General features: G+C 45.1%; 2 protein-coding genes across 3 annotated transcripts; both read right to left on the bottom strand.

Moving 5' to 3' along the window:
• Positions 1-24,969: 24,969 nt before the first annotated feature.
• Positions 24,970-35,645, bottom strand: APOBEC1 (apolipoprotein B mRNA editing enzyme catalytic subunit 1). Of its 2 annotated transcripts, XM_033222940.1 has the most exons (5): positions 35,220-35,645; positions 30,936-30,963; positions 28,470-28,867; positions 27,153-27,271; positions 24,970-25,262 (listed from the first exon to the last, which is right to left on the bottom strand). In XM_033222940.1, the coding sequence occupies exons 1-5, from the start codon at positions 35,233-35,235 to the stop codon at positions 25,113-25,115; spliced, it is 711 nt and encodes a 236-aa protein (XP_033078831.1). In that variant the 5' UTR covers positions 35,236-35,645; the 3' UTR covers positions 24,970-25,112. The 2 variants fall into 2 exon arrangements, with proteins under 2 accessions (XP_033078831.1, XP_033078832.1); XM_033222941.1 differs by lacking the exon at positions 30,936-30,963 and having other exon boundaries at positions 35,220-35,641.
• Positions 35,646-57,346: 21,701 nt separating this feature from the next.
• On the bottom strand, positions 57,347-63,533 carry GDF3 (growth differentiation factor 3). Its single transcript, XM_033223570.1, has 2 exons — positions 62,974-63,533; positions 57,347-58,270 (listed from the first exon to the last, which is right to left on the bottom strand). Exons 1-2 carry the CDS (start codon positions 63,239-63,241, stop codon positions 57,444-57,446), a joined length of 1,095 nt encoding a protein of 364 aa, XP_033079461.1. The 5' UTR covers positions 63,242-63,533; the 3' UTR covers positions 57,347-57,443.
• Positions 63,534-71,226: the final 7,693 nt, after the last annotated feature.

The raw sequence follows: 71,226 nt of genomic DNA, 5'->3' as shown, positions 1-71,226 counted from the left end.
TTCCATGACTTTGCTTTTGTAAATACTGCTGTGATAAACATACGTGTGCTGGTGTCTTTTTTATATAATGATCTCCTTTCCTTTGGGTAGATACCCAGTAGTTGGGTTGCTGGGTTGAAGGGGTGTTTGATAATTCCCCAATTCTCAGGCTCATGGATGGCCTGCGAGACAATATACATGAGTTCCATAGGGGCTGGACTAGGATCAGGCCTGTGGACTTGTTCTCAGGGCCCCAGGGTTCAGGTGCCAGTTGTGATTGGGAGAGATATATTAGTCCCTGGGTCATCAGAAGAACTTTCAGGTGAGGCCAGGCAGAACACTCAGGCAGTGGGAGCCTGAGTCCAAATCACAGTCCTATGGTGACTGAGCTCTCAGAAGGGCTCTGGACTGCAGCTGAAACAGGCGGGAGCAGGGCAGCTATGCTGTGGGCCTTTCACTTTAGAGGGCAGACCTCTCAGCTGGGACCATGGAGACGCGAAATTGTGGGACACGTGGCCCACTCTCACTTCCCTCCCACAGAAGTGGCACTAGACATTGCTGTTGGGAGTGAGCAAAGGTGCCCAGTCACCCCCCAGTGCACAACTCCCTGGTCCTGGGGCAGCTGGGGAGCAGGGAGCAGTGGCTGTGACTGTTGTGGGAGCTGAAGGGCTTATTGGTGGCCTTCAGTGACTAGGCTGTCAGAAGAATACCAAGTCATACTGTACTGCTCAGGTGGGAGTGGGGCGGCTGCACTGAGGGCCTGTCGTCTGGATGAAGGAGCCCATTTGGCAGGGATTGGCAGAGGCAGGGAGTCGTGCAGTGTGTAGTCTGCCCTTTCCTCTGTACCAGGGCCAAGGTATCTGTCTTTGGGATATGCAAAAATGCCTGGCCTTCCTCCTTGGCAGGGCAGCAGCAGCTGGCCCCGGGCTGCTCAGGAATCAAAAACCGGTGGGATTCAATGTGGGCTCAAGTGGAGACTCTGCACAGTCTCCAGGTGGCTCCGTGTGTTACTCTGGAGGCCCAGGTGGTTGAGAGGACTCTCTTGAGACTAGAATTGTAAAGGTCCATGGCAGAGGTGTAGAAACCCGGGATTCTCTCACTCACTTACCCCTTCCCCACATTAGGAAGCTTTCCTGACTCTGTGCTGGTCCCAACTCTGCCCGCTGTCCAGCTTTGCTCTCTTCTGCTTTCCATGGTTCCCATCACTTCTCTGGTGAATTTCAGTGCTCTCTTTAATGATCTTAGTCTTAGTCTTTACTCACTATTTTGATTCTATGCTGTGAGAGAGGTACCCACTAGCTTCTTCTAGTCAGGTATCTTGGAGCATAACCTCCCGTTGGCAGTTTCTTACAAAGTTAAACATAAATTGACCACACAACCTAGAGATCTGACTCATACGTATTGACCCAAATGAAATGTTTACACAAAAACCTACACATGATTTTTTATTAACAGTTTCATATGTAACTACCCAATCTGCAAACAACTCAAATGTCTCTTCACTGGATAATAGAAACAAATTGTAGTACATAATACAGTGAAATTTTACTCAGTAATAAAAAAGAACAACTACCTATACATGCTACAGCATGGATGAGTCTCAAATGCACTATGCTGAGTGAACAAAGCAAGACACAAAAGTTTATGTATTGTGTGAATCCACTTACATGGCATTCTGGAAAAGACAAAATTATAGAAACAGAAAGTAAAGGACTTGGCAGAGCAGGGGTTGATTACAGAGTGGGGAAAGGGGAATGTTTCGTCATGAATTAACTTCCATATATTGATTATGGTGCTGGTTACATGATGTATGCTTTTGTCAACAGTTGCAGAACTATACACTAAAAAGGGTGCCATTTATTGTATTTTACTTTAATACAAAGTACAAAAAAAAAGTAAAGCAATAAAAGTTTCAGAAGAAAACATAGGACAACATCTTCATGATATTGGAGTAAGTCGTTTTCTTGAACAGTAACAGAAAAACCATAGGAAACAAACATAAATTCCAACAATATTAACATTAAAAATTTCTGTTCATTAAAAAGCACTGTTTTAAAAAGTCTCATACTGGGAGAAGATTTTGCAATTCAGATGTCTATGAAGGACTTATATTCAGAATATACAGAGTATTTCTGTAGGTAAACAGGAAAAAGATAAATAACTTTTAAAAAATGGGAAAGAGACATGAACAGATATGTTACAAAAGGTGATTTTTCTTTTTCTCTTTTTTTTTTTTTGAGGTGGAGTCTCGCTCTGTCGCCCGGACTGGAGTGCAGTGGCCGGATCTCAGCTCACTGCAAGCTCCGCCTCCCGGGTTTACGCCATTCTCCTGCCTCAGCCTCCTGAGTAGCTGGGACTACAGGCGCCCACCACCTCGCCCAGCTAGCTTTTTGTATTTTTTTAGTACAGACGGGGTTTCACCGTGTTAGCCAGGATGGTCTCGATCTCCTGACCTCCTGATCCACCCGTCTCGGCCTTCCAAGGTGCTGGGATTACAGGCTTGAGCCACCGCGCCCGGCCAAAAGGTGATTTTTCAGAGGATCAACAAGCATTTGAAAATTGCTCAATTTAGGCCAGGTACAGTGGTTCACGCCTGTAATCCTAGCACTTTGGGAGGCCAAGGCAGGTGGATCACAAGGTCAGGAGATCAAGACCATCCTGGCCAACATGGTGAAACCCTGTCTTTACTAAAAATACAAAAATTAGCCAGGCATGGTGACACACACCTGTAATCCCAGCTACTTGGGAGGCTGAGGCAGGAGAATTGCTTGAACCTGGGAGGCGGAGGTTACAGTGAGCCAAGATTGCACCACTGCACTCCAGCCTGGTAACAGAGCAAGACTCTGTCTCAAAAAAAAGAAGAAAAAAAAGGAAAATTGCTCAATTTTGTTAATAATCAAATAAATGCAACTTAAACCCATAATATGATACAACTACATCCCCACTATATGGCTAAAATAAAAAATACCTGAAAATTCCAAGTGTTGATGAGGATATGGAGCAAATAGTTCACTCAGGCTTGTGGGAGTAGATTACTAATACATCAAAAGACATTTACAGGCCGGGTGTGGTGGCTCATGCCTGTAATCCCAGCACTTTGGAAGGTCAAAGTCAGAGAATCAAGGCCTTGATCACAAGGTCAAGAGATCGAGACCATCCTGGACAACATGGTGAAACCTCATCTCTACTACAAATACAAAAAATTAGCTGGGCTTGGTGGTGTGCATCTGCAGTCCCAGCTACTCAGGAGGCTGAGACAGAATTGTTTGAATCCAGGAGGCAGAGGTTGCAGTGAGCTGAGATCGCACCACTACACTCCAGCCTGGCAACAGAGCAAGACTCCGTCTCAAAAAAAAGACACATACAAAATAGTCATAACAGCTCTATTCATAATAGCTCCAAACTGGAAAACACCAGCAGTAAAGTGAATAAGTAAAATGTGGTCTGTTCACACACTGGAGTGCTATACAGTAACAAGAATGAAAAAACTACAACCACAGCCAAAGAGATTATAGATGCATCTCACAAACAATATATAAAACAAAAAATCCAACAGAGGAGATTATATTCTTTGTAATTCTATTTATATGCATTTCCAAAGCATATTAGAAACTAAATTGTGAGATGTTTACCTATTGGTTATGTGATGGAGGATGGTAACTGAAGGAATGTACAAATGGGATTGGGGGTGTCAGTAATGTTTTTTTCTTGACCTGGATGACAATTACATGAGTGAGCTCAATCTATGAAAGGTATAGGTCCGAACAATGTGACTTGGGTACTTTTTTTTTTTTTTTTGAGACAGAGACTTGCTCTGTCGCCCAGGCTGGAGTGCAGTGGTGCGATCTTGGCTCACTGCAAGCTCCACCTCCCGGGTTCATGCCATTCTCCTGCCTCAGCCTCCCAAGTGGCTGGTACTACAGACACCCACCACCATGCCCGGCTAACTTTTTTGTATTTTTATTAGAAACGGGGTTTCACCATGTTACCCAGGATGGTCTCGATCTCCTGACCTCATGATCCGCCCGCCTTGGCCTCCCAAAGTGCTGGGATTACAGGTGTGAGCCACCGTGCCCACCAACTTGGGTACTTTTTTCTATGCATTTAGACTTCAAAGATAAGTTCAGAGTGTACTAAAAATTCTACTGAAGAAACTAGAAAAACATTTTGAAAGAACCTAAAAAGTCAGGTAGATATGTCAGAAATATTTCAGTATCTGAAGGAAACCTTCCTCCCCTCCAATTTTAATGGCAATGCATTTTCCTCTGTGCAGTAGAGCAGCAGCTAAAATCACCAGTCCAGCAGGTCCTTGGCGGAACATGTAAGGCTTCAGGCTCTGTGGAAATCCTCACAGAGATAGTTGGTGCAAGCCTGTCAATTCTCTGTGCTCAATGAGCTATTTTCAGAGAGCTCTAAGGCAAGGATGAAGCTTAGTGAATTGTAGAGTAACTGTGACCTCAAGGCTGGAGAGAGAACCCTTCTCTCTGTGGGTGTGCCTTGTTCCCCAGGCATCCACAGATCTGAAGAGGAGTTTTGCAGTTTGTGTTTTTCAGAAGCAAATTCTGAAATAGAGTGAGGGATTCAAAACATGTGCTAGAATGAATACCTGTGAAAGGAAGCAGAGTGACGATGGCCAGAGGGCAGAATGGGATGGAGGAAGAATCTGAACTGCAGCTCAGGTGCTGGGATTACAGGCTTGAGCCACCGCGCCCGGCCAAAAGGTGATTTTTCAGAGGATCAACAAGCATTTGAAAATTGCTCAATTTAGGCCAGGTACAGTGGTTCACGCCTGTAATCCTAGCACTTTGGGAGGCCAAGGCAGGTGGATCACAAGGTCAGGAGATCAAGACCATCCTGGCCAACATGGTGAAACCCTGTCTTTACTAAAAATACAAAAATTAGGGCCGGGCGCGGTGGCTCAAGCCTGTAATCCCAGCACTTTGGGAGGCCAAGACGGGCGGATCACGAGGTCAGGAGATCGAGACCATCCTGGCTAACACGGTGAAACCTCGTCTCTACTAAAAGAACACAAAAAACTAGCCGGGCGAGGTAGCGGGCGCCTGTAGTCCCAGCTACTCGGGAGGCTGAGGCAGGAGAATGGCGTAAAACCCGGGAGGCGGAGCTTGCAGTGAGCTGAGATCCGGCCACTGCACTCCAGCCTGGGCGGCAGAGCAAGACTCCGTCTCACAAAAAAAAAAAAAAAAAATACAAAAATTAGCCAGGCATGGTGACACACACCTGTAATCCCAACAAGAGAGCCCCAGCCATGTTGGCAGGGAGGGCTAGAGCAGGTGCTGGCTGTTACAGTAGGTTATTAATAAATCGGTCTGATGACGTGTTTTTGGTTCATAGAAAGGAAAACAAATCACAGGAGCCACGGAGGTCACGATAGACTGACTAGGAAACAAACTATTCTTCACACCATCAGATGTATAATTCAAGGCAATAGCTGTCTTGTTCATTGTCTGCACTCAAAACTGTGTTTGATGCTCAAAATATCTGTGAACCAATGAAAATTTCAAAGGAACAGCAGGATGAAAAGCAAATGAGAAAATCTGTTCTTCCAGTAGAAGGCAATATTTATTATATGTTGATTCATTCTTCCTGATTGGTTAATCAGAAACAGGTTTTTTTTTTTTTTTTTTTTTGAGACGGAGTCTCGCTCTGTCGCCCAGGCTGGAGTGCAGTGGCCGGATCTCAGCTCACTGCGCCTCCCGGGTTTACGCCATTCTCCTGCCTCAGCCTCCCGAGTAGCTGGGACTACAGGCGCCCGCCACGTCGCCCGGCTAGTTTTTTGTATTTTTTAGTACAGACGGGGTTTCACCGTGTTAGCCAGGATGGTCTCGATCTCCTGACCTCGTGATCCGCCCGTCTCGGCCTCCCAAAGTGCTGGGATTACAGGCTTGAGCCACCGCGCCCGGCCAGAAACAGGTTTTGAAATTGGTGAACAGTTTTGGAAATGTTGGCTTTAGGAATAGCCTGAAATGATACCCATGAGTCCATTAACCCGTCTCAAACAAGTACTTCTCACAGAGAAGTGAAGACTCCCCTTTAAGCACCTGCATCCTGGTACCCATGGGGGTTCTATGGCAGTTGGAGCTGTCATAGAACTGTTGGCTGAAGTGCGCTGCTTGGCACAGGTTGGTACGTAACTTAGAAAAAGAAAGAAATGACACTGAGAATTTGTGATGAGAGAAAACAGGATGGATAACTACTATCTAGAGAGCTGAATCAACTATGGGAAGAAGTTGCAGAATAAAAGCAGGTAAGAAAGACAGACTGATAAGAGAAAATTAGAAAAAGGAGTTAGTATATGAGAGAATAACAAGAAATATTATGAAATAAGCCTATTTCTCTTTGACAGTCTCCTAAAATGTCTTCAGCATGCTCCTCTCACCTAAGACAATTGAGTATCCTTGCTGAGAGCACTTACGACAACAGCAGAGACTGTATGGCTAGATGGGCTGAAATGCAGTCATTCTTTCCACCTGATGCTACTTTGTTTTTGTCTTCTGTTAGGATTTCATGAAGTCCCTTTGTCTCTGACAGAATGCCACCCGTGAGTGAGCTCAGGGTGCACACGAAGCATATAAGACAGAGAGTCATGATAAGCACTGAAAGTGTAGGCTGGGCGCGGTGGCTCAAGCCTGTATCCCAGCACTTTGGGAGGCCGAGACGGGTGGATCACAAGGTCAGGAGATCGAGACCATCCTGGCTAACACGGTGAAACCCCGTCTCTACTAAAAAAATACAAAAAACTAGCCGGGCGAGGTGGCGGGCGCCTGTAGTCCCAGCTACTCGGGAGACTGAGGCAGGAGAATGGCGTAAACCCGAGAGGCGGAGCTTGCAGTGAGCTGAGATCCAGCCACTGCACTCCAGCCTGGGCGACAGAGCGAGACTCCATATCCAAAAAAAAAGAGCGTAATCAGCAGTATGATGGACATTATCTTTTCCTGTGTCCCCATTAACACACATGAATAAGGCCCAGGACACAAATGATTACTGTACCAAATGGGTTTTGTGGTCAGTGGTCGGTGACAGTGAGGAAGGATGGCCAAGAAGATCACCTGTAGAGACATGTGTCCCAGAAAGTAGACCAGACACTGTTTCAACAGGGACTTCTGCTGGAATAGGTCAAAAGTCATGTCTTCCTCCATCTTTGCATGGTCTGCATCACTGACAATGTCGTGGGATCTTTCTTCATCTACAGACTGCTTCTTATGCATCTTGGTTTGTTTATGCATATTCGGAGAGAAAACAAACTCCATCACAAAAAGGATGGAGGAGAAGATAAAGCCAGCCATGCCCCACACTCCTAGAACAGGCCATGTGAAGCGGTTCTCACAGCACTCTGCTAGACAGGCTTCCGCTATTCCCATGGCACTGGAATTCTTCCTTGATATCAAGCCAGGGGATGTGCCCTACAAGCACAACTGAAGCATAAAGAAGAGCAATGCTGAACCACAGTGCTCGCCCTATGTAGAAGTTGGTGGGATCTCTGCTCATCGGCAGTACGACAGGTGCCACACCCAAAACTTCTGATCTCTCCGCCATCTTGGAACCTAGGAAGACAAAGTAGCATGTAGTACTAGAATGACAGCCTGAGAATCAACATATCTTGTTCTGAACTCCATTTAGGATCAATAAGGTAAATTGGCAAGACTAACCTCCGGCAATCGGTGTGTCCCTCCACTCAAGCTCCTCCTGTCACACTAACTGGATTGTGCTTTAGATGATCCCAGATCTCTATAACTTGTGACATTGCAACATAAGATATAGCAAAATTATCTCTGTGGCCTATTTCAGAAAAATCTAGAACCTATCTTCTCAGTAGAAATTAAATACCCAGGCGGGCACGGTGGCTCATCCCTGTAGTCCCAGCACTTTGGGAAGCTGAGGCGGGCAGATCACCTGAGGTCAGGAGTTCAAAACCAGCCTGACCAACATGGAGAAACCCCGTCTCTACTAAAAATACAAAAAATTAGCCAGGCATGGTGGCGCATGCCTGTAATCCCAGCTACTTGGGAGGCTGAGGCAGGACAATCACTTGAACCTAGGAGGCAGAGGTTGCAGTGAGTCAAGATTGTGCCATTGCACTCCGGCTGGGACGACAAGAGCGAAATTCCACGTCAAAAAAAACAAAAGAAATTAAGTACTTATTGTGCTATGACTTTGTCGCTTGTAGGTAAATTCTTCTCAGGTCTAATACCTGTCTGTCTAGTTTTCTCCATCATCACTCTCACTCCTTACTATTCCATGATCATATCTCTCTTGGCTTTCAACAATAGCTGCCTAATGTCAGTTTCCTCCCATTCTCCACTAATGCCACAGGCTTTCTGTAGCAAACCTTATTTTCCCTTTTCCATGCTTTTCTAAAAAAAGGTTTATACTCTTTCAACATCATTTACAAGGTCCTACTATGTTAAGTTCCCACTTAGCAATTCAATTTAATTTTTGACCATGACCTCCAAACCCATTCACGTCATGCTTCACCCAATTTCTAGCCTTATACCTGCAATGTTTGCTTTTAGTCCTGGGTCTTCACATTGCTATACTTTCCAAGAGTGATTAATTTTCAGAACAGCCCTAATTCAATTCTTCAGCTACATAACTTCTACTAGTGACCTAATTTATTGAGATGTCATTCCCTGCAGGAGGACATCCTTGCTCTTCCAAGTCTAAGTTAAGAGGCATTATTTGGTTTTCTTACCTTGTCGTAGGACTTACAACACTGCCTGTTGATTTGCTTTTAATATCTAGTCATATGTAAGTGTAACCTCTTCATAATAGGAACTATGTCTAATTTGCTTCCTAATTTATACCCAAGGCTGGCACATTGTAAATGCTGAATAACTATTTGGGGAATAAATTCTTACATGGAAAAATAACTGTTGCCCCGTGTGATATATGTATTTTCAGTATACTGGCATATTATCTACAGAAGTATTAGAAGCTAAAGAAAATTAAAAGCTAAGAGAAAATTCTTTTTTTTTTTTTCTTTGAGACGGAGTCTCGCTCTGTCGCCCGGGCTGGAGTGCAGTGGCCGGATCTCAGCTCATGGCAAGCTCCTCCTCTCGGGTTTATGCCATTCTCCTGCCTCAGCCTCCCGAGTAGCTGGGACTACAGGCGCCCGCCACCTCGCCCAGCTAGCTTTTTGTATTTTTTTAGTAGAGACGGGGTTTCACCATGTTAGCCAGGATGGTCTCGATCTCCTGACCTCGTGATCCGCCCGCCTCAGCCTCCCAAAGTGCTGGGATTATATGAGCCACCGCGCCCGGTCAAGAGAAAATTCTTAAAGTCCCAAATTCCCATTTAGGATATTGATTGTGATCTTACAAGCCAAGTTAGACTTACGTGACATGGAAAAGCACATACGTAGGACCTAATTGCCTTTTTTATTTTGTAGCTTGAAAATGACTGCCTTGGTTTATTTTTATTTTTTAATGATACATAATAGTTGTACATATTTATAGAGCACATGTAATATTCTGATGCGGGCATACAGTATGTAATAATCAAATCAAAGTAATTGTGATATCCATGAGCTCAAACATCATGTCATTTTCAGGGACATGGCTGGAGCTAGAGACCATTATTCTTAGCAGACTAATGCAGGAACAGAAAACCAAATACCACTTGTTCTCACTTATAAGTGGGAGCTAATGATGAAAGCACATGGATACATAGAGGGGAACAACACACACACTGAGGCCTATTGGAGGGTGAAGGGTGAGAGGAGGGAGAAGATCAGGAAAAATAACAATAACAACAAAAATACTAGGCTTAATATCTGGATGATTAAATAATCTGTACAGCAAACCCCCATGACACAAGTTTACCTATGTAACAAACATGCACATGTACCCTGAACTTAAAAGTTAAAAAAATTTTTTAAAAGGTAGTCTATAGGGCCCAGACTTACCGAACATTCTTAGACTTTATTGCACTGTGGCCCTGTTAGATTTTCCTGTGAGTTGGATCTTGTCCAACTGCCCAAACAGATGCTGCTACTTTGTGGGTTGTGTAGTTATTGATAACTCGTCACCATCTTCTCATAAGTGAAAGCTCATGGGGAAACCTTGCCATCTAGTTTTGCTGTAAATGGGTTTTGTTCATTGCTCCTTGGTTTTGCTGCCCTAGATGTAGATTTTTAAAGTGCACTGTACTAAAACCACCTACCTAGAATCTTCCCCATCTTCATTCTTAAAACACTTTTCTCTCCACATGGCTTCTGGGATAAAAGTTTTCTGATTTATCTTTTATCTTATTGACTGCTGCTACTCAGCCAGCTTTGCTGTTTCTTCATCTTTGTCTTGATCTCCAGATGCTGGTAAATCCTGTGGATTGACCTCCAATTCTCTTATCTCCACAATTCATATTCACATATCTAAGTAAGGTCAACCATTCCTGTGACTTTAAGACAATACGACCGGGCGCGGTGGCTCACGCCTATGATCCCAGCACTTTGGAGGCCGAGGTGGGCAGATCACAAGGTCAGGAGATGGAGACCATCCTGGCTAACACGGTGAAATCCTGTCTCTACTAAAAATACAAAAAAATTAGCTGGGTGTGGTGGCGGGTGCCTGTAGTCCCAGCTACTTGGGAGGCTGAGGCAGGAGAATGGCGTGAACCCGGGAGGCGGAGCTTGCAGTGAGCTGAGATCACGCCACTGCACTCCAGCCTGGGTGACAGCACCAGACTGTCTCAAAAAAAAAAAAAAAAAAAAAAAAAAGGCCGGGCGCGGTGGCTCAAGCCTGTAATCCTAGCACTTTGGGAGGCCGAGACGGGCGGATCACGAGGTCAGGAGATCGAGACCATCCTGACTAACACGGTGAAACCCCGTCTCTACTAAAAACTACAAAAAACTAGCCGGGCGAAGTGGCGGCGCCTGTAGTCCCAGCTACTCGGGAGGCTGAGGCAGGAGAATGGCGTGAACCCGGGAGGCGGAGCTTGCAGTGAGCTGAGATCCGGCCACAGCACTCCAGCCTGGGTGACAGCGCGAGACTCCGTCTCAAAAAAAAAAAAAAAAAAAGTGCATATGTTGATAAAGCCTAATTTTTTAATCTCCAGATTTTACCTTTTCTATCAAATTCAGACATGAGTAACTGTCCACTTGTATGTCTAATAAACATTTTAAAACTTAACATAATTAAATGGAACTCTTGTCTTCACTTTCAAACCACTCCTAGCCCTGTGTTCCTCATTTCAGTAAATGACAGTATCATTCATCTGGTTATTCTTGCTAAAAACCTAAAAGTCATGAGTTTTCCCTTTATAGCATACATTTATTCCATCAACAAATCCTGTCAACTAAGCCTTTAATACGTATCCCAAATCTTACTACTTCTCACCGCTTGTATCTTTATTTCAGTAGAGATAATAGTCACATTTCCTAGTATGGATGAAAACAGTCAAACTCTGTAAAATATTTGAAGAGATTTATTCTGAGCCAAATATGAGTGACCATGGCCCGTGACACAGCCCTCAGGCGGTCCTGAGAACATGCACCCAAGGTGGATGGGGCACAGCTTGCTTTTATATGTTTTAGGAAGACATGAGACTTCAATCAAATACATTTAAGAAATACATAGCCGGGGGCGGTGGCTCAAGCCTGTAATCCCAGCACTTTGGGAGGCCGAGACGGGTGGATCACGAGGTCAGGAGATCAAGACCATCCTGGCTAACATGGTGAAACCCCGTATCTACTAAAAAATACAAAAAACTAGCCGGGCGACGAGGCGGGCGCCTGTAGTCCCAGCTACTCGGGAGGCTGAGACAGGAGAATGGCGTGAACCCGGGAGGCGGAGCTTGCAGTGAGCTGAGAGCCGGCCACTGCACTCCAGCCTGGGCGGCAGAGCAAGACTCCGTCTCAAAAAAAAAAAAAAAAAAAAAAAAAAATACAAAAAACTAGCCGGGCGTGGTAGCGGGCGCCTGTAGTCCCAGCTACTCGGAGGCTGAGGCGGGAGAATGGCGTGAACCCGGGAGGCGGAGCTTGCAGTGAGCCCAGATCGCTGCCACTGCACTCCAGCCTGGGCGACAAAGCGAGACTCCATCTCAAAAAAAAAAAAAAAAAATTGGTTTGGTTCAGAAAGGCGGAACAACTCAAAGCAGGGGCTCCCAGGTTACAGGTAAATTTAAACATTTTCTGGTTGACAATTGGTTGAGTTTATCTGAAGACCTGGGATCAATTGGAAGGAAATGTTCAGACTGGGCGTCGTAGCTCCTGCCTGTAATCCTAGCACTTTGGGAGGCCAATGCAGGTAGATTACTTGAGGTCAGGAGTTCGAGACCAGCCTGGTGAAACCCTGTCTCTACTAAAACTACAAAAATTAGCTGGGCATGGTGGTGGGCGCCTGTAACCCCAGCTATTCAGGAGGCTGAGGCACAAGAATCTTTTGAACACAGGAGGCGAAGGCTGCAGTGAGCTGAGATCGCACCATTGCACTCCTGCCTGGGTGACAGAGCAAGACTCTGTCTCAAAAAAAAGACAGCAATGTTCAGGTTAAGATAAAGGATTGTGGAGATCAAGTTTTATCGTGCAGAGGAAGCTCTCAGATAGCAGACTTTAGAGAGAGCAGGTTGTAAAATGTTTCCTACCAGACTTAAAAGGGTGCCTGGCTCTTAGTTGATTATCTCCTGGATCCAGAAAGGAAGGAAGGAAAACAAAGGGGGAGGGGATTCTCTATAGAATGTGGATTTTTCCCTCAAGAGACTTTGCAGGGCAATTTCAAGGTATGGCAAGAAAATATATTTTGGGGTAAAACATTTTTATTTTCTTTCTATTATGGCAGAGTCAGATTGGAAAGTAAGTCACAATATACAGGATTAAATAACACCCATCTGATGAGAATTTATGGTTTGTAGGTCATGACTCCCCATATCCCTTAATTTGGGTAAGATAAAAAATCAGAGGTTAGTCCTCACTAGATATCTGCTGCATTTCTAACTGCACTTCCTTCCTTCACTTTTGCCCCACTATACCTGTTTTCCACACAGCAGGCAACGAGTTCTTGTTAATACATTACAAATCCTGCACTACCACAAATTTTTTAAATCCAGTTTACTCAAAAGAAAATCCAAATTTCTTTCCATGACCTATTCTCCCATACATAATGTTACCCCTGCTTGTCTCCCTGGCCCGATCTCCTGCATTTTCTCACTTTATTTATTCCACTCTAACCACATTTTTTATTCCTTAAATAATGCCAAGTTTGTTTGTTTTTTCTGATTTAGCATGCCTGCACCTTCTTCCATCTGCTTGAAATAATATTTCTCCAGATTTTCACATGGCCTGCTCATTTATTTCATGACCAATATCCGCCCAGGCGCAGTGGCTCATGCCTGTAATCCCAGCACTTTGGGAGGCTGAGGCGGGCAGATCACGAGGTCAAGCATTCAGGACCAGTCTGGCCAACATGGTGAAACCCCGTCTCTACTAAAAATACAAAAATTAGCAGGGCGTGATGGCACATGTCTATAATCCCAGCTATTCTGTAGGCTGAGGCAGGAGAATCACTTGAACCTGGGAGGCAGAGGTTGCAGTGAGTCAAGATCGCACCATTGCACTCCAGCCTGGGTGACAAATCGAGACTCCATCTCAAAAAAAAAAAAAAAAAAATTACCAGTATCCTTGGCAAGTCCATCTAAAATAGGATTCACTGCTTCTAACACTCTGTAGCCTTTTACTTTGCTTTTACTTTACTTTAACTTTGCTTTACTTCACTACAACAATATCTATCGTGAAGGCTGATATCAAATAATATGATAATTTAGCTGATACAATTTTTGTTGAGCCTCCAATTGTAAATGAGAAAATAAAGCCTAAAGTTCATCATACAGCTAATGACCATTTCATATTTTCTCTGTGAAAGTTTGCTAATCAGCTGAATAATTTTACCCCTTAAGAATAGCAATAATTATAGTGGCTCATATAAAATATGCTCATGTATCAACATCCATTTCTACTGTAAATATATAATGAGTTCTGTGTTAGTCTGCTTGCATTGCTCTAAAAGAATACCTGAGGCTGGGTAATTTATGAAGAAAAGGGGTTAAGTTGACTCATAGTTCTACAGGCTGTGCATGAAGCATAGTGCCAGCATCTGCTTCTGATGGGGGCTTCAGGAAGCTTACGATCATGGTGGAAGGCAAAGGGGAGACAGTGTGCCACAAGGTGAGAGTGGGAGCAAGAGAGATGCCAGACTCTTAAACAACTAGCTCTTGTGTGAACTAACAGAGTGAGACCTCATTACTTTGTGCGGGATCTACCCACATGACCCAAACACCTCCAAATAAAGCAGGAATTAAGAAATAATTTGTAGGCAGCTAGAAAGGGTAAAGGTTCTCAGTGGAAATTTTCCTGTAATGAGAAGCAACCCCCAAACCATTTATTTTTTTAACAGAAAGGCAGCTTGAAAAACCAGGCCTACAAGCTTTGATATGCAAATGCCGGCGATTAGAAACTAGGTCCACCTAACAGGGCCAGCATGACAAGTCCCGCCCTCTCCTCCTTGTCACCACATGTGCCAAGTGTCATGGCAGCCTCCAGATAACTCACGTGTTCAGGATATCGTGGTTGCCTGTATTTGCATATTAAAGGGCTGAGGTGGGAGTGCCAGGTTTTTCGGGCTCCGTGAATGACACGTCTGGTCAAACCAATCTCCTGGGCCGCATGAAAATTAGACACCTCCTCCTTCAGCCTCCTAATATAAACAACTACTCGGCCACACACGAGGTTTCTCTCCCGGAGCCCCCCTCCCTCTGTCTCTGTAATGGGGAGCTTCTTCCTTCTTTCTTGCCTATTAAACTCTCCACTCCTTGAAACCACTCTATATGTGTCCATGTCGCTTTATCTAAATGATGCTAGACCAAGGACCCTGCGTTTCCTCCATTCATCAGAGCAGTATCATTTTGGTTGCATTGGCCGGGAATTAATTCATTGGAGTGGTGGCTATGGAGCGAGCTCCAACCTCAAATCTCTCCTTTAATCTCAAAGCTCTCTTCCTACTATCCTGTTACAAAACTTTCCTTCTTTCTCTATTCGCGGTCTCTTACTCTCTCTCTCTGTGAAAAGTGCAGGGATTTTTACAGTTCAGTGAAACAGGTCTGTTAGGAAAAATGGCAAACACTGCAGGCAGTAACTCAGTAAGTGCACGCTCTATGGGGTCTCTGGGGAATACATGGTATTTCTAAGCCAACATCGCCACCTAGTGGAAGTAGAAATCCTCTTCAGGAGGCACATTTTTTTGGAGTAACAATTAACTTCATTTTGCACCGCTAGAAATCAGGTTCGAAGCTACTTCTGTGAACGGGAAAGTTCTACCTTCCGCAGTTAGAAGTAATATGCCCTCAACAGGGCGCAGTGGCTCACGCCTGTAATCCCAGCACTTTGGGAGGCTGAAGCGGGTGGATCACGAGGTCAGGAGATCGAGACCAGCTGGCCAATATGGTGAAACTCCGTCTCTACCAAAAATACAAAAATTAGTGGGGCGTGGTGGTGCGCACCTGTGGTCCCAGCTGCTCCGGAGGCTGAGGCAGGAGAATTGCTTGAAACGGGGAGGCAGAGGTTGCAGTGAGCTGCACTCCAGCCTGGGCAATAGAGTGAGATTCTGTCTCAAAAAGAAGTAATATATCTGCTGCCAAATTTTAGTCTCGATATTGTCCCATAAGCAGGAAAATGGCCATTCTGTTCCTATGTTTTTTTAAGACACCTAGTCTGTTTTCTGTTAAAATGGTATAATTAGTAAGGAGATTTTAAGTTCAGAGGTTAACCAGAACCATTTTTCTGAGGGTAAATGCTTTAGCATGGGCCATAATAGCAGGCAGTCTAGCACATTGCCTCTGTTAAAGGAGCCTTGCCCAAAAACAACACAGTCTCTCCAAAGATCAATTTTTCGGGGAGCCAGGTAGATCACAAAGGTTTAGGAAGTCAAAGGGAATCACACAAGGCAGATAAGCTAAGGTTGCGTGGGTAAAGCACAGTTAGTCCCATCACTTACTTCATCCGGTCCCATGGCTTGGAGGACCATGCCTACAACCATGGGTGGCACATTTAACAGGGTGCCAGGACCCAGGAACCAGGGAAGGAAAACAAGAGGACGCTCCACTGTCTTATTCTCCATCGGGGGTCATAGGGAAACGAAGCAGACTAAAAGGACACTTTTATTCTGCTTCTCTTTCTAGATGGGTAACAGATTATCTGAGTTGAGCGTTGTGGCTTGCGTCTGTAATCCCAGCTACTCGGGAGGCTGAGGCAGGAGAATCACTTGAACCCAGGATGCAGAGGTTGCAGTGAGCCAAGATCGCGCCACTGAACTCCCGCCTGGCAACAGAGTGAGACTCCATCTCAAAAAAAAAGCTTTCCAAAATTTAACTCAGGTATTTCACCTCACATGGAAAGATGTTACGCTGCTCATAAGCCAGATCCTCACTGCAGCTGAAAAGCAGGCAGGTCTGATTTCCGAGATGAGCAACAGATCTCCTATAATACAACAAAAGGGAAGAAAGCAGATAAGGAAAGAGAAGAAATAGCAGAAATGCCATTCCCAATTGTGAGGAAAGCAGTTCCCCCTTGACAACCCTATTTGGGACCCCAATAACTCAGGAGATGAATGGAAAAGGAAGCCCGTTTTAAAGTGTGCATTAGAGAGCCTACGGAAAACCAGGGCCAAACCTCTCAATTACTCCAAACTGTCCAGGATAAACAAAAAGCCAGAGGAGAATCCTGTAGCCTTTATGGAAAAACTGAGAAAGGCACTAACAGAACACCCCTCCTTATCCCCTGATTCAGTGGAGGGACAGCTAAAGGACAAGTTTCTTAAACAGGCAGCTCCCAATATTAAAAGAAAACTACAAAAGCAAGCTATAGGACCAGATAGCACCTTAGAGAACTTCCTGAAAGTGGCCACTTTGGTCTTTTGTAACAGGAACCAGGAGGAGGCCCGAGAGAAAGAGAGAGTGGTGAGAAGGACAGAGGCTCTAGCAGCAGCTTTGTAGGCTTGCAAAGTCCAGGATCCCGGAGGTGCATCTGCTGGTTGCTATCAGTGTGGCAGGCCAGGGCATGTTAAGAAAGAATGCCCATATAGCAAGACAAAACCACCCCAACCCTCTCCAGCCTGTGGCAGAGAGCACAGGAGATGGAACTGCCCCCAGAGGTGAAGGTCACTGGGTTCAGAACCAGTGTCACAGATGATCCAGCAGAACTGACGGGTCCCGGGGCTCAAACTCCGGCTCCAGTGGCTCAAACTGCCATTATAGCACAGGAGCGCTGGGTGATTCTGGAAATTAAAATAAGGAAAGTAGACCTCCTTCTAAACACTGAGCCAGTCTCTCTTTTTTCTCCTCTCTAATCCAGGCCTCCCCTCTGCCCATAGCACAACCAGAAGGGGCATCTCAGGAAAAACTCTAATCCAGTATTTTTCTCAAGCTTAGTTGACACATGCTGCCAAGTCATTGTCACAATAGCTCTACTCATCAGAAAAGCCTCCAAGTTAACCTTAGGAAATAATTTAACTGTTTACACGCCACATAGTGTGGCAGGATTACTGTCCTCTAGGGGAAGATCTTAACCAATAAACAGCCAGTAAAGCAAGAAGTACATAAGGTAGGATAAGCAGCAGTCACTCTAAATAACGTCTCTCCCCAGGCACAAGCGCTCAATTAGCTCTTACAAGCACACTTGGATTAAGCAAGGGAAAGGTAGCTAACATGTATACTAATTCTAAGTATGCTTTCTTGGTTCTCCATGCTCGTGCTGCCATTTGAAAGAAAAGACATTTTCTTACCACTAATGGATCCCCTTATAAAAATATCACCAGGAAATTAGCAGGTTAGCTTCAGTTTTTCTTCCACAAGAAATAGCAGGAATGTATTGTAAGGAACGTCAAAAGGGAACACATGAGGTAGCCAAAGGAAATAGGTTAGCTGATCAGGCAGTGAAGTCAGAGGCAAGGAAGCCTCAAGCTATGAACGCACTCCAAGCCCCTTCTAATCTAGGAAGGCTCCATAAGAAAACGTAAACCTCAGTATTCCTCTGCAGAAATAAAATAGGCCAGTTTTCCAGGACGTTCTTCCCAGCCCTCAGGAAGGCTACAGTCAGAGGATAGCAAACTCCATTTGCCAGCCTCCAGCCAATGTCCTTAAAATCCTTCACTAAGCTTTTCACCTGGGAAAGGATAAAACTTACCAGTGTGCTCAGAGATTGTTTTCAGGCAGGAAACCTCTAAACTGGTTAAGCACGTAACCTCTCTAGCTCACTTCCAACAAGAATTAACACAAGTAGCAGAAGTCCGACCTCAGGAAACAGAACCACCTGTATTTAACCCAGGAAAGTTGGTGTTAGCAAAACTCTCATCTCTGTCTCCTTCCCTAAGCCAAGCTGGGAAAGGCCCTACGCTGTTCGTCTTTCAACCCCCTTGGCAGTAAAAGTTAGAGGAATCAACTCCTGGATACATCACATTGAAGTCAAAGTCTGAAGAGCTGAGGGAGCAACCCCTCACAGCCCAGAGGAACGTCCTGAATATGTGTGGAGAAATAAAAGATCTTAAGCTGAAAATCATAAAAGATAGGTAACTGAGTGAGGACTGCTCCTACCTCACCGGCTACTTTTTGTTATTTCTGCCTTTCCTCTCAAAATCTGCCACCAAATATTAAAACCCCTTTTAAGGCATATTTGCAGCGAGATGTAATTATGCATGGGATTGCATTTGTAACTTTGCAGACCCCCAAAGGGAAATGTTATATCTTGGCAAGTAAAACTGTAAACGAAAATTATTTTCTATGCCACTCTTGTGGGAATTGTTATAGTTCCACCACTATTCGCAATGGAACTATACACCGTGGCACCCACGGAATTTTGGTTGTAAAATTCTAATTGCTGTAATATTTTGCCTGATTATCTTCCTTATCATAGGATTAATAATTGCAGGAAAGATTTAGTTAAGGTTATTTTGCTTATAGCAGGAGTGATAGTTATGGATAAGAAGTGAGCATAAGGCCGGATGCCATGGCTCATGCCTGTAATGTCAGCACTTTGGGAGGCCGAGGCGGGTGGATCACCTGAGGTAGGGAGTTCAAGACCAGCCTGACCAACATGGAGAAACGTCATCTCTACTAAAAAATACAAAATTAGCCAGGAGTGGTGGCGCATGCCCATAATCCCAGCTACTCGGGAGGCTGAGACAAGAGAATCACTTGAACCCGGGAGGCAGAGGTTGCGGTGAGCCGAGATCGTGCCATTACACTCCAGCCTGGGCAACAAGAGCGAAACTCCGTCTCAAAAAAAAAAAAAAAAAAAGCAGCAGGCATGAAAGTATAAAAGTTTTACTATCATTAAGTTTAATAAAACTTTTTACTGAAATGGTAATAGGATGCACTCTATTAAAAGAAGTTTATAAAGAAAGAGATTTTATATAAGGAAGGATGGTAAATTCTTGTCCTAAAAGGAAATGACTGGTCGTTTACAGAAAGGATGTTTAGGACAAGCCAGAAAGTTTGAGTATGTCCTAAGAGGGTCTGTGAAAGTCACAAAAGAATTTACTAAAGGAAAGGAATTGTCTAGATTAATGCTAAAGTTATTTTAGCCACCCAATATCTTATTTCTCCCAATCATATTGCAACTCATAAAAATGGCCTATGCCTGAAATTATTCTCTAATGGGAAGTCAAGAGGAAAATGTATGCTTTTCTCAAGGAAAACGTTACTTTTATATTAAAGTCTCTAGTAATGTACAACGACATCTAGTGGAGAGAAACCGGTACTGCAATCTTTTGGTGTCACAGATCTTAAAACTCAGTTATGGTCTACAGATTCCCACTAACCGTGGTCATCTTAATACTCATACTCTAACCCTATATTTTAAACCTTCTTGTAAAATTTATCTCTTTTCACCTAGAAGCAATCGAACTCCAAACAATGCTGCGAGCAGAGCCACACATGGACACACTATTCTTCCAAGAACGCTTACATCAACCTCAGGAGGAGGACCAACTGCTGTTCCTTCACATGACGTGCCTTTTCAACAGGAAGCAGCCAGAAAGAATCGTCGTCCAACACCCCCTGACAGCAGTTACGTTTACTTCTCTTGAGGCAGGGAATAATACAGGAGTTGTTAAGAAATAATTTTTAGGCCACTAGAAAGGGTAAAGGTTCTCAGTGGAAATTTTCCTGTAATGAGAAGCAACTCCCGAATCATTTCTTCTCTAACAGGCAGCTTGGAAAAGCCAGGCCGGCAAGCTTTGACACGCAAATGCCAGTGATTAGAAGAAAAATTCTTTTCGTATAGCAATAAACCATGTGATTCATGAAATCATACTTTATCCCTTTTTTTTTTTTTTTTTTTGAGACGGAGTCTTGCTCTGTAGCCCAGGCTGGAGTGCAGTGGCACAATCTCAGTTCACTGCAAGCTCCTCCGGTTCAAGCAGTTCTCCTGCCTTAGCCTCCCAAGTAGCTGGGATTACAAGTACGCACCCCCATGCCCAGCTAAACTTTGTATTTTTAGTAGAGACAGGGATTCACCATGTTGGCCAGGCAGATCTTGAACTCCTGACCTCGTGATCAGCCTGCCTCGGCCTCCCAAAGTGCTGAGATTACAGGTATGAGCCACTGTGCCCAGCGTTTTATCTCCTTTTTTAAAGAAAACAAATGGATAGAACGTTCACCCGGTTTAAGAGCAGCTTAGACTATTGGAAAAGGAGGAATGATAGGGGCTGAAGTCAGAAACCTATTATGTATTCCTGGGAACGCTTTATCTGGTGCCCCAGTTATTAATGGAATTAATCAATTTCTGAATCCATTGATTATAATAGGTAAAACCATGAAAAATTATTACAAATGTATAGGCAGCAATAATAACATTACAGATTTGATCATCTCCTCACACATAGCTCCTGGTTGACCCAGTTCAGTATGGACACGTCCTGAACCCCCAGAACTTAAATAAAAATTAAAATTGGGAAAAAAAGAAAAGAAAATGGAGGACAGTCCCCACTATTCTGGCTTAGACACCAAATTGTAAACATGATGTGCCAATGTCTTTGTGGTTTGTTGAGAATAATCAACAATTAATGAACATAGGAAAAAGCAAGGCAAAAATAGCTGAGTAAGCATTAGTCTGTAAATCTAAAGAAAGAGATTAGGGCCGGGCATGATGGCTCATGCCTATAATCCCAATATTTTGGGAGGCCAAGGCGGGCGGACCAACGAGGTCAGGAGTTCCAGGCCAGCCTGGCCAATATGGTGAAACCCCATCTCTACTAAAAATACAAAAATTAGCCAGGCGTGGTGGCACCTGCCTTTAGTCCCAGCTACTCAGGAGGCTGAGGCAGAAGAATTGCTTGAACCCAGGAGGCAGAAGTTAATCGCTTGAACCCGGGAGGCAGAGGTTGCAGTGAGCCGAGATCTTGCCACTGCACTCCAGCCTGGGTGAGACTCCGTCTCACAAAAAAAAAAAAAAAAAAGATTAAACCCTCTTTTTACCAAGTCATGAGGTGAAATTTCACACTGAATTTGCAAGGTTAAATGAGCAGCTTCAATTCTGGAGTTTGGGGGGCAGGAGAGGGGAGATTCTCCTGCCTTTTTCCCTCTAAGGAGGGAAAGGTAAATTAAAGTCAGTTGGTTAGAATATTTAGCTGCTAACTAAATTTTCATGAGGTTGGAGCCTACCAGTCTAATGAGGCTTTTGCTTTAAAAAATGTTTTATTTGCATTCAATTAATGTAAGATAAAGTTTTACAATCCCTATTTTTTCAGGAATTAAGTCTAACATACTTGCTTAAGGTTTTGAGGGTTCTTGTACTGGCTAACCTAAATTCTTAATCCAATGCTAAAAATATTTGTGCAAGGGGGAAAGAAAGGATTGATAATATCGTAAGTGGTGATTAAAAGGCTATTTTGTTTGTTTTCTTCACCTGGTGTTTTGGTTTTATGTTGTTGGTAGTTGGCAATATTTTAAGTGATGTAGGGTAAATTAGTCATACATAAAAATATAAACTAAGTAATGCTATGATAGCTATAAATGTTGGTATGATAATACCATTGTTCTTTGACATTTATAATAATTCATTTAGGTAAAATTCAGTAAGTGATGGTAGACTTCTTAAGAAAATAAGGTAACAGATTGTGGTTGCTTAGAGTGATAATTTGTTTCATGTGTATGATGATGATAACGCTGTGGTACCTATATTTAGATAACATGAACATAGTTGATGTTGATGTAGTATAAATTATAAACTCATGTTGCAGTCTTGCCAATGCACCACAATGTTTTGATTTTGTGGTTTGAAGTAGGATTCAGCGTTATTTGTCTCAGGACAAACAGAGAAAATTAAGGAGCATGGACATAACGGTGAGGTTGGAGCAAGAGTTTAATAAGGGAAAGGACAAAGCTCCCCACAGCAAAGAGAGGGCCCGAAAGGGGGTTGCCATTCTACAGTTGAATACAAAGCCTTTTATAAACAGGTAGGAGGGATGTGTCATTTACATAAGGCACAAAAAAACCAGGTAGGGCTGGGTGCTTCATTTGCATAAGGTGTGAATTCCTGACAGCCCCTTTGAATTCCTGACCCTGTCCAAGATGGCGTCCAGTGATTTTCCTGTCCTGAGTTTCAGATCCTTGTGGATAAGTCCCCTCTTACTCTGTCCTGTCCTTGTAGTGCACATGTGCATTCTTAGCCTAAGTGACTCCATGTGGTTTAATTTCCCTTACTGTGCTTGTGTTAGGGGATGGAATTCTCCATTGCGGACATGTCTGGTTCTATATAACTCCCCTTATGTGTGCAGCTGCAGGTATCTTTCAAATAAGCCCTCCCGCTTTTATGCAAGTTCCCTTATCTGAGTATGGCCAAAAAAGGAAAGGGATGTGTTCACGGAACCCTAGCATGTATATGTGACCCTTGTTAGTTACGCAGAAGGCATTTTTATGGTGGACCTTGCTCCCTTATCTGTGCTTGCAGTTTCATCTTTCAAGCTGTTTCTTTGTTAGAAAGGAATTCTACCAAGGACTTGTCCTAGCTATCCGCCTAACTGATTCTTTTCACTCTCTTCTCTCATTAGTACATTTATGTATTTATTATATATATATATATATAGTTGTTGTTGTTGTTGTTGTTGTTGTTGTTGAGATGGAGTTTTACTCTTGTCCCACAGGCTGGAGTGCAATGGTGCGATCTCGGCTCACTGCAACCTCCGCCTCTCAAGTTCAAGCGATTCTCCTGCCTCAGTTTCCCAAGTAGCTGGGATTACAGGCATCCACCACCACGCCCAGCTAATTTTTGTATTTTTAGTAGAGACGGGGTTTCACCATGTTGGCCAGGCTGGTCTCGAACTCCTGACCTCAAATGATCCACCTGCCTCAACCTCCCAAAGTGCTAGGATTACAGGCATGAGCTACCATGCCCAGCCTCATTAGTAGATTTAATATTATTATAAAGTAGCTATAAATTAGAATTGCTGTTATTCAGCTTATATGAGTAATTGATGAGTAGGCTAAGAGTTTTTTGTAATTGTGCCTGATTTAGCCCTTCTCATCCTCCTACTAAAAATGATAATATAGCAGTGGTTAATATTATGTTTAGGTTTGAGAAAGAAAATGAACGTTTTATTTGAGGAATGTGAGCTCCTTTAAATTATCAAGCCCAGAAGAACATTTAAAATGTGACAGCATGGCCGGGCACGGTGGCTCAAGCCTGTAATCCCAGCACTTTGGGAGGCCGAGACGGGCGGATCACGAGGTCAGGAGATCGAGACCATCCTGGTGAACATGGTGAAACCCCGTCTCTACTAAAAAAACATACAAAAAACTAGCCGGGCGAGGTGGTGGGCGCCTGTAGTCCCAGCTACTCGGGAGGCTGAGGCAGGAGAATGGCGTGAACCCAGGAGGTGGAGTTTGCAGTGAGCTGAGATCCAGCCACTGCACTCCAGCCTGGGCGACAGAGCGATACTCCGTCTCAAAAAAAAAAAAAAAAATGTGACAGCAATCACATCTCACTCTCTGCTTGAGCTAATTACCTCTTAAAGCCCCTTGCAACATAGGCTGTAGACCGACGCCAAGCAGCCACAAAATGCCTTGTGCTGGACACCATGTCCAGCCAATCACTAACCAATATTATTTCTGTAACCCGATGAGAATTCCTGTCAGACAACTTCTGCAGGCAAGTCGTACAATGTCTCTGCAGGTTTCTGAAGCTCTCACAGAGAGGGTAGCTCCTCTCTGCATCTGGTCATCCAGTCCCTCTATAAATCTTATGATAGAATATCTTATGATATTCTAATTAAGAAACAAATAAAAATAGGTGCTACTACTTTGTCTTTTGTTTCCCTCTAGCTGTGTCTCCAGAAATTGGTTCCATGTAATTATTTGTCCTGAAAACAGAGAAAGCCCCTACAGGGAAAATGCAAGATGGCGTCCAGTGATTTTCATGTCCTGAGTTTCAGATCCTTGTGGATAAGTCCCCTCTTACTCTGAATCATGGCTGTCCTGTGTGACAAATAGAATACTGCAGAAGAAATAGGGTATGATTCCAAAATGAAGTCATCACAGTCATGGAAATTTCCACCTTGGTCTCTCTTAGATCACTTGCTCTGGGCCAGGTATGGTGGCTCACACCAGTAATCCCAGCACTTTGGGAGGCCGAGGCTGGTGGATCACTTGAGTCCAGGACTTTGAGACCAGCCTGGGCAACACGGCAAAACTCCATCTCTGCAGGAAATTTTTCAAAAGGTAACTTAACCTGTAGGAAGCCAACTGCCCTGTCTTGAGGTTATTTTAGCAACCCTGTGGAGAGGTCTACGTGGCAAGAAACCTTCTACCAGCCACTAGCACAAACTTGCCAGCCATCTGAGCCTGCCACCTGGGAAGCATATTCTCCCACCTCAGTCAGGCCTTCAAATGACTGCAGCGCTGGCTGCCATCTTGACTGCAACCTCGTGGGGGACCTGAGACAGGAACACACAGACAGATAAGCTGCTTCTAAATTCCTTACCCACAGAAACTGTGAGAGATAATACGTATTTATTGTTGGTTTAAGCTACAAAGTTTTGGGGTACTTTGTGAACATTTCTAGATTCTAAATGGCATTCACTCTTTAGTGGGTCATCATTGCTTGTTCCTGAATCAGTACGCACATAGAATCATTCTATTCATCTCCAAGTCACAGAAGGCTGTATCAGCCCTGTAGCTAAAAGGATGTGTGGTGGAATCGTTTGGTAATGGCAATTTTGAAGATGAAGTCTGAAAAATGTAAGATGATTTTGCCATCTTCTTGAAATCTTTAAACAGGGTGGAAGACTCTGGAATAAAAAAGGATTATATTTAATCCTTAGGATAAATATTTTAATTAATAGTATTTTCACCACAAACATTTTAAAATGTCAACTGGAAGACAATTGAACTTTTTTTTTAATTTCCCTAGGCAGGCTCTTGCTCTGGACTTACTGCATATTCACCCAGACTGGAGTGCAGTGGTGCAATCACAGCTCACTGCAGCCTCAACCTCCTAGGCTCAAACAATTCTCCCACCTCAGCCTCCCAAGTAGCTGGGACTACAGGCACGCACCACCACACCCAGCTAATTTTTTTGTGTTTTTGTTGAGATGTGGTTTCTTTTTTTTTTTTTTTTTTTGTTTGAGACGGAGTCTTGCTCTGCCACCCAGGCTGGAGTGCAGTGGCCGGATCTCAGCTCACTGCAAGCTCCGCTTCCCGGGTTTTTTACACCATTCTCCTGCCTCACCTCGTCGCCCGGCTAGTTTTTTTTTTTTTTGTATTTTTAAGTAGAGACAGGGTTTCACCGTATTAGCCAGGATGGTCTCGATCTCCTGACCTCATGATCCGCCCGTCTCGGCCTCCCAAAGTGCTGGGATTACAGGCTTGAGCCACCGCGCCCGGCCGAGATGTGGTTTCACCATGTTGCCCAGGCTGGTCTCCAACTGCTGGGCTCAAGCCATCCACCCTCCTCTGCCTCCCAAAGTGCTGGGATTACAAGCATGACCCACTGCACCCGGCCTGAACCACTTTCAAGAGAATCCAATGGAACACGTACATTCTCTTCAATAAGACTACGCGCACTAATAAGGGAAAGGAGAATATCTGAAATACAGTAGAGCCAGTATGTGTTGTAGTAACAAGAACAATAATAGGCCGGGCGCGGTGGCTCAAGCCTGTAATCCCAGCACTTTGGGAGGCCGAGACGGGCGGATCACGAGGTCAGGAGATCGAGACCATCCTGGCTAACACGGTGAAACCTCGTCTCTACTAAAAATACAAAAAACTAGCCGGGCGAGGTGGCGGGCGCCTGTAGTCCCAGCTACTCCAGAGGCTGAGGCAGGAGAATGGCACAAACCCGGGAGGCGGAGCTTGCAGTGAGCTGAGATCTGGCCACTTCACTCCAGCCCGGGCGACAGAGCAACACTCCGTCTCAAAAAAAAAAAACAAAAAAACAATAATAATGATAAAGCCAGACATGATGACACATCCCTGTAGTTCTAGCTACCCAGGAGGCTGAGGTCAGAGGATTGCTTGAGGCTAGGAATTTGGAGTTTGAGACTGTGGTGTGCTGTGATGGTACCTGTTAATAGCCACTACACCCCAGCTTAGGCAACACAGCAAGACCCTGTGGTTTAAAAGACAATACTAATAAAATAAGAATAAAGATGATAAAATGTAATTAATATGGGGACCACCCATATCTTAGATCTGTTGACCCAAATTCCCTTCTCCCACTTACTTCCCACAAACGTACTCTTGTTCTTAGGCTTAGATGTTGTTTGTTTGTTTGCTTGTTTAGTTTGTTTGATAACTAATTCTCTTTTTTTCAGAGATGGGGTCTCACTATCTTGGCCAGGCCAGGCCTCCCAAAGTGCTTGGATTACAGACATGAGCCACTGTACCCAGCTGTTTTTTAGAAACAGGGTCTTGTTTTACCACGCAGGCTGGAGCGTATTGGCGTGATCATAGCTCACTGCAGCTTGCAACTCCTAGACTCAAGCGTCCTGAGTAGCTGGGACTACAGGTGTGCACCACCATTCCTGGCTGTGAGATTTTCTTAAGAGGAGCTAGCTAGTTAAATAACTAAATCTCAATATAAACGTCAAAGAGAAGATATGACTCAAAATTCTCAGGAAAGAACTTTGAAGAAGGATGCTTCCTTTGGTATCAGCGTTGGTGTCTCTAAAGTAACTTACTAGAATTATGCAGTGCAGCTCCAGTGCATACAACATCATCCACAGAGGTGGGTATCGTGGCCAGTGAGCTTCTTCCCCAGGTGGGTAGTTGACAAAATTCCTCCAGCAGTGATAATACTCTAAGGAAACACGCATCTTGGCTCATTCAACAAGCACAATGGTAAATTACTTAAGAAGATCCCCAACCTAGTTTACCATATAGAAAGCCTCTAGTCTCTGGTCTAGTTGCTGCTGGACATTAGACCCCCTAAAAAGAATAAAGCAGTTCATTTAAAGATGGCTGAGAGGCAAGACTAGAGAAAAGAGTTGTTGGCCGGGCACGGTGGCTCATGCCTGTAATCCCAGCACTTTGGGGGCCAAGGCGGAGATCAGGAGATCGAGACCATCCTGGCTAACACGGTGAAACCCCGTCTCTACTAAAAATATAAAAAATTAGCCGGGGGTGGTGGAGGCCGCCTGTAGTCCCAGCTACTCGGGAGGCTGAGGCAGGAGAATGGCGGGAACCCGGGAGGCGGAGCTTGCAGTGAGCCGAGATCCCACCACTGTACTCCAGCCTGGGCGACGGAGCAAGAGTCCATCTTAACAAAAAAAAAAAAAAAAAAAGGGTTGTTGTTGTTGTTTGCTTTGGTCTTTGTTTTTTGATACAGGGTCTCCCTCTGTCACCTAGGCCAGTGTGCGGTGATCCAATCATAGCTCACTGCAGCCTTGAACATCTGGGTTCAGGAGATGTTCCCACCTCAGCCTCCCAGGCAGGTAGGACTACAGGTGCATGCCGCCATGCCTGTCTGATTTTTTTACTTCATTTTATTTATTTATTTATTATTTTTATTTATTTATTTATTTATTTGAGACAGAGTCTCGGAGTCTCGCTCTGTCGCCCAGGCTGGAGAGCAGTGGCACAATCTCGCCTCACTGCAAGCTCCGTCTCCCGGGTTCAGGCCATTCTCCTGCCTCAGCCTCCCGAGTAGCTGGGACTACAGGCGCCCGCCACCATGCCCGGCTAATTTTTTGTATTTTTTAGTAGAGACGGGGCTTCACCGTGTTAGCCAGGATGGTCTCCATCTCCTGACTTCCTGATCTGCCTGCCTCCGCCTCCCAAAGTGCTGGGATTACAGGTATGAGCCACCATACCCAGCCAGGAGTTGTATTTTTGTTACTTTCCTTGTCATGAATTTCAGACCTAGTCCTTTATCATATTATTTTGGACTTCTACTTCTAAGACTTCCAGCCTGGACCAACCAATCTTCTGGCCTAAAGACAGCTACTATCACCACAGTCTCTTGGAAACAATGAAGTTTCTTTGTTTACTGATTTTACCTGATGCTGTCATCATCTGAATAGTTACTCCACTGTTAACGAGGTCCCTGAGGCCTTGCCGATTTTGTTGATCCGTATGCCAAAAAAGCCGTGCTACATAGATCACCAGAGTCACACCAGGGTGCTGACTCAAAAACTCTCTAATAGCCTGGGAGCACTCCCAGCAGGGACTCCAGGACAAGAACCAGGTGATGGAGCAGCTGATAGATGAGTGAAAACGTCTTTCTGACGTAAATTTTTCTATAAAATTAACTTCCACGTGATTGGTGGTGTTTTTGCCTGAGCTTCGCCAGATCTTCCGGCTCATGCCCCACTTGATTTCGTAGAGCAGACAGGCCTCTTTACGAAGTTCTCTGGGATCATAGAAGATGTCAAACTCCCAGGGTTCAATTCTTCTCCTGAAAAACAAAAAGCAGCCCACGCTGTCATGCCATATTTAGAGAGATCTTAGAAATCTTTTCATGCACCCCTCTTCTTTCTTTCTTTCTTTATTTTTTTTTTTTAAGATGGAGTCTCGCACTGTTGCCTGGACTAGAGTGCAGTGGTGTGATCTCAGCTCCCCACAACCTCTGCCTCCCAGGTTCAAGCAATTTTTCTGCCTCGGCCTCCCAAGTAGCTGGGATTACAGGCCTCTGCCACCATGTCCAGCTAATTTTTTGTATTTTTAGTAGAGACGGGGTTTCACCATGCTGGCCAGGCTGGTCTCCAACTCCTGACCTCGTGATTCGCCCACCTCAGCCTCCCAAAGTGCTGGGATTACAGGCCTGAGCCACCGCGCCCAGCCCCTACTCCCCTCTTCCATCAGGCTGATCTGAGGCATAACATCTTAGGAAACTTCTTTTTCTAGTGTATGTCTCGAAGTTATCTGAAGAGGTCTGTTTGAATTATCAGATTTTTTTTCTCACAAACATAGTACACAGGATTTTTCCCCTGGTCACAGTATTAGGTGACCACTCTCTAATACCATTATGTTTCAATCTTGACTTTGTGTGCTTTGTTTCTTTTCTTTTTTTTTTTTTTTGAGACGGAGTCTCACTCTGTCACCCAGGCTGGAGTGCAGTGGCGGGATCTCAGCTCACTGCAAGCTCCGCCTCCCGGGTTCATGCCATTCTCCTGCCTCAGCCTCCCGAATAGCTGGGACTACAGGCGCCCGCCACCTCGCCCGGCTAGGTTTTTTTGTACTTTTTAGTAGAGACGGGGTTTCACCGTGTTAGCCAGGATGGTCTTGATCTCCTGACCTCGTGATCCGCATGTCTCGGCCTCCCAAAGTGCTGGGATTACAGGCTTGAGCCACCGCGCCCGGCCTGTGTGCTTTGTTTCTCTTTTAAAGTTTCCTTCACTATATTCTAACCTTTTTTTTTTTTTTTTTTTTGAGACAGGGTCTCTCTAAGCTGACCAGGCTGGTCTTGCCTCCTGGGCTCAAGCTACTCTCCTGCCTCGGCCTCCTGAGTAGCTGAGACTTCAGGTGTGCCCCACCATGCCTAGCTATATTCCAGTTTTTCTCTTTCACACCTAGAGGTGCCATGTTCCAATCCTTATCTTTTCTATTCCTCAAGGGACTCTAACCAGATTTTCTCAAGTGTTGAAGCCCCAAATTGCCAACAAGATTGTATTGTCACAAACAGACAAAAGAGCCATTTAGCCTCAAGATTCTTCCACATTAGGATTCTATATACTAACTCCTATAAGAAAGAAATTCTAATTGCTCTCAGTGGTATCTTTAGATTTAACACTCTCTACGTCTGAAAGCCGTGACCCAAGGGAAACTCAGAATTGAGCTGCAGACTCCTCTTTGCAATATGGTTAAGTCACAAGCTTATTACATCCTAAGAGTTCCCACTCATCCCTAAAGTATCACATTCATTTATTACATAGATCAATCCTTCCACCTATCACCAGATAATATATTCCTTGACATGACTTCCCTGTCATATGTCTGAAAAACGGGCAGACAGTATAAAACGAAGATAAAGTTAAAGTGGCAAATGAGTTTCCCAGGTATTTCACTGCTGGCTATAAAAGCATGCGATTTAAAAAGAGAAGAGAAATCGTAAGACAATAACAGATAAGCAAGCTAGAAAATAATTTATTTAAAGCGATCAAAAGACATAAGAGCAAAGATATAAAAAACAATAGCCATAGAAAATGAAGTTGGAAAAGGCAAAAAGGAAAGAAAGAATGGGAAAATGACAAAAGAGAAAAGGAACAATAAAGAAAGCTATATCCACAGCTCCGCTTTTTTTTTTTTTTTGAGACAGGGTCTCAGTCTTTCACCCCGGCTGCAGTGCCATGGTGCAATCATAGGTCACTGCAGTCTTGACCTCCTAGGTTCAAGCGATTCTCCCACTCCTGCCTCAGCCTCCTGAGTAGCTAGGACTATAGGTGCATGTGCCACCATGCACAGCTCTTAAACACCCATTGATTCTTGATCGAATTAAATGGGCACTGTGATAGTATTATTCTTACCTCAGAGTGGGGTCACCTGTTGAAGGACCTGTTGACCAAGATATGATTGTGTCAAATAACACTCAAATATCAAATGAGTTGCTAAGAAAAAGTGCTCTATTATTCCAAACCTGCAAATCATCTCAGAAAATGGAATTTGAAGATTCTTTCATGGATTAATTGTATTGGACCAGCTCATTGCACCCAAGAAAAGCAAGATTTTAAGGGCTTTGCCAAAATCTGTTTTCCCAGATGCACAATCCCAAACAAGGTAGTCTGCCTTAAGGCTTCAACAAAAATGATTAAGCACGAGTAGAGGCTGGGCGCGGTGGCTCATGCCTGTAATCCCAGCACTTTGGGAGGCCAAGGCGGGTGGATCACGTGAGGTCAGGAGTTACCGACCAGCCTAGCCAATATGACAAAACCCTGTCTCTACTAAAAATACAAAAATTAGCCGGGCTTGGTGGCACGTGCCTGTAATCCCAGCTACTCCGGAGGTTGAGGCAGGAGAATCACTTGAACCCAGGAGGTGGCAGTTACAGTTAGCCGAGATCCCACCATTGCACTCCAGCCTGGGCGACAGAGCGAGAGAGACTCTGTCTCAAACAAAAAAAAGAAAAAGAAGAAAAGTACTGGAAGGAGACAAAAGGTGGTGGGGGCATCATATCAACCATATCAGAGATGGCGGTCAGAGAAGACATCTGTAAAGAGGGACATTAAAGCTGAGACCTGAATGTAAAGTTAGAGAGCAAGACATGTGGACGCTGGGGAAGGGGAGAGGATTCCAAGCACGGGGAACAGCAGGTGCAAACGACCTGAAGTGTGGACCTTGACTTGTTCAACGAAGAGCAAGCAAGTCAGCCTGGCTGGGTCAGAGTAATCAAGACATGCAGTGGAGGGAGATGGGCAATGGAAGGAGTAAGCCATACGGCCTTACCAGCCCTGGATAGTATGCTAAGTGCAAGGAGCCGTTAGAGAACATGGGGATGATTCAAGGGAAAGTACTGGATTTTAAAGACCTGCGCCCCTCAGGACTCAGAGCCTTGGGGATGTTCCTAGCAAAAAAAATAGGCACTGACAAGGCCTGAACCTCTAAGGGTGATTTGGGGAGATTCAGGCAAGAAATTCATCCCACTCTCCTGGCCAAACCTTAACTCGCAGGTGCTACTTTTGAACAAAGGAGTCACAGGCTCTGGGAGACACTTCCTTTGAAACAGAGCACACTTTACCCTAGGCTGTGTGTGTGCCTGTTTGTGTGTGTTACTTTTTATGCATCTGCACTGGATGGTAGAGGAGTCATGGAAAGGACTCTTGGCCACGGCATGGTTTTTTTGTAGATGGAAAGTGGTTCTAGCTGGGGAGAGGAACTAAAATGAGAAATTAGCCAGATATCGAGGAAATAGGATGAAGTCAGAAAACACTATTCCAAGTGTGACCTGAAGAACAAATCTCTTACTTTTAAAGAAGGAATGGGGAATTTGAGCATTGGGAGGAAGGAGGAAGGGGGTGGTTGGCACGTTGGAATGAGCTCTTCTCAGACCTAGTACAAATTGGGGCCCTTGAACCGGTAATCCACTCCAAGGGAGCCTTACAAAAACAGAGGCCGTATCATAGGAAAAAGGCATATTGATGATGGGAAGACACTTTCTCTGAAGGAGCTGAAGCAGCAGTGAGAAGTTCAGAAAGAGACAGTGAGATATATGCTGTGTCTACAATATTATTCCTGGAGTGCAAAGACGAGGATACCAGCCACATGACTGGGGACGGTTTGAGGTATAGAACACACCACCTTCATAAGAAAAGTCCAGGGAAGGTAGTAGATACTACAGTTAAATAATGTGTTAGGTCTTTCCCCCAGTATGCCACTTAAAAAAGAATTCTTTTTCTTTTTTTTCCTGAGATGGAATTTCCCTCTTGTTGCCCAAGCTGGAGTGCAATGGTGCAATCTCGGTTCACTGCAACCTCCACCTCCCAGGTTCAAGTGATTCTCCTGCCTCGGCCTCCCAAGTAGCGGGATTACAGGCATGCACCACCACGCCCGGCTAATTTTGTATTTTTAGTAGAGACATTGTTTCTCCATGTTGGTCAGGCTGGTCTCGAGCTCCCTACCTCAGATGATCCACCTGCCTTGGCCTCCCAAAGTGCTGGGATTACAGGCTACCATGCCCGAACTTAAAAAAGAATTCTAATAGATGGAGAACATAATGGAGAAAATAAATTGTTACTTGAACTCCAAACTGATATCTATATTACCTCCTGCCCCATCACACTCACACTATTGCAATAGTCTTCTAACTGGTCTCCTTGCTTCCAGTCCAAAACCCATCACATGTCAAGTAAATGTGTCTAAAGCACTATTTTAGTCATATCTCGTGCTGTTCATAAATTCTCCAGATACTCCCTCTACCATAAAGAAAAACTTTCAGGCCGGGCGCGGTGGCTCAAGCCTGTAATCCCAGCACTTTGGGAGGCCGAGACGGGCGGATCACAAGGTCAGGAGATCGAGACCATCCTGGCTAACATGGTGAAACCCCGTCTCTACTAAAAAATACAAAAAACGGCCGGGCGCGGTGGCTCAAGCCTGTAATCCCAGCACTTTGGGAGGCCGAGACGGGCGGGTCACGAGGTCAGGAGATCGAGACCATCCTGGCTAATACGGTGAAACCCTGTCTCTACGTAAAAATACAAAAAACTAGCCGGGCGACGAGGCGGGCGCCTGTAGTCCCAGCTACTCGGGAGGCTGAGGCAGGAGAGTGGCATAAACCCGGGAAGCAGAGCTTGCAGTGAGCTGAGATCCGGCCACTGCACTCCAGCCTGGGCGACAGAGCGAGACTCCGTCTCAAAAAAAAAAAAAAAGAAAAACTTTCGTTCTTTGAACCTAGCATTGAAAGTCCTCTACAGTATAACAACACTTCAAATTTGCTTTCTAGTCTTACTGCAAATTGTTTACATAAATTGTTTTGTAGCCTAACCAGTTTATTCATTGTGTTTCAGACACAAGTCTCTGTTAAAGCTTTTCAATTCTGTTTATCAATAGGATTCAATCAACCTGCAATCTCCTCTTCTTTGTCGATCCAACGTCTGCCCTTCTGGCCCGGCATGGTGGCTTATGCCTGTAACCCCAGTACTTCGGGAGGCCAAGGCTAGTGGATCACTTGAGCCCAGGAGTTCAAGACCAGCCTGAGCAATAAAGCAAAACCTCACCTCTGCAAAAAAAATTGGCAGGGCCTAGTGACCCATGCCTGTTGTCCCAGCTACCCAGGAAGCTGAGGCGGGAGGATCTCTTGAGCCCAGGAGGTCAAGACAGCAGTGAGCAGTGATCACACCACTGTACTCCAGCCTGGGCAACAAGGCGAGTCTAAAAAAAAAAAAAATTGGTCAGGTATGGTGGCTCATGCCTGTATTCCTAGTACTTTGAGAGACCAAGGATGGAGAATTGCTTGAGCCCAGGAGTTCAAGACCAGCCTGGGAAAAGTAGTGAACCCACCCCCTAGTCTCTAAAAATAAAATAAAATAAAAAAAGTGTAGGTCTACACTTCTGTTAGAATCCAGTTCAAATCCTACCTCGGTTGAAATTATTTCCCTCAGCCTGAAGTGTTCTTCCTCTCCCATGCATTTTTCTAACACTTACTGGGCACTAATTTATCAATTAGTTATTGTCAATTCATTTATCAATTAGCACATTGTTCTCATGCTATCACATCTGTTGTTTCCTTAAACTGTTATTTAAACAGTTGTACTTTTACTTAACTTTTTTTTATTTTTGTGAGACAGAGTCTTGCTTTGTTGCCCAGGCTGGAGTGCAATGGCATGATCTCAGGTCACTGCAACCTCCACCTCCTGGGTTCAAGCGACCCTCCTGCCTCAGCCTCTGGAGTAGCTAGGACTACAGGCATGCGCCACTATGACTGGCTAATTTTTGTATTTTTAGTACAAATAGGATTTCACCATGTTGGCCAGGCTGGTCTCGAACCCTGAGCCTCAAGTGATCCACCCTCCTTGGACTCCCAAAGTGCTGGGATTACAGGTGTGAGCCACAGCGCCCAGCTACTTAATTTTTTATTATGGTGAAACAAACACTGATTTGGTTAAAGTCACTTGAACATGTAAAAATAATAATAAATCATCTTATTTAAGACTAATATATTAATCAATAATGGGGAAGTTTGAAAACACCCACAGATGCAAGAATCAGCAGGACACACACACACACACACATACACACACACACACAGACACACACACACACACACACCATTCTTGCATTGTTCAAGAATACTTGCCAGGCCCCCAGATCCATTTTACCTTTCTCAGAAGTCATGGTGCTCTGTCTCTAGACTTCTTCCTCTGGAGTCATAAGTTGTGCTGATTGTTCCTGGACTTTGTTTTTTCAGGTGTGCCCACTGCCACCTGCTTGGGCAGAGGATGACTCATTCCTGCATCTCAGGCAGTTATGGGAATCTGGGCTGCCTGTACAAACAGGGGACTGGCTGAGAGGGACCTTGTCGTGGGGATTCACATCTTCAGTGATGAGAAAGCCTGCAATGCAAATGACATGAATTCTGTAGAGTGGATCACTGGGGTTACCAAATTCCAAAGTTCTTCTCTGACGACATCTGAATTTAGTAACCTTTCTCTTTCTTTAAATAAAGATTAAGGCAAGGTGGATCATCTGTCATTCTTTATATATTTTTTTGCTTTGTTTTACTTATTTATTTTTCATTAGCTCCTACTCTGCATCAAAGATGCAACATTCCTTTTTTTTTTTTTTTTTTTTTTTTGAGACGGAGTCTTGCTCTGTCGCCGGGGCTGGAGTGCAGTGGCCAGATCTCAGCTCACTGCAAGCTCCGCCTCCCGGGTTCACGCCATTCTCCTGCCTCAGCCTCCCGAGTAGCTGGGACTACAGGCGCCCGCCACCTCACCCGGCTAGTTTTTTGTATTTTTAGTAGAGACGGGGTTTCACAGTGTTCGCCAGGATGGTCTCGATCTCCTGACCTCGTGATCCGCCCGTCTCGGCCTCCCAAGTGCTGGGATTACAGGCTTGAGCCACCGCGCCCGGCCTCCTTTTTTTTTTTTTTTTTTTTTTTTTTTTTTTTTTTTTTTTTTTTTTTTTTTTTGGAGACGGAGTCTCGCTCTATCGTCCGGGCTGGAGTGCAGTGGCCGGATCTCAGCTCATCGCAAGCTCCGCCTCCCGGGTTATATGCCATTCTCCTGCCTCAGCCTCCCAAGTAGCTGGGACTACAGGCGCCCGCCACCTAGCCCGGCTAGTTTTTTGTATTTTTTAGTAGAGACGGGGTTTCACCATGTTAGCCAGGATGGTCTCGATCTCCTGACCTCGTGATCCACCCGTCTCGGCCTCCCAAAGTGCTGGGATTACAGGCTTGAGCCACCGCGCCCGGCCTCCTTTTTTTTTTTTGAGACAGAGTTTTGCTCTTGTCGCCCAGGCTGGAGTGCAATGGCACGATCTCAGCTCACCACAACCTCTGCCTCCCAGGTTCAAGCGATTCTCCTGCCTCAGCCTCCTGAGTAGCTGGGATTACAGGCAGCGAACACCACGCCCAGCTAATTTTTTGTATTTTTAGCAGAGACAGGGTTTCACCATGTTGGTAAGGCTGTTTTTGAACTCCTGACCTCAGGTGATCCACCTGCCTCGGCCTCCCAAAGTGCTGGGATTACAGGCGTGAGCCACCAGGCCTAGCCTAGGATGCATCCATCATTCTTTTTTTTTTTTTTTTTTTTTTTTTTTTTTTTTTTTTTTGAGACGGAGTCTCGCTCTGCCGCCCAGGCTGGAGTGCAGTGGCCGGGTCTCAGCTCACTGCAAGCTCCGCCTCCTGGGTTTACGCCATTCTCCTGCCTCAGCCTCCCAAGCAGCTGGGACTACAGGCGCCCGCCATGTCGCCCGGCTAGTTTTTTGTATTTTTTAGTAGAGACGGGGTTTCACCATGTTAGCAGGATGGTCTCGATCTCCTGACCTCGTGATCCGCCCGTCTCGGCCTCCCAAAGTGCTGGATTACAGGCTTGAGCCACCGCGCCCGACCGCATCCATCATTCTTTAATGGAGAAATGAGAGGAAGAATAAAGTTAAGAGAAATTTAACCTGTAACTATAGCTTGAAATTTTTTATGTTATCTGGTAAGCACACAGTGGCCTTGGCTTTCAGCTGTTATTCACCTATTTCCAGCTTCCTCTCAATTTTGCTCTTTGTCCCACATCCCTGTTAAAGAGAGGAGGGGCACTATTAGATGCAAAATGAGAAGGACCTTGGCCTCTGAGTCAGCTAATTTGTGCACCAGTCTTTGGTGCTCTCTTCATCCTTGAAGCTAAGATTAAGTGTGTGGCCAAGTCCACTTCCGCTTTTTTTTTTTTTTTTCTTTTTAAAGACAGAGCTTTGCTCTTGTTACCCAAGCTGGAGTGCAGTGGCACGATCTCGGCTCACTGCAACCTCCACCTCCCAGGTTCAAGTGACTCTCCTGCCTCAGCCTCCCAGGTAGCCGGTATTACAGGCATCCACCACCACGCCCAGATAATTTTTATATATTTAGTGGAGACGGGGTTTCTCCATGTTGGCCATGCTGGTCTCAAACTCCTGACGGAGGGTGATCCACCCTCCTCAGCTTCCCAAAGTGCTAGGATTATAGGCGTGAGCCACCTCGCCTGGCTACTTCTGCTTTTTTATCCCCCTTGAAAAAGTAAATGCCATACTTGCCTGTGCCATTGCTCTCTGTTGCCTGAACCCTGGGTCACGTTCAAGCCAAAAATTCCTCTGAGTCTCAGCACCTACTCCTAGAATTGAGGTCACTTTCTCAAGGCCTAAGTCTCCCTTTAGTGTCTCAAATCTAGAACCCCTGGACTTTGAATCTCAAGGCCCCATGAACCTGAAACCTGAATCCTACATGCAAGACTCTACTTAGTTATGAAAGTCAATCTGGAGCCTCCATGAGATAAAGCAGGTGTTTGGACAGGGACAGACCAGTGTTTTGAAAAAGGGGCAGAGGCCGGGCGCGGTGGCTCAAGCCTGTAATCCCAGCACTTTGGGAGGCCGAGGCGGGCGGATCACGAGGTCAGGAGATCGAGACCATCCTGGCTAACACAGTGAAACCCCGTCTCTACTAAAAACTACAAAAAACTAGCTGGGCGAGGTGGCGGCGCCTGTAGTCCCAGCTACTCGGGAGGCTGAGGCAGGAGAATGGCGTGAACCCGGGAGGCGGAGCTTGCAGTGAGCTGAGATCCGGCCACAGCACTCCAGCCTGGGTGACAGAGCGAGACTCCGTCTCAAAAAAAAAAAAAAGAAAAAGAAAAAGGGGCAGAAATCCCACATCATCAATAGAGGCCCTTCAGACACCAAATTTTTCTAAGCTAGGCAAGAGTAGAATAATTGTAGAATAAAAGCAGGTTAGGCCAGATGCGGTGGCTCACGCCTGTAATCCCAGCACTTTGGGAGGCAGAGATGGGAGGATCACCTGAGGCCAGGAGTTCGAGACCACCCTGGCCAACATGGCAAAACCCAGTCTCTTCCAAAAATATAAAAGTCAGCTGAGCATGGTGGCAGGCACCTGTAATCTCAGCTACTCAGGAGGCTGAGGCATGAGAATTGCTCAAACCTAGGAGGCAGAAGTTGCAGTTAGCTGAGATCTCACCATTGCACTGCAGTCTGGGCAACAGAGTGAGGCTATGTCTGGAAAAAAAAAGACTGGGCATGGTGGCTCATGCCTGTAATCCCAGCACTTTGGGAGGCCGAGATGGGCGGATCACAGGTCAAGAGATCAAGACCATCCTCACTAACACGGTGAAACCCCGTCTCTACTAAAAATACAAAAAATTAGCCGGGTGTGGTGGCAGGCGCCTGTAGTCCCAGCTACTCGGGAGGCTGAGGCAGGAGAATGGCGTGAACACGGGAGGCGGAGCTTGCAGAGAGCCGAGATGGCGCCACTGCACTCCAGCCTGGGCGATAGAGTGAGACTACGTCTCAAAAAAAAAAAAAAGGGTAGGATAATAGCCCTCAGCGATATCCATGTCCTGATCCCTGGAATCTGTTAAACATGTGAACTTAAATGCCAAAAGTATCTTTGTCATTAATTAAAAATCTTGAGATGAGAAGACAATCCTGGATTATCCAGGCGGGCACAGTCTAGTCACAGGGTCCTTATAAGAGGGATGTAGAAGAGTCAGAGTCAGGATGTGAAATGAAGATGTGAGGATGAGAGCAGAGTTCTGCTTGCTGGCTCAAAGGGGGCCACGATTCAAGGAATGAGGAAAGCCTGTAGAAGCTGGAAAAGGCAAGGAATGGCTTCTCCCCCAGAGCCTCCAGAAGAAATGCTACCCTGATGACGCCTTGATGTCAGCTCATTAAGACTCATTTTGTACTTCAGACCTCCAGAACTATAAGACAGTGTGCGTCATTTAATACCATTAAGTGTGTGGTAATTTCGTAAAGCAGCAATAGGAAACTGATATGGTAGGACCTGCTCCCAGGAAGTAAACATGCAGTAGCCAAGAGGATGCAAAACTTGGGTTTGTTTTCTACTAGAATGCCTATTGAGCGCCTCATCCGCGTTCCGTTTTGTTTAAGAAAACTTGGGGGCCGGGCGCGGTGGCTCAAGCCTGTAATCCCAGCACTTTGGGAGGCTGAGACGGGCAGATCACGAGGTCAGGAGATCGAGACCATCCTGGCTAACCCGGTGAAACCCCGTCTCTACTAAAAAAATACAAAAAACTAGCCGGGCGAGGTGGCGGGCGCCTGTAGTCCCAGCTACTCAGGAGGCTGAGGCAGGAGAATGACCTAAACCCAGGAAGCGGAGCTTGCAGTGAGCTAAGATCCGGCCACTGCACTCCAGCCTGGGTGACAGAGCGAGACTCCGTCTCAAAAAAAAAAAAAAAAAAAGAAAACTTGGAAATATGACATATGATGGGCTATCATGTGGTTAATTATTTGTAAGTGAGGTCAAAGATAATCAAGTATGAAATGTAGCTATTCAGTTTAAGTCTGTCCTGCACCTGGAAATTTATGAATTTTGAAAAATGTATACATACACTTATGTAACTGCTCCAGTCAAGATATTTAAAATTCCCATCGCCCCAAAAGTTCTTTTTTTTTTTTTTTTTAAGGCAGGGTCTTGCTCTATTGCCCAGGCTGGAGTGCAGTGGCTCAACCTTGGCTCACTGTAGCCTCAGCACCCCAGGTTCAAGCCATTCTCATGTCTCAGCCTCTCAAGTAGCTGGGATTACAGAGACGCACCACCACGTCTGGCTAATTTTTGTACTTTTAGTAGAGATGAGGTTTCACCATGTTGGCCAAGCTGGTCTCAAACTCCTGACCTCAAGTGATCCACCCACCTCGGCCTCCCAAAGTGCTGGAATTACAGGCATGAGCCACCATGCCTGGCCAGCCCCCCACAATTCTCTGTGTTAGCCGTTATCCTCCTCCTACTAGTCCCAGGCAAATACTGCTCTTTCTGTCTCTATAGGTTAGTTTTGACTACTATAGAACTTCATACAAATGGAATCATGCATTGTGTACACTTTTGTGTGTTATTTACTCAGCTTTTCCTTTTTTTTTTTTTTGAGACAGGATCTCACTATACAACTTTTTGTATTTTTAGTAGAAATGGGGTTTCACCATGTTGGCCAGGCTGGTCTTCAGCTTTTCTGTAAAATTGGTCTACATGATTAGGTATATTGGTGGCTAATTTTCACTGCTGAATAGTATTCCGTTACATAGGTACGCTACACTGTAATCCCAGCACTTTGGGAGGCCGAGACGGGCGGATCACGAGGTCAGGAGATCGAGACCATCCTGGCTAATACGGTGAAACCCTGTCTCTACTTAAAAATACAAAAAACTAGCCGGGCGAGGTGGCGGGCGCCTGTAGTCCCAGCTACTCAGGAGGCTGAGGCAGGAGAATGACCTAAACCCAGGAAGCGGAGCTTGCAGTGAGCTAAGATCCGGCCACTGCACTCCAGCCTGGGTGACAGAGCGAGACTCCGTCTCAAAAAAAAAAAAAAAAAAGAAAACTTGGAAATATGACATATGATGGGCTATCATGTGGTTAATTATTTGTAAGTGAGGTCAAAGATAATCAAGTATGAAATGTAGCTATTCAGTTTAAGTCTGTCCTGCACCTGGAAATTTATGAATTTTGAAAAATGTATACATACACTTATGTAACTGCTCCAGTCAAGATATTTAAAATTCCCATCGCCCCAAAAGTTCTTTTTTTTTTTTTTTTTTAAGGCAGGGTCTTGCTCTATTGCCCAGGCTGGAGTGCAGTGGCTCAACCTTGGCTCACTGTAGCCTCAGCACCCCAGGTTCAAGCCATTCTCATGTCTCAGCCTCTCAAGTAGCTGGGATTACAGAGACGCACCACCACGTCTGGCTAATTTTTGTACTTTTAGTAGAGATGAGGTTTCACCATGTTGGCCAAGCTGGTCTCAAACTCCTGACCTCAAGTGATCCACCCACCTCGGCCTCCCAAAGTGCTGGAATTACAGGCATGAGCCACCATGCCTGGCCAGCCCCCCACAATTCTCTGTGTTAGCCGTTATCCTCCTCCTACTAGTCCCAGGCAAATACTGCTCTTTCTGTCTCTATAGGTTAGTTTTGACTACTATAGAACTTCATACAAATGGAATCATGCATTGTGTACACTTTTGTGTGTTATTTACTCAGCTTTTCCTTTTTTTTTTTTTTGAGACAGGATCTCACTATACAACTTTTTGTATTTTTAGTAGAAATGGGGTTTCACCATGTTGGCCAGGCTGGTCTTCAGCTTTTCTGTAAAATTGGTCTACATGATTAGGTATATTGGTGGCTAATTTTCACTGCTGAATAGTATTCCGTTACATAGGTACGCTACACTGTAATCCCAGCACTTTGGGAGGCCGAGACGGGCGGATCACGAGGTCAGGAGATCGAGACCATCCTGGCTAATACGGTGAAACCCTGTCTCTACTTAAAAATACAAAAAACTAGCCGGGCGACGAGGCGGGCGCCTGTAGTCCCAGCTATTCGGGAGGCTGAGGCAGGAGAATGGCATAAACCCGGGAGGCGGAGCTTGCAGTGAGCTGAGATCCAGCCACTGCACTCCAGCCTGGGTGGCAGAGCAAGACTCCGTCTCAAAAAAAAAAAAAAAAAAAACATAGGTACGCTACAATTTGTATATTCTTCTGTCAATGTGATGTACTTCGGGTTATTTCCAACTTTAGGCTTTCATGAATAAAGCTGCTGTGAACATTTGGGTACAATTCTTTGTGTAAACACATACTTCTTTTTCTTCTTCTTGGGTAAATACCCAAGAGTGGAACTGCTGGATCAAATAGGTAAATGCACATTTAACTCTTTCTTTTTTAATTGATTTTATTTTTTATAAGGACAGGGGCTCACTATATTGCCCAAGCTGGTCTTGAACTCCTGGGTTCAAGAAATCCTCCTGTCTTGGCCTCCCCAAAGTTCTGGGATTATAGGTGTGAGCCACTACCCCCAGCTACACTTAACTGAAGAAAATGCCAAATTGTTGTTACCAGTTTCCATTGTCATCAGGTGTGTAAGAGAGCCCCAACTGCTGTACAGCCCCATCAGCACTTAGTAATATCAGCCCTGTCAGTTACAATCACACTTGTGAGTGTGTGTTAGTATCTCATTGTGATTTTAATTTGCATTAAAATGAAATGCAATGAACGTCTTTTCATGTACTTATTAGTTATGTCAGCCCTGTTAGTTACAATCACACTTGTGAGTGTGTTAGTATCTCATTGTGATTTTAATTTGCATTAAAATTAAATGCAATGAACATTTTTTCATGTACTTATTAGTTATTTATATATCTTTTTTCTGAAACCTGTTCAAATTTTTTGTCTTCCCTCCCTGTCTCACTCACCCCCCACCCACCCCAGAGACAGAATTTTGCTCTTGCTGCCCAGGTTGGAGTACAATGGCGCTATCTTGGCTCACTGCAACCTCCACCTCCCGGGTTCAGGTGATTCTCTTGCCTCAGTCTCCCAAGTAGCTGGGATTACAGGCGTGCGCCACCATACATGGCTGATTTTTGCATTTTTAGTAGAGAAGGGGTTTCATCATGTTGGTCAGGCTGGACTCAAACTGCTGGCCTCAGGTGATCAACCCACCCCAGACTCCCAAAGTGCTGGGATTACAGACATGAGTCACCACGCCTGGCCTTGCCCATCTTTTAATTGGGTTCTTTGTCTCATTACTGAGTTGTAAGAGTTTTTTACATATTGTGGATATAAGCTTTGTCATATCTGTATACAAATGCTCCTCAGCTTACAATGAAGTCACGTCTCCATAATCCCATTATAAATTCAAAATATGGTTAAGTTGAAAATTCATTTAATACACCTAACCTGGATGGGTGCAGCAGCTCACGCCTGTAATCCCAGCACTTTGGGAGGCCGAGGTGGGTGGATCGCCTGAGGCCAGGAGTTCAAGACCAGCCTGACCAACATGCAGAAACCCCGTCTCTACTAAAAGTACAAAAATTAGCCGGGCATGGTGACACATGCCTGTAATCTCAGCTACTCTAGAGGCTGAGGCAAGAGAATCACTTGAACCCAGGAGGCGGAGATTGCCGTGAGCCGAGATTGAGCCATTGCACTCCAACCTGGGCAACAAGAGCAAAACTCCATCTCAAAAAAAATTAAAAAATAAATAATACACCTAACCTACCAAACATCATAGCCTAGCCTACCTTAAACATGCTCAGAACACTTACATTAGCACACACTTAGGCAAAATCATCTAACACAAGACTATTTTTAAATGAAGTGCTTAACATTTCATTCAATTCATTGAATACTGCACTTAACGGGAAAAATCAAATGGCTCTATGGGTACTAGAAATATAATTTCTACTGAACACATATCGCCTACACACCATTGTAAAATTGAAAAATCTAAGTCATGCCATCATTAAGCTGGGGACTGTCTGTATGTATTTCCCTTAGCCTCTGGTTTGCCTTTTTATTTCCTTAATGGTGTCTTTTGAAGAGCAGAAGTTTAATTAAGTTTTGGTAAAGTTCAGTTTATCAATTGGATTGCTTTTTATGGTTAGTGCTTTTTGTCTATGAAATCATTGTCTACTCAGAAGGCACAAAGATATTCTCCTATATTTTCTTCTAGTACTTATATATTTTTAGTTTTAGCTTTTACACTAAGCCTAGGATACATTTTGAGTTATTTTTGTATATGGTGTGATGTCAGGGTCAGAGACGGAGTCTTGTTCTTTCGCCTAAGCTGGAGTGCAGTGTCGAAATCTCAGCTCACTGCAACCTCTGCCTCTTGGGTTCAAGCGATTCTCCTGCCTCAGCCTCCCAAGGAGCTGGGATTACAGGTGTGCAGCCTCATGCCCAGATAATTTTTTTGTACTTTTAGTAGAGACGGGATTTCACAATGTTGGTCAGGCTGGTCTCAAACTCCCGACCTCAAGTGATCCACCCTCCATGGCCTCTGAAAGTGCTGAGATTACAGGCAAGAGCCACGGTGCCTGGCCAGGATTCTTTTCTGTACATATGAATATCTGCATTGTTTCCCCCCGTATGGATATTTAGTTTTATAGCATCATTTGTTTCAAAAAATATATACTTTTCCCACCAGGCACTGTGGCTCATGCCTGTAATCCTAACACTTTGGGAACCCAAGGTGGGCAGACCACTTGAGGTCAGGAGTTCAAGACCAACCTGGCCAACATGGTAAAACTCTGTCTCTACTAAAAATACAAAAATTAGCTGGGCATGGTGGTGCATGCGTGTAATCTCAACTACTCAGGAGGCTGAGACAGGAAAATTCCTTGAACCTGGGAGGCAGAGGTTACAGTGAGCCAAGATCTCGCCAGTGTACTCCAGGCTGGGTGACAGAGTGAGACTCCATCTCAAAAAAGAAAGAAAGAAAGAAAGAAAGAAATACATATATATGTGTGTGTATGTGTGTGTACACTTTTCCCATTGGGTTATCTTGGCACCTTTATTTAAAAACCAATTGGCGCCGGGCGCAGTGGCTCAAGCCTGTAATCCCAGCACTTTGGGAGGCCGAGACGGGCAGATCACGAGGTCAGGAGATCGAGACCATCCTGGCCTACACGGTGAAACCCCGTCTCTACTAAAAAATACAAAAAAACTAGCTGGGCAAGATGGCGGGCGCCTGTAGTCCCAGCTACTCGGGAGGCTGAGGCAGGAGAATGGCGGTAAACCTGGGAGGCGGAGCTTGCAGTGAGCCGAGATCGCGCCACTGCACTCCAGCTTGGGCGACAGAGCGAGACTCCGTCTCAAAAATAAATAAAAACCAATTGGCAGTCTGGGCGCTGTGGCTCACATCTGTAATCCTAGCACTTTGGAAGGCAGAAGCGGGTGGATCACCTGAGGTCAGGAGTTCAAGACCAGCCTGGCCAACATGGTGAAATCTCTTCTCTACTAAAAATACAAAAATTAGGCCGGGTGCTATAGCTCATGCCTGTAATCCCAGCACTTTGGGAGGCCGAGGCAGGCGTATCACCTGAGGTCGAGAGTACAAGACCAGTCTCACCAACATGGTGAAACCCTGTCTCTGCTAAAAATGCAAAAATTAGCTGGGCATGGTGGCGCATGCCTGTAATCCCAGCAACTCGGGAGGCTGAGGTGGGAGAATCGCTTGAACCTGGGAGGTGGAGGTTGTGATAAGCTGAGATCAAGCCATTGCACTCCAGCCTGGGCAACGAGAGTGAAACTCCAAAATAAAATTAAATAAAATAATAAATAAAATAAAATAAAATAATAAAATTAACCGAGTGTGGTGGCAGGTGCCTATAATTCCAGCTACTCCGGAGGTTGAGGCAAGAGAATCTCTTCAATCTGCGGGACGGGGATTACAGTGAGCCAAGATCTAGCCACTTCACTCTAGCCTGGGCGGAAGAGCAAAACTCAGTCTCAAAATATAAAAAATAAATAAAATAAAAAATCAATTGGCAGCCAGGTGCAATGGCTTAGGTTTGCAATCCCAGCACTTTGGGAGGCCGAGGTAGGCGGATCACTTGAGGTCTAGAGTTCGAGACCAGCATGGCCAACATGGTGAAACATCTCTACTAAAAACACAAAAATTCGGCCGGGCGCGGTGGCTCAAGCCTGTAATCCCAGCATTTTGGGAGGCTGAGACGGGCGGATCACGAGGTCAGGAGTTCGAGACCATCCTGGCTAACACGGTGAAACCCCGTCTCTACTAAAAAATACAAAAAGCTAGCCGGGCAAGGTGGCGGGCGCCTGTAGTCCCAGCTACTCAGGAGGCTGAGGCAGGAGAATTGCATGAACCCGGAAGGTGGAGCTTGCAGTGAGCCAAGATCATGCCACTGCACTCCAGCCTGGGCGACAGAGCAAGACTCTGACTCAAAAAGAAAAAGAAAAAAAGCATATGCAAGACCTCTACACAGAAATAAACCTGCACATCTACGGTCAATTCATTTTATTTTAATTTTAATCGTGGTAAAATGGCATAATATAAAATACACCATCTTACCCATTTTGAAGAGTTCAGTTCAGGGCCGGATGGGGTGGCTCATGCCTGTAATTTGGGAGTCCAAGGCAGGTGGATCACCTGAGGTCAGGAGTTTGAGACCAGCCTGGCCCCTGGCCAACATGGTGAAACCCTGTCTCTGCTAAAAAAAAAAAAAAAAAATGGCTAGGCATGGTGATGTACTCCTGTAATCCCAGCTACTCAGAAGGCTGAGGCAGGAGAATCACTTGAACCCGGGAAGCGGAGGTTTCAGTGAGCCAACATTGTGCCATTGCACTCCAGCCTGGGTGACAAGAGCGAGACTGTCTCAAAAAAAAAAAAAAGAGTACAGTTCAGCAGTGTTAGGAGTATTCATATTGCTGTGCAATAGATCTTCAGAATTTGTTCATCTTACAAATCTGAAACTTTATACCCATTAAACAACAAATCTCTACTTCCCCTTCCTCCCTAGCCCCTGGCATCCACATTCTACTTTTCATTTATATGAATTCGACTACTTTGGATACCTCAGCCAAGTGAAATCATACAAATATTTGGCTTTTTGTATTTTTTTTTTTTTTGAGACGGAATCCCATTCTGTTACCCAGGCTGGAGTGCAATGGCAAGATCTCTGCTCACTGCAACTTCCGCCCCCCCGATTCTCCTGCCTTAGCCTCCCAAGTAGCTGTGATTACAGGTGCCCACCACCACACCTGGCTAATTTTTTGTATTTTTAGTAGAGACGGGGTTTTACCATGTTGGTCAGGCTGATCTTGATCTCCTGACCTCAGGGGATCCACTCGCCTCGGCCTCCCAAAGTGCTGGGATTACAGGAGGTGTGAGCCACCACATCCAGCCACTCTTATTTCACTTAATGTAATATCCTCAAGATTCATCCATGTTGTAGCATGTGACAGGATTTGTTTCTTTTTAAAGCCTGCATAATGTTCATTAAATGTGTATATCACATTTTGCTTTTTCATTAGTCAGTGACATTGTATTGCTTCTACTTTTTGGCTATTGTGAATTGTGGCGCTATAAACACAGGTGTACAAAGATCTCTCTGAGATCCCTGTAAGTTTTTTGTTTTCTTTTGTATTTGTTTTTTAAGTGAGATAAGGTCTCTGTTGCCTAGGCTAGAGTGCAGTGAAACAATCACAGCTCACTGCATCCTGAACTCTTGGGCTCTGCCTCAGCCTCTCAAGCAGCTGTGACTATAGGTACTTGCCACCATGCTCAGCTAATTTTTTAATTTTTTGTAGAGACTGGGTCTCACGATGTTGCCCAGGCAGATCTCAAATTCCTAGGCTCAAGCAATCCTCCCTCCTCAGCCTCCCAAAATGCTGGAATTACGGTTGTGAGAAACTGCACTCCGCTTCCTCAGGGTAGTTCCAGTTACTAGGAACTGAAGCAGGAGGGTTGCTTGAACCCAGGAGATCAAGGCTGAAGTGAGCTATGATCACACCACTGGTGCTCTAGCCAAGTCAACAGATGCCTGTTTTATGTTTGTTTCAATGGCAAGAACATCATTGACATTAAATGTCAACTCAGGAATTTTGAGGAGATGAGGGCATTCTGTGTAAGAATACTTCTCTTTCTTATCTCTACTATTTGGTTTGCCATGCGTATGCTTATGGATTTTCAGTTTGGGTTGCAAAAAATACTCACTTGGTGTCCTAGTGTATTGTATATATGTCTGTGTGTGTGTGCGTGTAAATAGCTATTTAACAGAGGAAAAAGGGAAACAATAATACTTGTAAGATAAACATCTGAATTATATATTTGGCATCCCAGCCAGAATCATTTGAACCAGCTGCATTTTGTACTAAATCAATGGGATTACAGGTGTGAGCCACCGCGCCTAACCTAAATTTCAATCAATATGTGCCAAGTGATTATTATTTAAAAATATTAGCTTGAGAAGAGTTCTCAGACTCAATTTTATTGTCATGAGCCTCTTACAGTGAGGTCTCACAGACTTCCTTTTTCCTTCATGCCACTGACTCTGAGACCATCTGGCACTATGACACCTCTGTTGGGTAATCAAGCCATAAATCAAAATCTTTAGTCTCCAATTCCTGTACTGCCTTTCTCAAAATGCAGCCTGAGTCTCAAAAATAAGGTACCTGTAACCAAGGACTCCAACCCCTATTTAATCATCTATCAAACCTGAAATAGAAACCCAATTTCAGCCGGGTGCGGTGGCTCTCGCCTGTAATCCCAACACTTTGAGATGCTGAGGCGGGCAGATTACATGAGGCCAGGAGTTTGAGACCAGCGTGGCCAAGATGGTGAAACCCCATATGGGAAGAGAAAGAAAGAGTTGGAGTGGGAAATAGGTTCCTTAAAAGGAATTGAATATTGCAAAAGAGTTCATGTGTACTCACATACACACAATTATAAACAGAGACAAAGGGAAAAATACCTGACTCAAGAGGAGTGTGCTTTTCATCATCCCATGGTTTATCCATGAAGCCACTGAAATTATATGCAAAATAGTTTGCGTTTATGTGCGTTATTTTCTGGGGGAGTGTCTACATGTTTTATCAGGTTCTTAATGGGTCCTTCAATCCCCCAGACGAAAAGAACCATATTTTCATAGATTTGCTTTTCCCCATTTAAGTCAGCAGAGGGCAGAAAAACAATAGAATTAGCAGAGCCACCAACAATACAGAAATTGCTAAAACTCCTTGAGTCTCTCTCAGTTTCTGCCATCTGTTTCCTGCCTTTGCTCTAGATCAAATTCCCTGACATCTCCCTCTGTCAAAATACTACTATCTCTGAATAACCATATCAAGATAAGCAGCACTTCTTCTTCTTTTTTTTTTTTTTTTTTTTTTTTTTTTTTTTGAGACGGAGTCTTGCTCTGTCTCCTGGGCTGGGGTGCAGTGGCCGGATCTCAGCTCACTGCAAGCTCCGCCTCCCGGGTTTATGCATTCTCCTGCCTCAGCCTCCGGAGTAGCTGGGACTACAGGCGCCCGCCACCTCGCCCGGCTAGTTTTTTGCATTTTTAGTAGAGACGAGGTTTCACCGTGTTAGCCAGGATGGTCTCGATCTCCTGACCTCGTGATCCGCCCATCTCGGCCTCCCAAAGTGCTGGGATTACAGGCTTGAGCCACCGCGCCCGGCCAACTTCTTCTTCTTATTTTTTTTTTTTTTGAGATGAAGTCTTGCTCTGTCACCCAGGCTGGAGTGCAATGGCGCCATCTCGGCTCACTGCAACCTCCACCTCCTGAGTTCAAGTGATTCTCCTGCCTCAGCTTCCCGAGCAGCTGGGACTACAGGAGCCCACCACCATGCCTGGCTAATTTTTGTATGTTTAGTAGGGATAGGATTTCACCATGTTGGTCAGGCTGGTCTCAAACTCCTGACCTCAGGTGACCCATCCCCCTTGGACTCCCAAAGTGCTGGGATTAGAAGCGTGAGCCACCGCATCCTACCTCTTCTTTTATTTAGTTGAACCAAGTCTTTAATTTGCATTTTTCTTTTTTAAAATCATCATTCCAGAAGAATTTAATCTTCTCATTTCTGTTTACACCTGTGGTAGTTATCATATTCTCTTTCACAACAGATATTGTTTTAATTACTATTGTTCCAGGAGACCTTGAACAATTACCCTACGAGGAGCCTAAAGCTCCCATATCACTTACCACATAATTATTACATATGATTTACTTTTTGAAAGATGAAAAATAGGTCTGGGCCCGGTGGCTCGCAGTTGTAATCCCAGCCCTGAGGGATGCTGAGGCTAGTGGATCACTTCAGGTCAGGATTTCCAGACCAGCCTGGCCAACAAGGCGAAACCCTGTCATTACTAAAAATACAATAATTAGCTGGGTGTGGTGCCATGCCTGTAATCCCAGCTACTCGGGAGCTGAGGTTCGAGAATCGCTTGAACCCGGGAGGCAGAGGTTGCAGTGAGCCGAGATCCAGCCACTGCACTCCAGCCTGGGCAACAGAGTGAGACTCTGTCTCAAAACAAAGGAGGAGGAGGAGCAGGAAATAGTTTGTGGCTAAAACAATTCTCAATTAAGTTTTACTATCTCAAAAAGATAAATTTTACATTATCACAACAGGGTAAAATGATGGCAGTGATAAATTTTTGCCCAGAAAGAATTACCCCTACTCTTGCTGTTTAATGCTTTTTGTTATTAAAAGAGAGAATAAAGAATCTATCTGTCCATTAAACCCACTTGAATATATATACATATATATGTATGCATGTGTGTGGTACATATGTGTGTCTGTGTGATATACATGTTCTTTTTCTTTCTTTTTTTTTTTTTTTGAGACAGTCTTGCTCTGTTTTCTAGGCTGGAGTGCAGTGGTGCAATCACAGCTCACCGCAGCCTTCGACTCCCAGGCTCAAGTGATCCTACCATCTCAGATGTGGCTGCAGCCTAGGACCACAGGGCCTGCCACCACGCCCGACTAATTTTTTTTTTTTTTTCGGTAGAGATGGGATCTCTCTGTGTTGCCCAGGCTAGTCTCAAACTCCTGGGCGCAAGAGATCCTTGTGCCTCAGCCTTTCAAAGTGCTGGGATTACAGGCATGAGCCACTGTGCCCAGACCTGAAGGAATGCATTTACGTTTGCATGTATTGAAGAAAATCCAGAGCTAAACAGTAGCTGAAGTGGTCAAAATAGATTTTATTCAGGACGATTGCAATAGGGGAAAAGGGGCCTAGTTTAGAATGGGCTTAATTCCAAATACAGCAAGGAAAAATGGATATGAAAGTATGAAGTCATATGTAATTTGACTAGTCTAGTAATTTTCCAGTCTCTGACGGAAAACTTTTATCTCTGATGGAAAATTACTACGAAAAAACATTAGGAGTAAAGGGGGAGTCTGGCTAAATCAACCTAACAGAATTCTTGCTGAAGACAGGCCAAGGTGATCAGACATCACCTGGAGGCAATGCAGGATGAGGAATCTGGTCGCTTAATGACGGTGATCTTATATCAGCGTTGGAAATTCTTGCCAGAACTGAACAAAGAAGTCCAAGGTCGGGCTGAGTAGAAAAGCAAGCTCAGAAGAGCCCGACCAAAGTCTGGTCCGGGAGAAAATCTCGGCATATGCAATCACTGACAATGATTTCTATCCTACAAAAAGTGGGAAAAAACAACAGAACATATCCCTTTCCTGTTGAAACAGGTGCCTGTTTTCAGTCACAATTCTTGTCAAAAGTCAATAGATTCAGATCTTTAAAGACACATGCTCCAAATATTCCACTCAAAAGCAAAGCACAGAAACCACTGCGATAAGAGTTGAAGTGCTCAACATCATTTTGAGGAGACAATAAAATGTTGAGAAAATAATCCTACAACTACCCCTGGTGTACTGATGTTTATGCTCCATTGCTTTTTTGTTTTATGTAATTTTAATTTTTTCATTTTTAATTATTATTATTTTGAGATAGGGCGTCACTCTGTCACCCAAGTTGGAGTGCAGTGGCATGGTCTCAGCTCACTGCAACCTCCGCTGCCCAGGCTCAAGTAATGCTCCGGCCTCAGCCTCCCAAATAGCTGGAACCACAGGCCTGCTTTACCACACCCAGAAAATTTTTTTTTTCTTTTCTTTCTTTCTTTTTCTTTTTTTTTTTTTTTTGTAGAGATGGGGTTTTACCATGTTGCCCAGACTGGTCTCGAACTCCTGACCTCAAGTGAACTGCCCACGTCGGCCTCCCAAAGTGCTGGGATTATAGGCATGAGCCTATATGAGTCCCTTCATCTCATAAAAATGAATGCCTTCATTTTAAATTTTTTAGGGATTTTAATTTCTTGCTATGTTGCCTAGGATGGAGTGGAGCTCCTGGCATTAAGTGATTCTCCCCTCTCAGTCTCCTGAGTAGCTGAATGCACGTCACTGAGCCTGGTTTTATTTATTTATTTGTTTGTTTATTTATTTATTTATTTTAGGCTAGTCAAGTGAAGCAGTGGGAGTGGATAAGGAGCAAAGATTATTTTATTTTAAAAGAAAAATTGCCAGGTGTGGTGGCTCACACTTGTAATCCCAGCACTTTGGGAGGCCAAGGTGGGTGGATCACAAGGTCAGGAGTTTGAGACCAGCCTGACCAACATGGTGAAACCCCATCTCTAATAAAAATACAAAAATTAGCTGGGCGTGGTGGCATGTGCCTGTAATCTCAGCTACTCAGGAGGCTGACACAGGAGAATCACTTGAACCCAGGAGGTGGAGGTTGCAGTGAGCTGATATTGTGCCACTGCATCCCAGCCTGGGCAACAGAGCGAGACGCCGTCCCCCCTCCAAAAAAAAGAAGAAGAAAAAGAAAACAGGCCGGGCGCGGTGGCTCAAGCCTGTAATCCCAGCACTTTGGGAGGCCGAGACGGGCGGATCACGAGGTCAGGAGATCGAGACCATCCTGGCTAACACAGTGAAACCCCGTCTCTACTAAAAAATACAAAAAACTAGCCGGGCAAGGTGGCGGGCGCCTGTAGTCCCAGCTACTGGGGAGGCTGAGGCAGGAGAATGGCGTAAACCCAGGAGGCGGAGCTTGCAGTGAGCCGAGATCCGGCCACTGCACTCCAGCCCGGGCTAGAGCGAGACTCCGTCTCAAAAAAAAAAAAAAAAAGAAAGAAAGAAAGAAAAAAAAGAAAAAGAAAAAGAAAACAAAAAAAGAAAACAAAAATTAACCCCAGTCTGATTTGAGGAAGTACAATTTTACGATAAACTACTACTCAAAGGCAGAATCTGTATCTTATTTTTTGTCTCCCTTTCAAGGTGATGGGGCTCAGGACATGCTACCCCAAAATACAGCACCTTGGTATTTGAGGAAACAGAAGCCTGAAAGTCTTTTTCACTTTCTCCTGCCCTTCTTCTTAAAGCAAGCCATGAAAGAATGCTCTGCCCTTCCTCTGCATAAGACCTTCATTCTAGATATATCCTCTCTATACCCAAAGAAAAGGAACATCTTTATCCTTAAAGACACAGAGGCACTAAGAAGAATCTGAACAAACAGGCCTTGCTAAGTTCTCCTCCAGTTCCTTTGTTTTTTTTGTTTGTTTTTGGAGGTGGGGGTCTCACCATGTTGCCCAAGCTGGTCAAGCTGGTCTTGAACTCCTGGATTAAAGTGACCCTCATGTCTTGGCCCCCCAAGCAGCAAGGACTACAGGCTCACACAACAGTGCCCAGCCATTCCCAGTATGTTACCATTAGATCAGACTCCCTGTGTCCAATCAGACTTCTGCACAACTGTCCACCCCTTTATCAAACTTAACACAAGTTTCCCTGTTTCTTTGAGTCTTCATTTCTGAAGATTCTCTTTTCACTAAAACTTAAATAAATTTGATTGCTTTTCTCTTGTTAATCCTTTTTTTTTTTTTCTTTCTTTTTTTTTTTTTTTTGAGGCGGAGTCTCGCTCTGTCTCCCGGACTGGAGTGCAGTGGCCGGATCTCAGCTCACTGCAAGCTCCGCCTCCCGGGTTTACGCCATTCTCCTGCCTCAGCCTCCCGAGTAGCTGGGACTACAGGCGCCCGCCACCTCGCCCAGCTAGTTTTTGTATTTTTAGTAGAGACGGGGTTTCACCGTGTTAGCCAGGATGGTCTCGATCTCCTGACCTCGTGATCCACCCGTCTCGGCCTCCCAAAGTGCTGGGATTACAGGCTTGAGCCACCGCGCCCGGCCTTTTTTTTTTTTTTTTTGAGACAGAGTCTCGCTCTGTCACCAGGTTAGAGTGCAGTGGCACAATCTCCACTCACTGCAGTACCTCCACTTCCCAGGTTTAAGCGATTCTCCTGCCTCAGCCTCCTGAGTAGCTGGGACTACAGGTGCATGCCACCATACCTGGCTAATTTTTGTATTTTTAGTGGAGACGGGGTTTCACCATGTTGGCCAGGATGGTCTCAGTTCCTGACCTAGTGATCTGCCCACCTCGGCCTCCCAAAGTGCTGAGATTACAAGTGTGAGCCACCGTGCCCGACCAATCATGTTATATGTGCCTCAGTCATGAATTTAGCAATGAGTAAAGAAAGAAATCTCTTTCCCCCCACAAAGGCATTCAGTAAATGTGAAATTGAATAGAAATAAGTTAAATTGATGGTAAAAATTACTGCCATTAAATAAAATAATGAGTCTTAAAATGTTCTGAAATAGCTGTGCTGTACACACATGCTTAATTTACTTAAATTTTGGAATAAAGAGTCCTATCTTGCCCCAATCTGCCCAAATTACAGCCTATAACTTGGCCTACAGGGTGCATACTCTGCCTATCGTACACTGGTCTGACGAACATGAAGATTCTAGTAGAGAAATAGAATAATGTGGATCCCAAAACCATGAAGGCAGTTATGCATGCATTTCTTTAGTTTTAGGCATGGTAATGACCTCAGGAGATAATCTGATTCATTCAGGAACAGAACAAACCAGCAAACTACAGAACAACTGGAAAAAGGCAGTAGCCACTATTCTTTTTTTTTTTTTTTTTTGAGACGGAGTTTCACTCTAGTTGCCCAGGCTGGAGTGCAATGGCACGATCTCAGCTGGCTGTAACCTCCACCTCCTGAGTTCAAGCTATTCTCCTGCCTCAGCCTCCCGAGTAGCTGAGATTACAGGCGTGAGCCACCACGCCTGGCTAATTTTGTTTTTGTTTTTGTTTTTTTTGAGACGGAGTCTTGCTCTGGCCCAGGCTGGAGAGCAGTAGTGCCAACTTGGCTCACTGCAAGCTCCGCTTCCTGGGTTCACGCCATTCTCCTGCCTCAGCCTCCCGAGTAGCTGGGACTACAGGTGCCTGTCACCATGCCTGGCTAATTTGTTTGTATTTTTAGTAGAGACGGGGTTTCACCGTGTTAGCCAGGATGGTCTCGATCTCCTGATCTCATGATCCACCCGCCTTGGCCTCCCAAAGTGCTGGGATTACAGGCTTGAGCCACCGTGCCTGGCCTCTAGATTTTTTTATATCTATACAAATTTTGCATTTCACCCCAAAATTTATCCATATTTGTTTTAATATCAATTTTATGTTAATTATACATGAGTCAGCTTATGCTTTTGTCTCTACAATTCCATGTCTGAAAATTTTCTGAGAGGGTGGGGACTAAAAATGGACAATGATATGTGAACACAGAGTTATAACCCTATTCCATCATGAAAACTGCAAACTTCATAATGTCTAGTGATAAACATTCTCTGAAGTAAATTATGGTGTATCTAAACAAACACATACAGTTGCAGCCGTTAAATTAACTAGGGCCAGGCGCAGTGGCTTACACCTATAATCCCAGCACTTTGGGAGGCCAAGGCCGGTGGACCACCTGAGGTCAGGAGTTCAAGACCAGCCTGGCCAAAATGGTGAAACCCCATCTCTACTAAAAATACAAAAATTAGCCGGGCGCCGGGTGAGGTGGCTCATGCCTGTAATCCCAGCACTTTGGGAGGCCGAAGTGGGCGAATCACCTGAGGTCAGGGGCTCAAGACCAGCCTGACCAACATGGAGAAACCTTATCTCTATTAAAAACACAAAATTAGCTGGGTGTGGTGGCACATACTTGTAATCCCAGCTACTCCGGAGGCTGAGGCGGGAGAATTGCTTGAACCTAGGAGGCAGAAGTTGCTGTGAGCCAAGATCGCGCCATTGCACTCCAGCCTGGGCAACAAGAGAGAAACTCCGTCTCAAACAAACAAAAAACTTAGCTGGGCATGGTGACCTGTGCCTATAATGCCAGCTACTCAGGAGGCTGAGGCAGGATAATCGACTGAACCCAGCGGGTGGAGGCTGCAGACAGCTGAGATGGTGCCGCTACACACCAACCTGGGTGACAAAGTGAAACCCTGTCTCAAAATTTTTTCTTTTCTTTTTTTTTTGAGACAGAGTTTCACTCTTGTTGCCCAGGCTGGAGTGCAATGGCACGATCTCAGCTCACTGCAACCTCTACCTCCCAGGTTCAAGTGATTCTCCTGCCTCAGCCTCCCAAGTAGCTGAGATTATGGCATGTGCCACCACGCCCAGCTAATTTTTTGTATTTTTAGTAGAGACAGGGTTTCACCATGTTAGCTAGGATGGTCTCAATCTCCCGACCTCAGGTGATCTGCCCACCTCAGCCTCCCGAAGTGCTGGGATTACAGGGAAGAGCCATCGCACCCAGCCCTCAAAATAAAATAAAATAAAATAAAATTGTATGTACAATGTGATCTGCACTATAGGAATCAAATGGAACATCAATAAAAGACCAGAAAGGGGCTGGTCTAACTAGGGCTGGACGCAGTGGCTTTCACCTGCAATCCCAGCACTTTGGGAGGCCGAGGCTTCCTTCAAAAAAATGATTATTATTATTATTATTTTGAGATGGAGTCTTGCTCTGTAGCCAGGCTGGAGTGCACTGGCACGATCTCAGCTCACTGCAACCTGTCTCCAGGGTTCAAGTGATTCCCCTGCCTCTGCCTCCCAAGTAGCTGGGACTACAGGCAAGCACCACCACACCCGGCTGATTTTTTTCTATTTTGGTAGAAACGTGGTTTCACTATGTTTGCCAAGATGGTCTCGATCTCCTGCCCTCATGATCCGCCTGCCTCAGCCTGTCAAAGTGCTGGGATTACAGGCATGAGCCACCGCGCCCGGTCTAAAAATTTTTTAATGTAACACTATTAGCATATCAGATCTGCCAGGGAGAGCCAGGGAGAGTTGCTGACCTTAGGAAAATTTGTTAGCTTCTCTAAACCTCAGCTTCTTTGTCTATAAAGCATAAATAACAATGCTTCCCTCAAAGAACAGTGAAATGTTTGTAAAGTAACACGTAGGATAATGCCTGCCCATAATTGGCCATCAGTAAATGCCAGTGTCTGTACTCATATGCATAATGAGTATGTTAGAACAGAAATTAACCACAATTATTAGGGCTCCAGTGTGTGTGTGTGTGTGTGTGTGTGTCTGTCTGTGTGCACGCACACGCAAGATGGGCATCATTAATTATGCTGGGTTTTTCAGGAAGACTAATTATAAACACAGGTATATCGACATTTCCGATCTAAGTGGTCATAAACCAGATAGGTCGTTTTATTAGAAGATTTACCCTAAGAACACTCCTTCTATTCCCATTTCTGACATCCTACCCACACCCACATTCATCGACTACCATGTCTTCATAATGCCGTAGAATGACATTGTCATTGTTGTCCTGGTAGAGCATGGAAATGGGAGACAGCTTGGTGGGGACACACACAGCCTGGGGGATGTCTGGGTCAACTGCATGCATCAGGGCTTGCATGAAAGCATAATTGGAGCTGTTGAGAGAGATGGTCAGTGAGAAGGGACACTCTCCATGGCAGTAATTTGCCATGAACCCCTTGGGGGCAATGATCCACTTGTGCCAACCCAGGTCCTGGAAGTTAATGAATAGCTGGTGACGGTGGCAGAGGTTCTTACAAGAAACCTTGGGGACAGGGATGGCTGCTCTCCTTTTCCGAGAAGGGTGGCACTCATCAGGGTTGAGGGCCACCACCAGCAGGGAGGCATGAAGGGAGCGTCTCAGTCTGGCACAGGTGTCCTCAGGCTGAAAATTCACCCCAGAGTCTCTGTCTTCTTTGACCAGTATCTCCAGGAATAACCCGAAGTTTTTCTGGGGGTTGTCCTTCCAATCCTTAGCTACATCCAGCAGGTTGAAGTGAACAGCACCTTGTGGCCATGGGACTGACCGCAACACAAACATTTTCCCTGGCTTAGGGGTGGTCTGGCCCCACACATGAGGCTCTTGAACCAGGAACAGAGCCAGTTCCAGCTCTGGTCCCAGGTTATAGTAAGAATTGGGCCCCAAGTCCAGGCCCAGCTGGGCCAGTGTCAACTGTTCTCTTTCTTTGATGGCAGACAGGTTAAAGTAGAGGAGCTTTTGCAGGCAGGAGGAAGCTTGGGAGAATTTCTTTGGGTAAAGAAAGAAACCTAGATGGGAAAAGAGACATGTCAGAGTCATAATAATACATTTTAGTTCATATCCACCTATATGATGTACATGTCAGATATCCACATACACAATATAACGGCAGGGAAGAGCCCAAGCACTATCATTCGGAAGCATTTGCTTCTCTATTCCTGAAAGCCAGAGGTTCTTATCTTCACATCCACAGGTTCCCAGAGATTCCTGGATGAAAGGTAGAGGGTGCACGAACTTAGATGGGAAAAATAATTACATCATTATTTCCACTAAAGTAAAGGAAATGTAGCATTTCCTTCATTATGAATATAGGCAACAAATCCCAGTAACATCATCAGGGCCTATGACATTGTTATCAATAATAATCATAGGTGTGTTCATACATTTAGTTGTTGCAAATAACTGAAAACATTTATGGAGGCCAGGCAAGTGGCTTATGCCTGTAATCCCAGCACATTGGGAGGCTGAGATGGGAGATTTGCTTGAGGATAGGAGTTTGAGACCATCCTGGGCAACATAGTGAGAGTCCATCTCTACAAAAAATAAATAAATAAAAGAAAAGAAAAAGAAAAAAAACACTTATGCTAACACTATGCTGAAATTTATGGTAGCTATAGGTATAGTCACCTCCCTAGATCTTGTTATGTATTACATTGATAAAGCATTATATACATGACTATATATACATTTGTTTTTTGTTTTTTGTTTTTTTTTTGTTTTTTTTTTTTTTGAGACGGAGTCTTGCTCTGTCACCCGGGCTGGAGTGCAGTGGCCGGATCTCAGCTCACTGCAAGCTCCGCCTCCCGGGTTCACACCATTCTCCTGCCTCAGCCTCCGGAGTAGCTGGGACTACAGGCGCCCGCCACCTCGCCCGGCTAGTTTTTTGTATTTTTAGTAGAGACGGGGTTTCACCAGGTTAGCCAGGATGGTCTTGATCTCCTGACCTCATGATCCGCCCGTCTCGGCCTCCCAAAGTGCTGGGATTACAGGCTTGAGCCACCGCGCCCGGCCTACATTTGTTTTTAAAATATTTTTAAAATATATTTCAATACTTAATTGGTTTCTTTTGAAATCCTAAATATTTTACTTCAGGCACTTAAACCATTATTCTGAGAAAGAGTCAATAGACTGGGCCAGGTGTGGTGGCTCACACCTGTAATCCCAGCACTCTGGGAGGCCCAGACGGGCAGATAACCTGAAGTCAGGAGACCAGACTGACCAACATGGAGAAACCCTATCTCTACTAAAAATACAAAAAAATTAGTCAGGCATGGTGGCACATGCCTGTAATCCCAGCTACTCGGGAGGCTGAGGCAGAAGAATCACTTGAATTCGGGAGGCAGAGGTTGTGGTGAGCTGATATCACACCAGTGGACTCCAGCCTGGGCAATAAGAGCAAAACTCCGTCTCAATTAAAAAAAAAAAAAAAAAAAAAAGAGGAACCTAGACTGTCAGGTGTTGTTGGCCAAAGTCCAGTCATTCAGATTGGCTTTACTTTTTTTTTTTTCCCAGACGGAGTCTTGCTCTGTCACCCAGGCTAGAGTGCAGTGGCTTGATCTCAGCTCATGGCAACCTCCACTCTTGGGTTCAAGCAATTCTCCTGCATCAGCCTCTGGAGTAGCTGGGATTACAGGTGCACACCATGTCTGGCTAATTGCATTTTTAGTAGAGACGGGGTTTCACCATGTTGGCCAGACTGGTCTCAAACTCCTGACCTCAGGTGATCTGCCCACCTCGGCCTCCCAAAGTGCTGGGATTACAGGCGTGAGCCACCACGCCCAGCCAATTTTTTAAAAAAGTTTTTGTAGAGATAGGGTCTCCCTATGTTGCTCTCCTGAGGTCAAAGGATCCTCCCACCTCTCAAAGTGCTGAGATGACAGTCATGAGCCACTGTGTCCGGCCTCTCCTCATATTGAAGTACAATGTGATGCTTTGATTTGGTCCACGGATGCCCTTCTTCTGAAGTTCCAAGTGTGCTCTCCCTGTTTTCTAAGCTAACTTTCCTGCTTGAATTTTCAAATTTTACCTATTCCTCTAGGAAAAGACCCAATAAGTATACTTTTACTATTTTATTTTTTGCATCTTCAATTTTTCCCTTTCCACAAATAACTTATTTGGCCTAACGCCATCATTTTGTTTGGTAGGATGACTTCACACTTAAGTAGGTATTTTCTGTCTTTTTTTCCCCCTGAGACGGAGCCTTGCTCTGTCACCTAGGCTGGAGTGCAGTTGTGCGATCTTGGCTCACTGCAACCTCCGCCTCCTGGGTGTTCAATGGATTTTCCTGCCTCAGCCTCCCGAGTAGCTGGAATTACAGGTGCTCGCCACCACACCCAGCTAATTATTATTATTATTTTTTGTATGTTTAGTAGAGACAGGGGTGGGGGCGGCAGGTGGGGGAGCTTACCATGTTGGCTAGGCTGGTCTCGAACTCCTGGCCTCATGATCTGCCTGCCTCAACCTCCCAAAGCGCCACCCAAAGTGAGCCACCGCGCCCAGCCTTAAGTAGGTATTTTCTAAGGTCATTCAGCTTGGGGAGAAATTGCGACTCAAACCCAAACACTCTTAAGCGCCCCACCACCATGCCTCTTCATTCTCAAGCGTCATTCAAAACCTAACAAAATTTGGCTGGGCAAGGTGGCTCATGCCTGTAATCCCAGCACTTTGGGAGGTCACGGCAGGCCATTGCCTGAGCTCAGAAGTTAGAGACCAGCCTCATGGCGAGACCTCATCACTATAAAAAAAATACAAAAATCAGCCTGGTGTGGTTGTGCGCACCTGTAGCCTGTAGTCCCAACTACTCTACTCGGTAGGCTGAGGTGGGAAGATCACTTGAGCCCAGGAGGTGGAGGCTGCAGTGAGCTGACATTGTGCCACTGCACTCCAGCCTGGGTGACACAGCAAGACCTGTCTCGAGGGAAAAAAAAGAGAGAGGAAGAGGAAGAAGAAGAAAAGCCTGAAGTACTTGACCAGGCAAATTCTGAGGGAGTACTTCAGGTAGCCTGGATATAGCACGTTTGAAGATGAGCCAAGAATGCATGCTCTAGGATGAATAGATTACTTTGAACTTAGAGTTGAGTGTGCAAGCAGAAGTTGTAAAAGGTGCGACTGGGGAAGTAAGCAGCAGGGTCAGAACAGGCAGGGCATGGTGGGTCAACTCCTGCAGAATTCTGCAGATGAGAATTTTACGTGGAGGAGCAGTATGACTCAATATGCATTTTTTTTTTTTTTTTTTTTTTTTTTTGAGACCGAGTCTCGCTCTGTCACCCAGGCTGGAGTGCTGTGGCCAGATCTCAGCTCACTGCAAGCTCCGCCTCCCGGGTTCACGCCATTCTCCTGCCTCAGCCTCCCGAGTAGCTGGGACTACAGGCGCCGCCACGTCGCCCGGCTAGTTTTTTGTAGTTTTTAGTAGAGACGGGGTTTCACCGTGTTAGCCAGGATGGTCTCGATCTCCTGACCTCGTGATCCGCCCGTCTCGGCCTCCCAGAGTGCTGGGATTACAGGCTTGAGCCACCGCGCCCGGCCAATATGCATTTTTAAAAGGTAATTCTGGGCTGGGTGCGATGGCTCAGGCCTGTAATCCCAGCACTTTGGGAGGCTGAGGCAGGCAGATCACCTGAAGTCAGGAGTTCGAGACCAGCTTGGCCAACTTATAGTAAAACCCTGTCTCTACTAAAAAATTAGCTGGGCGTGGTGGCACATGTCTGTAATCCCAGCTACTTGGGAAGCTGAGGCAGAAGAATCGTTTGAACCCAGGAAGCAGAGGTTGCAGTGAGCTGAGATCGTGCCACTCTACTCCAGCCTGGGAGACAGAGCGAGACTCTCAAAAAAAAAAAAAAAAAGCAAACTTTATATTGTATTCTCAAGGCCATACACAGTTCCTGGCTCACCATAGGTATCCAATAAGTGCTTCTTGGACAAATAAATATTCAAATCTCCTCTCCAGTTGCTGTAAAACTAACCAAGGCTCTAAATTCTGCATCTGAAACACCTGGGAGGTTGTATAGACATGCAGATTCTCAACACCCATTTCAGACTTTGAATAAGAATTGGGTGGGGAGAACAAGGGGCAGGAATGGAGTTGGAGGATCTACTGTTAATGGAAGACCTAAGTTATTTGGTGGGTGGTCAGTTTGGGAAAGTATTGGATGCCACTCACTAGGATCCTTTTAAAAAAGGATATGACAACTGTATATATTATTACTCTCTATTCACAAATCTAGAATAACCTTTGCCACCCAACAAGAGTAGCCAGGAGGTGCAAATAAGGGAAGCAGGAGTCCTGGGCAAACCAACCTCAAAATTTTCATACCCTGCTTGCCACACAGAAGACGGCAGAATGTGTATATATGGGCTGAAGAGTGGGAAACTGAGCTCCGATTCCTCCTTCACCTCTCTCATCGCAACTGAAGCACAAAGCAGTTGATTCAAAAAACAAAAACCTATTTCAAATGCTGACTTTGTTCTCACACACTAGCTGTATGATCTTGAATAGATTACAGGTTACCTACTGTCTGAGCCTCATTTCCTTACTGTTAGAAACTTGATAAGAATATCTAACTTCCTCTCAGGATCGTAGGCTGGAATTAAATGAGATAAAATATGAAAAATACCAGCACAAGGCCACATTAGTAATTGTCATTTCCTATTGTCCTTTCTTCACAACACCCAGTTCCAGATGTTTTTTTGGATAACACTCCCATTTCCTTACCTTGGTCTGGGAGAAAGCGAAGTACATTCCCACGGACACCCAGCTCCTTTACGTAGCATAAGTCTTGGGAGACCCCAGTGGTCGCTGCTGCCTCGCGATCCTGGAAAATTTTCTTCAAGACATAAGGCACAGGTTGGAACTTCTGGGGTGAAGGTGCCTTATCTAAGCCCATAAATTGGAGAAAGACATATTCTTGAAATTGGACTGCCTGGCCCAAAGCCAGAGTTAACAGGAAGCTGAAAGCCAAATCTGGCAAGAAAGGAAGCATGGCCTCTAGAGTGGCTATCAGGCCGGGGAGAGCTCCACTGCCAGACTGCCCAACAATTCAGGGGCTGCTAATTTATCTGATGTAAGATAATCAAGTGTGAATTGCTCTCTTCCCAGCTCCTCAAAGGCCATTGGATGTGAAGACGGAATTTTTTTTTTCTCTTCTCTTGCTCTACTCTTCCAGGAAAAAGTTCACAGAATAAAGATTACCAATGCATGGACATAAACTCTACAACAATGTGAGGTTGTCAGCAGTAGACAGAGTGAAAAGGAGACGTGCATTTATTCATTTAACAAACAGTTACTAAGCATCTATTATGTGCAAGGTGCTGAGATAGGTGCTAGGAACAGAGCAGTGAATAATTCATAGACTTATAATTCATCATCTGCATAGACCAATGCAGAGGGTCGCATGAGGCGCAAGATGGCTTTGAATGCAGCCTCACACAAATTCATAAACTTTTGTAAAACATTATGAATCTTTCTTGTGATTTTTTCTTTTTAATTCATCAGCTATCATTAGTGTTAGCTAACATCATTAGTGTTAGTATATTTTACGTGTGGCCCAAGACAATTCTTCTTCTTCCAGTGTGACCCAGGGAAGCCAAAAGATTGGACACCCCTGTATTAGACAAATACCCAAGTAGATTTCATTATTTTATTTTATTTTTATGTATGTATTTGTTTATTTTTGAAACAGGATCTTGTTCTGTTGCCCAAGCTGGAGTGCAGTGGCCTGATCTTGGCTCACTGCAAGTCTCAATTCCCTGGGCTCAAGAACTCATCCCACCTTAGGCTCTGGAGTAGTTGAGACTACAGGCGTAGGGCGCCACTCCCAGCTAATTGTTTTATTTCTTATAGAGATGGCGCCTTGCCATGTTGTCCAGACTGGTCTTGAACTCCTGGCCTCAAGCAGTCTTCCCACCTCGGTCTCCCAAAGTGCTGGGATTATAGGCATGAGCCACCACACCCAGCCACCAGCCTTGTTTCTCACCACCCACCATCCTTAGTGTGGATGCTCTAATTATATTGACCTATTTGTAGTGCTGTGAGCTGATTTCTTCTCAGAGCCTTTACACAGACCAAGTGCAAAGGTCACCTCTACTTCCACAATTTCGACTCACCAAAATAGACTGAGATATTTCTTTCTCCCACTCAGCCATACTTGGGCATCCATTACAGTTTTTTGTTTGTTTTTTTGAGATGGAGTTTCGCTCTTGTCGCTCAAGCTGGAGTGCAGTGGCGCTATCTCAGATCACCACAACCTCCGCCTCCCAGGTTCAAGTGATTCTCCTGCCTCAGCCTCACTAGTAACTGGGATTACAGGCATGTGCCGCAATGCCCGCCTAATTTTGTAATTTTACTAGAGACGGGGTTTCTCCATGTTGGTCAGGCTGGTCTCAAACTCCCGACCTCAGGTGATCCACCCACCTCGGCCTCCCAAAGTGCTGGGATTATAGTGTGAGCCACCGCGCCCGGCCCTCCATTACAGTTTTTGCAGTGCATTTTACAGTGTGCCTCCCTCCCTTTCAGACAACTCACGCCTTGAGGATGAGAACTGTGTCTCTTCGCCTAAGTATCTTCAGTGTGTCTTTTTTCCCCCAAAGTATCTCCACTGGTGAGGAAAGTGTCTGGCAGGTAGTAGACATTTGATAAATATCTGTGCAAAAAATAAATTAAGGAATTAATTGGTTGCTATTTCTAGAGGTCTCACTCTTTTATATAGTGAGGTTTTCCCCATTCCTTTTTTTTTTTTTTCAGAGTTAGAGACTAGGTTTAGGGAGTGTCTCACTATGTTGCCCAGGCTGGCCTTGAATTACTGGATCAAGGGAATCTTCTGCCTCGGCCTCCAAGTAACTAGAACTACAGGCATGTACCACTGCTCCCAGGTCCCACTTCTCTTATCTACTATTTGTATCTTATCTAACACTTTTAAATTAATCTACAATCTTAACCTTTTTTCAACAATAAGAGTAGGTTGCATTTGGGTTTCTTTTTTTTTTTTTTTTTTTTTTTTTTTTTTTTTGAGACGGAGTCTTGCTCTGCCACCCAGGCTGGAGTGCAGTGGCCGGCTCTCAGCTCACTGCAAGCTCCGCCTCCCGGGTTCACGCCATTCTCCTGCCTCAGCCTCCCGAGTAGCTGGGACTACAGGCGCCCGCCTCGTCGCCCGGCTAGTTTTTGTATTTTTTAGTAGAGACGGGGTTTCACCGTATTAACCAGGATAGTCTCGATCTCCTGACCTCATGATCCGCCCGTCTCGGCCTCCCAAAGTGCTGGGATTACAGGCTTGAGCCACCGCGCCCGGCCGGGTTTTCTTTATTTGATTTTCCTGACTTAAGGTCACAAATCAGACTAACTGGTTCAAATTCTGGTTCCACCACGTGACCATGAGCAAGCCACTCAAGTGTAAAGTGGGAATAAAACATTCTTTGTTAAGGTGCTGAGGGCAACTCATAAAATAATGTATATATGACACTCAGGACAATGTCTGCTGAATGGAAAGCACTCAATAAAAGTTAGCTATTATTATTATCGTCATTATTATTAATTAAAGAGGAGATTGATCAGGTGCAGTGGCTTGTGCCTGTAGTCCCAGCCGCTTGGAAGCCTGAGGTAGGAGGATCCCTTGAGCTCAGGAGTGTGACGCCAACCTGGGTACTATAGCAAGACCCAGTTCCTAAAGGGAAAAAAAAAAAAAGGTTGAGCAGAGCACAAGCTAAGAGAAAAAGAAAAAGAAAAAAAAAAGGCAGGGAGAGAGGTAGTTTGATCATGGAGGAAAAAAGAAGGAATAGAGAATGTGCAGTTGCCTAGCAGAAAAAGCACCAAATCGGTCAGGGGATCTGAGTTAAGCACAGCATCTCCAATTATGATATAATCGTAGGCCAGGCGCGGTGGCTCACGCCTGTAATCCCAGCACTTTGGGAGGCTGAGGTGGGCAGATCACCTGAGGTCAGGAGTTTGAGACCAGCCTGATCAATATACTGAAACCCTGTGTCGACTAAAAATACAAAATTAGCCTGGAGTGGTGGCACATGCTTGTAATCCCAGCTACTCAGGAGGCTGAGGCAGGATAATTGCTTGAACCCAGGAGGCAGAGGTTGCAGCCAGCTGAGATCGCATCATTGTACTCCAGCCTGGGCAACAAAAGTGAAACTCCAGCTCATAAATAAATAAATAAACAATGTAATCTTAGGTAATTCACTCAGTCTTTCATGATATATACGCAGACATGGAAATTTTTCAAAGTGAAGAACTGGAATGGTCTGATATGTCATACAGGGCTAACCTATTTGGGCCTCACTTTGCTTATCTAAGAAATTACAGGATTGAATTTTATTGTTTTTAAAGATTCTATAAGCACGCCAGGTGCGGTGGCTCACATGTGTAATCCCAGCACTTTGGGAGGCTGACGTGGGTGGATCACCTGAGGTCAGGAGTTCAAGACCAACCTGACCAACATGGTGAAACCATATCTCTACTAAAAATACAAAACTTAGCGGGGCGTGGTGGCAGACGCTTGTAATCCCAGCTACCGGGGAGACTGAGGCAGGAGAATCGCTTGAACCTGGGAGGCAGAGTTTGCATTGAGCCGAGATTATACCACCACACTCCAGCCTGGGCAACAGAATGAGACTCTGTCTCAAAAAAAAAAAAAAAAAAAAAAAAAAATTCTATAAGCAAAGCCACTGTAATTCTGGACTTTGAGCCCAAATCAGAAAATCAAAATCGGCCAAGTACGGTGGGCCGGGTGGATCATTTGAGGTCACGAATTTGAGACCAGGCTGGCCAACATGGTGAAAACCCATCTCTAATAAAAATACAAAAATCAGCCGGATGTGGTGGTACATGCCTGTAATCCCAGCTACTCAGGGGGCTGAGGCAGGAGAATTACTTGAACCCGGGAGGTGGAGGTTGCAGTGAGCTAAGATCGCGCCACTATTCTCCAGCATGGGTGACAGCGAGAGACTCCATTAAAACAAAACAAAACAAAACAAAACAAAACAAAACAAAACAACACAAAAAAAGGCCGGGCTCGGTGGCTCAAGCCTGTAATCCCAGCACTTTGGGAGGCCGAGACGGGCGGACCACGAGGTCAGGAGATCGAGACCATCCTGGCTAACATGGTGAAACCCCGTCTCTACTAAAAAATACAAAAAACTAGCCGGGCGAGGTGGCGGGCGCCTGTAGTCCCAGTTACTCGGGAGGCTGAGGCAGGAGAATGGTGTGAACCCGAGAGGAGGAGCTTGCCATGAGCTGAGATCCGGCCACTGCACTCCAGCCTGGGTGACAGAGCAAGACTCCGTCTCAAAAAAAAAAAAAAGAAAGAAAGAAAGAAAAGAAAAGAAAAAAGAAAACCAAATCAAGGCAATATAGCTAGGTAGTATAGAACTGGTTCTGGAGTCATGGACTTAAGACTAAAATCCTGCGGGGCGCGGTGGCTCAAGCCTGTAATCCCAGCACTTTGGGAGGCCGGGACGGGCGGATCACGAGGTCAGGAGATCGAGACCATCCTGGCTAACACCGTGAAACCCCGTCTCTACTAAAAAATACAAAAAAAAAAAAAAAAAAACCAGCCGGCGAGGTGGCGGGCGCCTGTAGTCCCAGCTACTCCGGAGGCTGAGGCCGGAGAATGGCGTGAACCCGGGAGGCGGAGCTTGCAGTGAGCTGAGATCCGGCCACTGCACTCCAGCCTGGGCAACAGAGTGAGACTCTGTCTCAAAAAAAAAAAAAAAAAGACTAAAATCCTAACTCAATCACTTACTAGCTGTGGGGTCCTGGAGAAATTGTTTCTCTGGTCTTTAGTTTTCTAATCCATAAAATGAGAAAAGGAGGTAGGAGAGAATCAGCAAAAATAATGAATGGATACTAGGCTTAACACCTGGATGATTAAACAATCTGTACAACGGCCCCCGTAACACACTCATTTACCTATGTAACAAACCTGCACATCCTGCACATGTACCCCTGAATTTAAAATAAAAGTTAAGGACTGAGTGCAGTTGCTCATGCCTGTAATCTCAGCACTTTGGGAGGCCAAGGCGAGCAGATCACTTGAGGTCAGGAGTTCGAGACCAGCCTGACCAACATGGTGAAACCCTGGGTCTACTAAAAATACGAAAACAGTTAGTTGGGCATGGGGGCGCGCACCTGTAATCCCAGCTACTCGGGAGACTGAGGTAGTAGAATCGCTTGAACCCAGGAAGTGGAAGCTGCAATGAGCTGGGATTGTGCCTCTGCACTTCAGCCTGGGTGACAAACAGAAACTCTGTCCTCAAGAATAAATAAATAAAAGTTAAAATGATACAATAAAATAAAATGAGAAAAATATCAGTCCAGCAGAATTATTGTTATCATAAACATAAAAAATTTTCAACTTCACTAGTGAAAAAAAAGAAATGCAAATTAAAACAATGAAATGTCTTTGTCTATCCAATTAGCAAGATGAAAAAAGACAACAGCTTGTGTGGATGAGGAAACAAGGAAATCAACACTATTATACACAGGTCTGGGTACACATTAACATAACTTATCTGGAGGAAAAATTTGTAATATTACTAAAAGTTTAAAAACTATTTCTGGCCGGGCGCGGTGGCTCAAGCCTGTAATCCCAGCACTTTGGGAGGCCGAGACGGGCGGATCACGAGGTCAGGAGATCGAGACCATCCTGGCTAATACCGTGAAACCCTGTCTCTACTTAAAAATACAAAAAACTAGCCGGGCGACGAGGCGGGCGCCTGTAGTCCCAGCTACTCGGGAGGCTGAGACAGGAGAATGGCGTGAACCCGGGAGGCGGAGCTTGCAGTGAGCTGAGATCCGGCCACTGCACTCCAGCCTGGGTGGCAGAGCAAGACTCCGTCTCAAAAAAAAAATAATAATAAATAAATAAATAAAAACTATTTCTGGGCCGGGCGCGGTGGCTCAAGCCTGTAATCCCAGCACTTTGGGAGGCCGAGACGGGTGGATCAAGAGGTCAGGAGATCGAGACCATTCTGGCTAACACGGTGAAACCCCGTCTCTACTAAAAATACAAAAAACTAGCCGGGCTAGGTGGCGGGCGCCTGTAGTCCCAGCTACTCGGGAGGCTGAGGCAGGAGAATGGCGTAAACCCGGGAGGCGGAGCTTGCAGTGAGCTGAGATCCCGCCACTGCACTCCAGTCCGGGCGACAGAGCGAGACTCCGTCTCAAAAAAAAAAAAAAAAAAAAAAAAAAAACGATTTCTGGCCAGGAGCGGTGGCTCACGCCTGTAATTCTACCACTTTGGGAGACCAAGGAGGGTGGATCACATGAGGCCAGGAGTTCGAGAGAAGCCTGGCCAATATGACAAAACCCCACCTCTATTTAAAAATTAAAAAAAAAAAAAAAAAATTCAAAACCCAGCTGGGCATGGTGGTTCACGCCTGTAATCCCAGTGCTTGGGTGGAGAAGAGGCAGGAGGATCCCTTGAGCCCAGGAGCTATGATTGCTCCACTATGTAATTGCTCCACTCAGCCCGGCTCGGTGGCTCATGCCTGTAATCCGAGCTCTCAGGGAGGCAGAGGCGGGAGGATAGCTTGAGCCCAGGAGTTCGAGACCTGCCTGGGCAATATAGCGAGACCCCGTTCTCCACAAAAAGGAAGAAAAAAAAAAAAGACACACAGAAAAAGTGTAATTACTCCACTCTAGCTTGAGTGACAGAGCAAGAGCTTGTCCTGAAAAAAAAGCAAACAGGCCGGGCGCGGTGGCTCAAGCCTGTAATCCCAGCACTTCGGGAGGCCAAGACGGGCGGATCACGAGGTCAGGAGATCGAGACCATCCTGGCTAACACGGTGAAACCCCGTCTCTACTAAAAATACAAAAACTAGCCGGGCGAGGTGGCGGGCGCCTGTAGTCCCAGCTACTCAGGAGGCTGAGGCAGGAGAATAGCGTGAACCCGGGAGGCGGAGCTTGCAGTGAGCTGAGATCTGGCCACTGCACTCCAGTCCCAGCGACAGAGCGAGACTCCGCCTCAAAAAAAAAAAAAAAAAAAAAGCAAACAAACAAACGAACACTCAGGAGGAGAACTTCAAACATAAAGAAGCTTCTGTTTCAACCCTTACACTCTAAGGTCTCTCACACCCTCCCATTGATAAATGAGCTTCTTTTCCTAATAGAAATGTCTCCTTGTTGTTGTTTGAACCTTTTTTTCTCAATTGAATTGTGGACACATCCTGCATCTGTTCTAAACGTGATATGATCATTAGTGGGGATATAAGAAAGTTGAGGCCAGGCATGGTGGCTCATGCCTGTAATCCTAACACTTTGGGATGCCGAGGCAGGCGGATCACTTGAGGTCAGGAGTTGGAGACCAGCTTGGCCAACATGATGAAACCCCATCTCTACTAAAAATACAAAAATTAGCTGGGCATGGTGGCACACACCTGTAATCCCAGCTACTTGGGAGGCTGAGGCATGAGAATCCCTTGAACCCAGGAGGCAAAAGTGGCAGTGATTTGAGATCACGACACTGCATTCCAACGTGGGCAATAGAGTGAGACTCTGTCTCAAAAAAAAAAAAAAGTTAAGAAGAATCTTCAGCCGGGCGCGGTGGCTCAAGCCTGTAATCCCAGCACTTGGGAGGCCGAGACGGGCGGATCACGAGGTCAGGAGATCGAGACCATCCTGGGTAACACCGTGAAACCCGTCTCTACTAAAAATACAAAAAACTAGCCGGGCGAGGTGGCGGGCGCCTGTAGTCCCAGCTACTCGGGAGGCTGAGCAGGAGAATGGCATGAACCCGGGAGGCAGAGCTGCAGTGAGCTGAGATCTGGCCACTGCACTCCAGCCCGGCGACAGAGCGAGACTCCGCCTCAAAAAAAAAAAAAAAAAAAAAAAAAAAAAAAAAAAAAGAAGAATCTTCAGAAATTAAGGAAAACTCCTTGAGATTTCCTGTACTAATTACATGCCATGCCCTAGTGACCATTTCTACCTTTCTTACTAGTTTTCAAAGAAAGGAAATGAGCACAGGCA

The sequence above is a fragment of the Trachypithecus francoisi genome, unplaced genomic scaffold (genome assembly GCF_009764315.1).
Source record: "Trachypithecus francoisi isolate TF-2019V2 unplaced genomic scaffold, Tfra_2.0 Lachesis_group11, whole genome shotgun sequence".
Classification (NCBI taxonomy): Eukaryota; Metazoa; Chordata; class Mammalia; order Primates; family Cercopithecidae; genus Trachypithecus; species Trachypithecus francoisi.
The sequence above is the reverse complement of the archived record's forward strand: the minus strand, read 5'-3'. Positions and strand labels throughout refer to the sequence as shown.

Bases quoted from the DNA above. Each gene is read 5' to 3' on its own strand.
- APOBEC1 (XM_033222940.1), bottom strand. The intron at 27,272-28,469 runs GTAAAATCAGTA...GTGTTTCCTTAG, and splicing joins TCAGATGATGACAGCATCAG to AGTATTATCACTGCTGGAGG. The intron at 25,263-27,152 runs GTAAGTTACTTT...TTTTTATTCCAG, and splicing joins AGCTGCACTGCATAATTCTA to AGTCTTCCACCCTGTTTAAA.
- GDF3 (XM_033223570.1), bottom strand. From the start codon at position 63,241: ATGCTTCCTTTCTTGCCAGATTTGGCTTTCAGCTTCCTGTTAACTCTG. The intron at 58,271-62,973 runs GTAAGGAAATGG...TTTCCCATCTAG, and splicing joins TCGCTTTCTCCCAGACCAAG to GTTTCTTTCTTTACCCAAAG.